Source organism: Silene latifolia, chromosome 1 (assembly GCF_048544455.1).
Source record: "Silene latifolia isolate original U9 population chromosome 1, ASM4854445v1, whole genome shotgun sequence".
NCBI lineage: Eukaryota > Viridiplantae > Streptophyta > Magnoliopsida > Caryophyllales > Caryophyllaceae > Silene > Silene latifolia.
Window position 1 is genome coordinate 100,050,960 of NC_133526.1, and position 72,089 is coordinate 100,123,048.

General features: G+C 39.5%; 1 protein-coding gene across 1 annotated transcript; it reads right to left on the reverse strand.

The window, feature by feature from the left end:
* Positions 1–37,265: 37,265 nt before the first annotated feature.
* Positions 37,266–42,825, reverse strand: LOC141608162 (binding partner of ACD11 1-like). The gene is made up of 5 exons (XM_074427526.1): positions 42,613–42,825; positions 41,248–41,351; positions 41,101–41,176; positions 38,408–38,491; positions 37,266–38,064 (listed from the first exon to the last, which is right to left on the reverse strand). Exons 1-5 carry the CDS (start codon positions 42,616–42,618, stop codon positions 37,450–37,452), a joined length of 885 nt encoding a protein of 294 aa, XP_074283627.1. The 5' UTR covers positions 42,619–42,825; the 3' UTR covers positions 37,266–37,449.
* Between the last annotated feature and the right edge of the window lie 29,264 nt (positions 42,826–72,089).

The following is a 72,089-nucleotide window of genomic DNA, read 5'->3' on the forward strand; positions in this document are numbered from 1 at the left end:
AATAGAGTATTGCAGTGAGGACGAAAGTTAAGGTGTTTACACTTTAGGGTGAATTAAGGACCGAAAGGTGACGTTCGCTACCCCTTAGACCGTATTTGCATTGACCCGAGACCTAGATTGCCTGACCGAATGATTACGGTGAACCGGTTGTCTTAGCTATTTTTCTCTATCTGTTATCTCCTCTTTTTAATCCTCCTTCCCTTATTCTCTTTAATTTAGCAAATCACAATTATAAACCCCCAACTTGGTTACTTGACGAACTTAGATTTAGCTGACAATTTCCTACCTCTCTGTGGATTCGACCCGACTTCCCTAGCTATATTAGTTAGAGCCGTTGGTATTTTTGACAGTGCACGCGACAGACGTGTCAAATTTTGGCGCCGTTGCTTGGGGAGGTGGCGCATATTTGTTGCTTTAATTAAGTTTGTCTCTCGTCTCAGGGAATTTATTCCTTGAGACCGATCTCATTTTTTTTGCAAAGTTTGATCAGCTGCAGGTTAACTTTTACCTCGGAAGTTTATTTGCAAGATGCCTACGATTACAGAGCATACAGAGCCATGTGGTAGATGTGGCGAGGAAGGGCACGATCTTTATGAATGCACGGCAAGTGTAGAGCGCGCCCTTGCATATAAGAAATACAAGCAGGGAGTTCCCTTCTCCCAGTTGTATGAAGAAATCAAGAATGATTCTACCCCTTCTACGCCAGTACCACAACCGGTCTCTCCCTCTGCAAGAGAAGAAATTGCCGAGTTGAAATCCATTATGATGAGTATGTCGCAGAAATCAAAACGGTTATATCGAATTGAAAGAACAAGTCGCGCGCTTGACACACGCGACGGATCAAGCCAAGTTTCTTCCAATTTGTGATCCAAACAAAGGTGCGATGAATTTTCAAAATGACCTTATTCATGAAGAAGACGAGGTTTTGACAGCTGATGATGACTCAGATGATGATCTAGACGAGTTTTTGCAGGAAATACTTGTCACGTGTCTGTAAACACTCGATCGAGTGACTCTTCTACTCGATTGAGCGGTTCTAATCGTCCGGTAACTCGATCGAGTGAAAATGGTGCTCGATCGAAAGGTGCAGAATTCCAAGACGGTCGATCGAGTGACACTATTACTCGATCGAGCAACTATGCTTAAGAAATCACTCGATCGAGTGAAGAACAAGGTCGATCGACTGATAAAAGTACTCGATCGAGTACTTCAAGTGGCGGAAATTCTAATTTACTATCTAATACCGCCACCGTGTCATCTTCCCCTGCTGTGGAGACGTCACGCATTGATAAGGGTAAAGAAAAGGTTGCGGGAGCACTCATCGCTACCAGGGTGCCCTTCCCAAGTCGTCTGAAGGACGCAAAGATCGAGCAACAGTACGGTAAGTTCGTGGACATCGTGAAGAACCTCCAGGTAACTGTCCCTTTTTCCGAACTTGTTACTCAGGTACCCACTTACGCTAAGTTTATGAAGGATATCGTGACGCGTAAGAGAAATTTGAGTGAATTTGAGACAATTTCATTTATGGAAGAGTCTAGTAACTTGCTGTTAAATAAGGCCCCTCCAAAAATGAAAGACCCGGGCAGCTTTTCTATTACTTGTGTCATAGGTCATACGGTTATTGATAAGGCCCTTTGCGATTTAGGTGCCAGCGTTAGTGTCATGCCCCTTCCTGTCTGCAAGAAACTGAAGATGAGTCACTTCAAGGTGACTAACATTACCCTACAGATGGCTGATAGATCTTTTAGGAGACCCTTAGGTGTCTTGGAGGATGTGCCTGTGAAAATAGGCAAGCTTTACATCCCAGTAGATTTCATTGTTTTGGATATAGCTGAGGACACCCGGACCCAAATTATCTTAGGAAGACCATTCCTTTGTACAGCTGGGGCCGTTATTGATGTCAGACAAGGGCGTCGACTCTTGCGATAGGGGATGACGCTATCACATTTAGTTTGCCCAAAGATTTTAGCCCACCCAATGATAGAGGACACTTGCTATTCGGTCGATATCATTGATAAGTCTATTTATGACTTCTGGTCGGGTTCTTTTATGAAGGACCCACTGGAAGCTCTCATGCTTTTTGATGAGTGTGCAGATAGCCCAGAAGACGATGACGCTGCGTTGGATTTGCTTGTTGATGATTTGGATGAGCATGACGGAGGGCAGGTGGAACAAATGATCAGCACTCTTTGCTCCATTGAGGTAAAGGTACCGGAACGTAAGCCTCTTCCATCTCATCTTAAATATGCTTTTCTAGACGATACAGAGCAATATCCTGTCATCGTTAGTGCCAAGCTTAGTGATGATCAGCTAACCTCTTTGTTAGCTGTACTTAAGAAAAACAGGAAAGCAATGGGCTATTCACTGGACGATATCACGGGGATTAGTCCCGATATTTGTATGCACAGGATAGAGTGGAGGAGGATCACAAACCTTGCGAGACGGGGTCGGCCAGGTGAACCGGAAGATGCGAGGATGTTGTGATGGCCGAGGTAATGAAGTCTGCTGGATGCGGTATTATTTATTCTCGTAGGTAATTCTAGATGGGTAAGCCCGATCGGGTAGTCCCGAAGAAAGGAGGGACAACTGTAGTTAAGAATGAGAAGAATGAATTAATACTTACTCGAGTAGTAACTGGTTGGCGGATGTGCATAGACTATAGACAGCTAAATGCCGCCACCAAGAAAGATCACTTTCCCCTTCCTTTTATTGATCAAATGGTAGAAAGGTTAGCTTCTCATAAATTTTTCTGCTATTTAGACGGGTACTCGGGGTTCTTTCGGATCCCTATCCACCCATTTATCGGGCCAAGACCACATTTACCTGTCCTAAGGGCGTTTTTGCATATCGCAGAATGCCTTTTGGTTTGTGCAATGCCCCTGCCACCTTCCAACGGTGTATGATGGGGATATTTTCAGAGTATATTGAGTCTATCATGGAAGTTTTTATGGATGACTTTAGTGTTTATGGAAGTGATTTTTCTTTGTCTGTCTAACCTTGAGAAAGTGTTGCAGGCATTTGTATTGAGGTTAATCTTGTCTTGAATCGGGAGAAGTGCCACTTTATGGTCAACGAGGGAGTTGTCTTAGGGCACTTGGTTTCGATAGGGGAATAGAAGTTGACAAAGCAAAGGTGGAAGTGATTCAGCAATTACCACCTCCCGTTAATGTTAAGGGGGTGAGGAGCTTCCTTGGTCACGCCGGTTTTTACCGCCGGTTTATCAAGGATTTCTCCAAAATTGCTAAACCACTCACACAATTGCTTTGCTTAAGGATGCCCCTTTTGTGTTTATCGATGCTTGTCTTTCTGCTTTCAACAGTTAAAGCGGGCCTTAGTCTCCGCGCCGATCATACTGACCTCCCAACCGGGACTTGCCGTTTGAGATCATGTGTGATGCGAGTGACTATGCACTAGGAGCGGTGCTTGGCCGGAGGAAAGACAAAGCCTTGAATGCTATTTACTATGCGAGCCGAACTGCGGATGAGGCTCAAGTGAAGTACACTACTATCGAGAAGGAGCTGTTAGCGGTAGTTTATGCCTTAGAGAAGTTTCGTACTTATTTAGTTGGGTCGAAGTCACTGTTTTTTTCTTGACCATGCAGCTTTGAGGCATCTCCTTGCTAAGAAGGAGGCTAAACCACGGCTACTGAGATGGATACTCCTTCTTCAGGAGTTTGATTTGCAGATTAAGGATAAGAAAGGAGCTGAGAACGTTGTAGCTGATCACTTGTCGCGGCTGATGCGACAAGAAGGGGAAGATTCTCTACCCATTGATGATTCTTTTCCTGACGATACTTTATTTGCTGTTGTATCGTCTATTGTTAACCAAGAACCTTGGTATGCAGATATAGCTAACTTCGTTGTCAGTGGCGAGCTGCCGCCTGATCTTTCTCATCAGCAAAAGAAGCGTTTTCTATATAACGCTAAGCAGTACTTCTGGGACGATCCTTACTTGTTTAAGGAATGTGCAGACGGTCTCTACAGACGGTGTATTCCGCAGTGGGAGACCAAAATAGTCCTGGAAGGCTGTCACTCCTCTTCATATGGTGGTCACCACGGTCCATCGCGCACCGTGGCTAAGGTACTTCAGTCTGGTTTTTACTGGCCTTCTTTGTTTGCTGACGCCAAGTCTTTTGTTTCAGCTTGTGATGCTTGCCAACGATCAGGGAACATTTCGAAGAGACATGAGATGCCACAAAACGGCATCCTAGAGGTTGAGGTTTTCGATGTCTGGGGCATTGATTTCCAAGGACCGTTCCGTCCAAAGAAAGGTAACAGGTACATCTTAGTAGCTGTAGACTATGTGTCAAAATGGGTTGAGGCAATTGCTTCACCTCATTGTGATGGTAAGACCGTGATAAAGATGTTCAAAAAGATCATATTCCCCCGTTTTGGTGTCCCTAGGGTCGTCATTAGTGATGGGGGGATGCATTTTAAGGAAAAGAAACTCACTTCCATACTGTCTAGAGTTGGTGTCCAACACCGGCGTGGTTTGGGGTATCATCCCCAAACTAGTGGTCAGGTAGAGGTCTCTAATCGTGAGCTGAAAGAGATCTTGTCTAAGGTAGTTTCTAAATCACGGAAAGACTGGAGTCTTAAGCTAGATGACACATTATGGGCTTATAGAACTGCCTTTAAGACACCAATTGGTGCATCACCTTATAGGTTAGTTTATGGGAAATCGTGTCACTTACCTGTTGAGCTGGAATGTAAGGCCTGGTGGGCAATTCGTGAGCTTAATTATGATCCTAAATTGTGTGGTCAGAATCGTCTTTTGCAGCTAGATGAATTAGAGGAGTTTAGGCTTAATGCCTATGACAACTCGCGCATTTACAAGGAAAAGACGAAGAGATGGCATGACAAGAGAATCCTACCTCGGGAGTTTCATGTGGGGCGAGAAGGTCTTTCTTGTTTAATGCCCGACTGAGACTATTTCCTGGCAAGCTGAAGTCCAGATGGAGTGGTCCATATACGGTGGCAGCTGTTACCAAATTTGGATCCGTAGAGCTTGAAGATTCCGAGGGTCATAGATTCAAGGTGAATGGCCAATATGTGAAGCATTACCACGAGGCGAGTGAAGCGGACAACCGCGTTGAAGTCTTGCGCTTCGACGAGCTCGACGCGCCAGTTAATTGATACCAGAAAGGTCGTGCGGGACCTCATAAACCAGCGCTCTCCGGGAGGCAGCCCGGACTGTTTTATTTGTACTCTTGTTGAACTATTTGTTTTTCTTTAGCTTTACGTTGAACTTTAGACGCTTTTTATGAACCTCTTTTGTAATTTCCTTGCTCTTATGCGTCTTTTGCAGGGTAAAGTACTCGATCGAATGATTTTGTGTTCGATCGAGCACTTTCTGATGCAGCTGTTACTCGATCGAGTGATATGTTCCTCGATCGACCAGATCCAAACCCGTGCTTACTCGATCGAGTGATTCTTCACTCAATCGAGCTCTTCCAATACACCGGTTCACTCGATCGAGCTGTCCCCGGGCGCTCGATCGAGTAGTTATGACCTCCAGCTGCTGTTTTACGTCTAGGAAGCCACTGATTGACTTTCTTTGACCTCCCATGTTCATGGTCGGTTTGGGGAGGTCCCTCCTTAAGACGTTTTGTAAGTTTTCCGACTCCGCCTTTCCTTTCCCTTTCAGTTTGCATTTCTTTCCCTATTTTTGGTACAATGAGGACATTGTACGGTTTGGTTTGGGGAGGTATGCATCCATATCTGTGCCTGCATGTTTCATTGCATTTCTGCCTCCATATTTAGTATTTTCGCATGCATCGTTGTTTGTTTCATAAAATCCAAAAAGAAATTTCAAAATTTCATGTTTAATTTGAGTCGGAACGTTTGAACATTGACGCTACTTTGAATCCTTACTTGAGCCCTGCATATTCTTGACATTTAGTTGGCATGATTATGTGCATAATCTACGAGTTTTTGTTTCTCTCTTATCTGAACGAATAGACTTGATTCATTATGTCGGCAAGCTACATTACATTCTGAGGCTAGAGCTTATAAACTGGTGACATTCATGACCGGTTTCATTTAGGATGTGAGTAGTACTCTCTCTAAGACATGTAACATCAATTTGCATAAGCATGAGTCTAGTCTTCTTAATACCTGTATGCATTCGGTTTGTGGATGGTGACACGTGTTAGGAGAGGCAGTCCCCTTATTTCATTCTACCCATGAGCCTCACATAGCCAAATTGCCTTCTTGTCCTATCAACTACTTTCTATAATACTTCCTACCCTAGCTGAGCTAGTAACGAGTAGTTCTTGGAATGTTTTATTGCAATATGGTTATTTTATCTGATTTCAGAAGATGGTGGAAAGATTGAAGGGAAAGAAAGAAAAAGAAGAAAAAAAATGTTGAATTGAAAAAAGAAAAAAAAAAGAGAACGAAAAGTGCGAAGAAAGAAAAAAAAAATGGAAAATGAAGAAAAAAATTCAAAATGAAAAAAAAAAGAGAATGAGAATTGCACAATGTTTCACACTCCCATGCCTTATAAGGGCGTTACCATCTCGGTTTCCCAATGACAGTAATAATCAAATGTCGATAAAAGAACAATTAAAGTATATTACAAGTGATTAAACAAACTAAGATAACAAAGATACAACTCAGACTACTACCAACTAAGTGATCTACACTTCTGTCAAAACTCGTGAAGGACTCATCCCGCCAAGTATCCAGCTATCAACCAAGACATCACCTGCTAAGACTGACTGCTCACCATAAGGGATCACGGCAGACACAACAGAAACAACAAGAACACAAACCACACAAGGTCAGTAACTGAGGAAAGACACAACAACAACAGCCAACACACTACAGACACAACCAAGCACACACACAAGCCACAACTACTCCAACCAATCACCGTCACTGACTGTCCATTGGACCAGCCCAGCCAGTGGGGGACCGCAACCGTTGTAACACCCCCATACTCCAAGTGCCTTACCAGGACCACCCAGGTATGAAGATATTACCATCTCGGTTACCCGAGGCATGATATTCATAAGACAATAACGAAACAACTTAAATAATATAACTTTAGTGAAAAGTACAACTGAAACCAAATCCCAAAATACGGGTACAAATTCTTAAAACCAACTGTCTACTGAAATACTGAAATGTCATAAAACTAAAAGACTACAAATGGAAGACTTCTATCGTCGACGGTGGCACCTCCCACTATCCCGACTCAACTCAAACTCGCTCAATTCTTGCTCACCATCCCCGAATGGATCACCGCAGGTTTACAAAACAACAACCGGGGTCAGTACTAATCACACAACTCAATATATATCAACAATAAGATAAACAGACAGCTTAACCGTCACACACACAACCACACCAATTCCAACAATCTCAATCACCGACTGTCCACTGGACCAGTCCTGCCAGTGGGGGACCGCAGCCGTACCCACCAAATCCCCGCTCCTCATAACGAGCGATAACCCTGTCCATTAATGTACATATCCCCTTCCGTGGCGGGTTCCACGAAGGGCGAAACTAGGGCGTGAAGCCACTCCCGCAAGTGACCCCACTCAGCCGAGGACACGCCTCGAGAACCAGAGACAAACAATCACAATCAACAACCGTCACAATACAATTACTATATTATTCAATCAACCACAACACATCAACAATCATCCCATTATGGGACTAATACGAGTAGGAAATCCTACCCGGAAAGCACAACTATCGAGACGGTCTCTACAAACAGTATCAAAAGCTTCTTCTACGAAACCTCCTCCTATCATACAACATACAAATGCTACCAAATCACAAACTACTCAAAAACCCCCAAATCCCTAGATTAGGGTTTAACCAACTTAAAGGAAAGACAACAAAAAGGGTACATAGATCTTACCCTTGACGCAAGGATCTCAACGGTATAACAAACGATGAAAACCGACCTTCCAAACTCCGGGATTTGCTAACAATGCGATTAAGATGATGAACGTACTTGCTTTCTCTCTTTGACAGTAAATTAGGTTTTGCAAAAGTGTTTAGTATAATGACGAAGAAGGTTATATATCTTAATCGCATAATTAACAAAACTCGAGAAAAACTCCCCGTAAACCGGCTACTCGATCGAGTACCCAAGGTACTCGATCGAGTACCCCCTTACTCGATCGAGTATCCTAGTTACTCGATCGAGTACCCAACAGGTCAGAAACTATTTTAAAACGCAACTTACCCTTACTCGACAAAGTAAGGCCTACTCGATAGAGTACCCAAAGACTCATAAATACGGAGTATTACAGTCTTCCCTCCTTAAAAAGAACTTCGTCCCCGAAGTTCAACCCATACTCAAAAACAAACATACTAACTCGATCAAGACACAACAACGTGACTAAGAACTCTAAACAAAACTCCAACCCAAATGATGCGTGTCTTTTATATACGGTTTTCACCTCATTTTTACACGCATTTCTGTGCTTTTTATGTAGCATCTGGCTACAAATACCCCCGAATATTCTACTTTGGTCCGTTTATTGTATTTTGCAGGAATTGACCAAAGAGGAGCTAAATCAAGCCTTAATTGTCCCAGTCATGGGAAATAAGGAGCCGGAGCTTGGACATTTAACATTCGGAAGACGCGTGAGTTGAGTTCGGGAAGCAATTCAAGTCCTAACATGCCTATATAGCTCGATCGAGTGGTCTACTGCTCGATCGAATGCTCTACACACTCAAGATTGGTCGACCGACCAGTTTAAGGAGTCGATCGAGGAAGTTCTGCAAGCAGTGCTCGATCGAGAGGTTGTTCTAGCTCGATCGAGTGATTTGCGTTCGATCGAGTAATCTTTCTACTCGATCGAGGGGTTTCGTGTGCTTTTAGCTTATTTCCGCCTAATCTTTTATGGGCTTTTGTAATTAGTCCATAGATTAGGTTTAAGACGATTTTCTAGTATAAGATTGAAGAAGAGTAACTACGTTACTCATCTCTGAACTTACACATTAATTTTGGTTCTATTCCTTGTCACTTTTTCTTTGGATTTGCCCTCTTTTACCTTGCTACTCGGATTTGGATCTCGCGATTGGTATCATCATTCTTAATTCTATCCACTGCTTTAATTCTTCTTCTATTGTTTGATTCAATCTTATTTAGTTGTTATAATGTTCAATTCCAATTGTCTATTTATTATTTTTGTTAATTCTATTGCAATGAGTAACTAATTTCCCTTGCTAAGACTATAGGGGATCCGTAATATGAAGGGAGAGTAATCGATTCATTAGGTCAATGCTAGTACTGTTTTAAGTTGGTTAAATGCTACAATTAACTGTATCTTTCTAATTGAGTCGACGCAATTAGACCTATAATTCCTAGTGACCCTTGACCTGGACCGAAAGGTTGGAAAAGGTAGACTAGTAGCGAACAATAGAGTATTGCAGTGAGGACGAAAGTTAAGGTGTTTACACTTTAGGGTGAATTAAGGACCGAAAGGTGACGTTCGCTACCCCTTAGACCGTATTTGCATTGACCCGAGACCTAGATTGCCTGACCGAATGATTACGGTGAACCGGTTGTCTTAGCTATTTTTCTCTATCTGTTATCTCCTCTTTTTAATCCTCCTTCCCTTATTCTCTTTAATTTAGCAAATCACAATTATAAACCCCCAACTTGGTTACTTGACGAACTTAGATTTAGCTGACAATTTCCTACCTCTCTGTGGATTCGACCCGACTTCCCTAGCTATATTAGTTAGAGCCAGTTGGTATTTTTGACAGGTACGCGACAGACGTGTCACCAAACATGAACTCGTAACACCAACTCCACTAACTATTCCTACCTCCACAACATGGCTCATGATATTGTATCAACTCCATTATATCTCTCTCAACACTAATTCCATACACTACCAACTAGCTCCGTAATATATCATCCAGAGCCAATCCAATATCAAAATACCCATAACGTCAAACGGAATGTTACATTCTACCACCCTTAAAAGGAACTTCGTCCTCGAAGTTTACTCAGACTCATAACATCATCCTCCAACTGTCAACACTATATAAAATATTCTCACACTCTGAAGCATCACACTACTACAAGCACGGCCATGGCCTTTTATAAGTATCATCCACAAAACAAATCCCTCCTTTACGCTACGCTAACACTCTACTTCCAATTATATTACAACATGCACCACCATGAAACTCTCTTTTATCACATCCTACTACTCTTAAGACAAATGTTATGTCCTCGTAACTCACTAATACTAAATCCTTAGCTATATCATCTCATTATCCTCATCACCACCGCATGTTAAAGATAACCACCTATAATCTAAACACTCGCCATGCATATATCCAAGGCTCTCTTACTTAAACATTTCTCATACCTCAACTCATTCGGCACACCATCTAACCTATACCATAAAACTCGTAGCAAAAACACCATACTAATTCTCCATTATCACGATCCACACTCGTTACGTACAATCACACTAGATCCTCAAGTTCTTTCCTTCATTACCGCAAAACTCATACACAACTTAACATGACACTAATACCCAACACCCTACACTCACTGTCCCAAAAACTGATTATGAACCACGTGCAGCGTCCAGATTAGTATAACACATGTTCCACTAATCACTTACCATGACTATGTCTAACGCCTCATCTTAAAACAAGGTCAAAAGTACCGTAACAACTTCTGACAACTGTGTCCCATCAACAGAATGTCACTATAACATGACAACAACGAAAACATATACAACTCTCTTTCATACCATACTCTACCCTCATTCCAAAATTTAACTGGTAAGAAACATCGATAACAAAACAACTGTCTATCAGTGCAAACTGAAACTCACAGGAAGCAACATCAAACAAAACAACAATCTATGTATGACTGGTATGTACTTTCGAAACTCGAATCATAATCATCTCGCCTACTCCACCTCGACCGGTGACGGCATCACAACACCGCCACCAACAGCCACACCGCAGTGCGAAAATACCCGCATCACAACACTAAATATCGTGCCCGGATCACCACCCAAGGCACCACAACCACATCGATAGTCATCACAATTTACACAATCCCATAAGTACTGACTCAACATAACTTCTCGAACAAGAAAAATTTACTCAAATCCACTTTACTAAATCACAAAGCAACATATTATATGAATTAAACAGATAATAACCTCATGAATATCATCCCCTTACCACATCACGGAATAACATATATCATGAATACATACAAGTATAACCAGTCATGCCAGATCAATAAAATTATTACCTTTTTGAATATCATTCAATTAAATTACCATGTCCAACATATATTACAGAACATTCGATAACAACATTATAACTATCACACCCTACTGCTTATCGTGAGGTCACAACCTCACACCAACATTTATATACATCTTAGACCCATAATCACATCCAACTAGTCAATCCTGATCACGTAAGTTACCACTCAACAAAGGTTACCTGTCGCCCGAGCTTAACTCGCATGCCCCTTATCACATTCTTCCATTCGCATAACCAGCATCTTCTGCCATACATAACTATACAGCTAACACTCACTATGAGAAACCGCCTCCTAAGACTATGTCTTATACTTCCTCACAACCATACCTATCAATTCAATCTCTACAAAATCAGCCTCTTTAGAATTGCCATCTTTCCTATTTATCATTAACCTTAACCACTAGCGACAACACCTCCACACGACTACCGTTCGTACATCAAACTTCTTACACTCATCTCTAAACATCACTGTTTCTTTCCTATCTTTGGTTAACATCCCAAATAACTATCATCACATACATCAACAAAATCACCTAAACACTATTTCCAATTCTATCCTTAATTGTATAGTCATCTATCTCTCCACCAACATCTCATAGAGTGCAGATACTAAATCAACCTCTTGCTCCCTTAATTCCTCAAAACTCATGATTAATCATGTTGTCCTGAAACTTCTGTATAACCATTAACTCAATTACTCTTGATAGTATCATACATCCCGAAGATTCCTTACTTTTATATCACATAACTCCGGTGAACATTTTTCTCACCTTACTTTTATCCTTCTTTTCTCTTTATACTCAACAATTCCATTTAATATCTCAACTCCTTATTACTTCTACCTAACCCTTTAGTGCTCCAATTACCTTCTCATCGCTCCAAAACTCAAATCTCATTATTTCATATCGATATCATCTCACTCTTTATTACCATGGGTCCCCTCTCATCACTCCACTCACTCACACTTGTCACTAATTTATCCATAAAAATCAACGTTTAAAGTTCAAACTACTACATCTCCCTTTTTACATCTCTAGAAATCAAAATTCTTTTTATACCGTTAATTGCCCAAGGAAATCACACATTAGTTTCGTCTCTCGATAACACAAATTTCCAAACTCAGTCACTATCTGCAACTCCACGTCGCGACATGTCTCCATTAAGTTCACTATATACCACTCTTCTCAATTCCTCTAAGACGCCCTTTCATTACATATATTCTTACTCAACACTATTTCTAACCATCTCCCTCCATAATTCGTTATACATCTCAGGTTGCTACTATCCACATCCTTTCTTTCAATCTATTCATTCTCACGTTCCTTAAACTTACATCACTCTTTGCCCACATTCACTTACTCTTACATTACTCAACACACAATCATATCTCTCATCCCGTCTCACAAAACATGCTCTATGCCTCAATTAAGCCATACCAATCTCCCTTTTCTTTTTTTCACTATCTATCACAACACATAGAACTCATGTCCTCCCACCGAACTCCTACTCACCACAGGTGCCACTCACTACACCATAAGATTGGGTAACTTACGCATCAGGATCAACATACATGTAAAACGGTGCATAAAGAAGCAAAATAATACCTTTGAATTAAACATAATATGCAACGAATGTCAAAAGATAAGCATATGACCCAAAACAGGGGTCACTAGATCGAGTACAGGCCACTCGATCGAGTAAGTGACTTACTCGATCGAGTAGGTGAAGATCAGAAGCACGTAAAACAAATTACCAGGGCCACTCGATCGAGTAACTGACGTACTCGATCGAGTTCCCCCATACTCGATCGAGTACCAAGGCTACTCGATCGAGTACCTACGCATTTCTCAAAGACTTTGTCCGTTTTTTCGTAAAACAGTCATAACTCACTCATTTCTTGGTCGTTTTGGGCGTGTGACCTATCGTTATAATCGTAAAAGAACAAGCTATCACCTTCAATTGGAATCACATTAAAATCATTTATGCATCTCAAGTTATAACAGTTTAAAGACAACCTCTTTATAATCGAAAAAACATAACTACTTGATTTTACTTCCAAACAACTTTAACGACAACAAGGTAAACAAAAACAACCCAATACTCATGAAACCAGTAGCCCCAATCACATATCACTATTTTCGAAAGCAAAGCAACAACATTCATCATGCACTACCCACATGCTTTTATTCTATAGCCTTTCGTAAGACAAATCATACTCATACATTACAAATCATATTTCCATGTTACTAATACAACAATATTACAAATACACTTTGTCACCTAAACATATTCATAATCACAAAATTCGTATTCTTATGCTATTGCCACTCCATCTTTTCCAATCAATTCATCCATTTCAACCACATTCTTCATACAACATGTACATATGAACAATAGTAGGCATGTATATGAAATCATTATATAAAATTACACAAACAAGATTATGTATAATCATATCACCTATGAACTACTCCCTTTTTCCACCACATTACTCATCATTCTCATACACTTTTCTAACAATTCCAACCAGCATTGTAAACCAACTATCATACAACATGCTTTCAATCAACAACAGTTCTATATACTTCACCAACCTTGCATTCACAATCTCAACCTTTTACTCCAACATCCAACAATTACAACATACATCATCACATCCACATACGAACTAACAAGCATCACATACGACCTTGACATACACCCCCCCCCCATGTGACCGGTTCAAAATTATAGGGCAAGTTCGCGACTTTAGGACGTCTCCCAAGCCTTTGTATTAGCTCCTACAACCTTTATCCCGGGTTCATTTTAATTGACTCCCTAGATTCATTAAATTCATTGGTTACAGGTTTCAAGATCGTCGCTCTGATACCATTTGTAACACCCCCATACTCCAAGTGCCTTACCAGGACCACCCAGGTATGAAGATATTACCATCTCGGTTACCCGAGACATGATATTCATAAGACAATAACGAAACAACTTAAATAATATAACTTTAGTGAAAAGTACAACTGAAACCAAATCCCAAAATACGGGTACAAATTCTTAAAACCAACTCGTCTCTTTTGAAATACTTTGAAATGTCATAAAACTAAAAGACTACAGCGGAAGACTTCTATCGTCGACGGTGGCACCTCCCACTATCCCGACTCAACTCAAACTCGCTCAATTCTGCTCACCATCCCCGAATGGATCACCGCAGTTTACAAAACAACAACCAGGGTCGAAGACTAATCACACAACTCAATATATATCAACAATAAGATAAACAGACAACTTAACCGTCACACACACACAACCACACCAATTCCAACAATCTCAATCACCGATCGTCCACTGGACCGATCCTGCGATGGGGACCGCAGCCGTACCCACCAAATCCCCGCTCATCATACCGAGCGATAACCCCGTCCATTAATGTGCACATCCCCTTCCGTGGCGGGTTCCACGAAGGGCGAAACTAGGGCGTGAAGCCACTCCCGCAAGTGACCCCACTCAGTCGAGGACACGCCTCGAGAACCAGAGATAAACAATCACAATCAACAACCGTCACAATACAATTACTATATTATTCAATCAACCACAACACATCAACAATCATCCCATTATGGGACTAATACTGAGTAGGAAATCCTACCTGGAAAGCACAACTATCGACGGTCTCTACAATTTGTATCAAAAAGCTTCTTCTTCACAAACCTCCTCCTATCATACAACATACAAATGCTACCAAATCACAAACTACTCAAAAACCCCCAAATCCCTAGATTAGGGTTTAACCAACTTAAAGGAAAGACAACAAAAAGGGTACATAGATCTTACCCTTGACGCAAGGATCTCAACGGTATAACAAACGATGAAAACCGACCTTCCAAACTCCGGGATTTGCTAACAATGCGATTAAGATGATGAACGTACTTGCTTTCTCTCTTTGACAGTAAATTAGGTTTTGCAAAAGTGTTTAGTATAATGACGAAGAAGGTTATATATCTTAATCGCATAATTAACAAAACCCGAGAAAAACTCCCCGTAAACCGGCTACTCGATCGAGTACCCAAGGTACTCGATCGAGTACCCCCTTACTCGATCGAGTATCCTAGTTACTCGATCGAGTACCCAACAGGTCAGAAACTATTTTAAAACGCAACTTACCCTTACTCGACAAAGTAAGGCCTACTCGATAGAGTACCCAAAGACTCATAAATACGGAGTATTACAACCGTACCCACCAAATCCCCGCTCATCATATAGAGCGATAAACCCAAGTTTCCTTAATGTGCACATCCCCTCCTGTGGCGAGTTCCACAGAGGGCGAACCAAGGGCGTGAAGCCACTCCCACAAGTGACTCCACTCAGCCAGTGACGTGCCCCGAATATCACAGACAGCCAATCACAATCAATGTATTACGACAACGATAGACACAATAGCACATCACCAACCAACTATCATAATTCGACAACCATACTGATGTAACAACAACCAAACCACATCACAAGACACTCTAGACAACTAACAGTACTGAGTAGGCGAACGTACCTTTAGCCAACCGCGGCGATTCCACGTTCAATCACATGACATCAACCAAGCAAGCAATACACCTATACAAACAGTACAATAATCCATCACAACCACTACAACCCTAACTGAAAACGACAACAACAATGATGATGACGATGACATACCTACGCATAGCTATCCGGTGTCAGGACCGCTACCCGACTCAAGCAACCTATACATAAGGCATAAGCATCCTCAAAGGCTCCAATGGAAGGGATTATGATGAAGGGAATGAGGAAAGGCGACCTCTAGGTTTGGAGGAAAGAGGCGGAAATGATTTGCGATTCTATCAAAACACGATTATAAACCCCCGCTATAAAGAGGCTACTCGATCGAGTAACTAACTTACTCGATCGAGTGACCCCTACTCGATCGAGTACTCAAGCTACTCGATCGAGTAGCCTCGACTAGATCAATTACCACTCACTCAAAGCTTACCACTTCACCAGTCAACGCTCGTAAGGCTTCCCAAAGACTGAGACATATCACTAAGGTTCATCAACGTCAGTCAACGGGTCCCTAAAAGGACGGGTATTACACACTTGGTCCATTTAACAAGAGACAAAACATATGGATCATGGCGACGAATTCTCTTAGAGCAAGAATTAATCTTCCATGTATCACAATATATCAAGTCACTCACACCACACACATTTAACTTAATGATTAAACCCCATGTTTACTCGAGGTTCAAACAAAATGATATTTCTCTACATTACTTAAATAAATATGCGCATATAAATCCCAACGAGAAAATATCCAACATAATAAAATTTTCTTACAAAAACTTAATGAATGTACTACATAATGGAACCAAGTCCCATTCTCACTACATGATCCTTGAAAGTCTTAATTGGCGTGCCTTTAGTCAAGGGATCTTAGCGGCCTACAAATAGAGTCAATAACTCTAAACCTAGATATGAAACTTTTCAACCAAACACCATGCGAGGTAGCCTCAAAACAAGATATGAACTCAGCCTCCATAGTAGAAGTAGCCATCAAGGTTTGCTTCACACTTCTCCATGACACAACTCCATCAGCTAACATAAACACATATCCCGATGTGGATTTACGTGAGTCTATGCAGCCTGTGTAGTCAGAGTCCGAGTAACCTACTACTTCAAGATTCTCAGCCCGTCTAAACATAAGCATGTAATCCTTAGTACCTTGAAGGTATCTCAACACTTTCTTTGCAGCCTTCCAGCGATCAAGACCTGGGTTACTCTGATATCTTCCTAACACTCCAACCGCATGCAATATCGTGCCTGGTACAGACCTGAGCATACAAAATGCTACCAACAGCTGAAGCATATGGAATATTCTTCATTTGTTCTCTTTCAATGTCATTCCTATGGCACTGGTCCAAGCAGAACCGGTCACCTTTCACAATTTGTACTACACTTGGTAAACAATCTTTCATCCTAAATCTTTCAAGTACTTTATTGATATATGACTCTTGAGACAACCCCAAAATGCCTCGAGATCTATCTCTATGGATCTTAATGTCAATGACATAAGATGCCTCACCCATATCCTTCATATCAAAATTACTTGAAAGGAATTATTTTGGAACACCCCCTCATACCAAGGTGCCTTACCAGGACCACCCTACCATGAAAGTGTGTTACCATCTCGGTTGCCCGAGGTTAGTACATATCAAAAGCGTCTGAACTGAGCACATTTATTAAAGTCCTGCAAGATATAAAGTTTACAACATCTCAAATCCAAATACTGATTTAACCAAAATACAACTCCAATGTCAGACAATAAAAGAAATAAGCTAAGACTCAGACGGTGATGTTATGACTGGTGATGACAATACTCCCATGACCGTCCCCAAGCTCACACTAGCAATACCTGTCAAGCCTGCTCACCATCCCCGAATGGATCACCGCAGATTCCACAAACAACAACGGGGTCAGTATTACTCAAACATTATAAAACAGACCAACAAGTAATCAACTGATCATCTTCCAATTCCAATCTCTATTATCACACTGTAACCGACTACACACCAAAGTGTGTAGCCCTGCCAGATTACCCATCGCAACAGGTAATCCTCGCCGCCAGTGGGTGACCGCAGCCGATCCCACCTAGTCCAGCTCCTCAATGAGCGACAATAATCCCCGTCCCTTAATGTGCACATCCCCTCCCGTGGCGGGTTCCACGGAGGGCGAACTAGGGTGTGAAGCCACTCCCGCAAGTGACTCCACCACAATCACAATCACACGACATCACAGCCGTCTCAATACCCTCACACCAACATCGTCACAACAATCTCCATACTCCGATGATCAACAGATAACAATAATCACAACAAGCATGTCTTACAAAGAGCAGTAAACTGAGTAGGGAAACCCTACCTTAGCAATCAACAGTAGCACGCAACACGGACAATCAGAAAGGCTCCTCTACGAAGTCTTCTCCTATACAATAATCATATAACACAATGCACAATCCTCCATATTCCCAACTCCATATAGGTATACAGTAACCCCAAAGAATACAAATAACATAAAGATAGAACTTACCAACAGTAGAATGAGGGTGTATACGCAAGAACTCCGACGATTACACACACAACAATGCTATGGAATGATTAGGAAGTGCTTAAGGAGATATTAGGGTGATCATAGAAATGATGAAGTTTGAAAATGCTCTTTTAGAAACTGACGCGGGATATAAAATACCCTAAACATTCCCTAATCAAACCGTCGAAATAATACTTCGCCAGATCGGATACTCGGTCGAGTAAGTGTATACTCGGCCGAGTATCCTCTACTCGGTCGAGTATCCACTATACTCGGCCGAGTATTCCTCGGCAGAACCGAAACAATCTATACCAACAACACTACTCGGCCGAGTATGCTCTACTCGGTCGAGTAGTCACTTAAGAAAATCCGTAGTATTACAGTCTTCCCCCCTTAAAATGAACTTCGTCCCGAAGTTCACACCCCATTCTAAACCAGGCACAACACAACGCAACAAGACTATACTAACCACGTATATCAACACCAAAGAACTACACAAGTCACCACAAAAATTCACTAACCCGACTCAAAACAAAACAGCAAAACAAGATAAAACACAACCGCGACCATCTCCTACCCCCCTAAAAAGACAACGGTTACGTCCCCGTAACCAAACATACCTGATCAAAAAGGTTAGGAAAACGTTCTCGCATAGCTTCCTCGGGTTCCCATGTGGCTTCCTCCACATTATGATTAGACCAAAGAACCTTGAGTAAGACCGTCTCACCATTCCGTGTCTTACGAACCTTGCGATCAAGAATCTCCTTAGGAATCTCGGCGTAGGACAAGGATTCATCAAGCTCGATGTTCTCCATCTTAAGGATATGCGATGGATCGCTCACATACTTCCGAAGTTGAGATACATGAAAAACATTGTGTACCCTATCCAAAGCTGGTGGTAACGCTAACCTGTAAGCTACCTCGCCAACACGGTCTAAAATCTCATAAGGGCCTATAAACTTTTGGCTTAGCTTACCCTTTTTCCCAAATCTCATAACACCTCGCATAGGTGACACTTTCAAAAGGACCTTGTCACCTACCGCAAACTCAATGTCTCTGCGGTGTAAGTCGGCATAGCTCTTCTGACGATCTTGAGCCGCTCTCATCTTTTGCCGAATTAACTGGACTTGCTCTACCATATCTTGTACCAGATGTGGCCCCAAAACCACTGTCTCAGAACTATCATCCCAACAAACTAGACTTCGGCATTTCCGGCCATACAAAGCTTCAAAAGGTGCCATCCCGATGCTGGTATGATAACTGTTATTGTATGAAAACTCGATCAGATCAAGCCTATCTTCCCAACTGCCCCCAAACTCCATAACACATGCCCTCAACATGTCCTCTAAGGTCTTGATGGTCCGTTCTGTCTGACCATCGGTTGCCAGATGAAAGGCTGTACTCATCTTCAAAGTAGTACCCATCAACTATTGCAGTTCTTGCCAAAACTTGGATATGAGCCTCGCATCACGATCAGAAACGATATCTTTAGGTATACCATATAACCGAACCACATGCCTCCTGTAACCCAATGCTAGCTGCATCTTAGACGAAGTATCTTTCATGGGAACGAAATGGGCTGACTTGGTTAACCGATCAACAATAACCCAAATCATGTTGTTACCCTGTTGTGACCTAGGCAACCCCACAATGAAGTCCATAGAGATCGACTCCCACTTCCACTCAGGTACTTCCAAAGACTGTATCTTACCTTGTGGTCTCCTTTGCTCACCCTTGACCCTTTGACAAGTCAAACATCTGGCCACAAACTCAGCTACATCTCTCTTCATGTTTGGCCACTAGAAGGTCTTCTTAAGATCCTTGTAAAGCTTATCACCACCCGGGTGAACTGAATAAGAAGTACAATGAGCCTCCGTCAAGATCACTCTCCGCAACTCTGCGTCCTCAGGAACACACCATCTCCCATCAAAATGAACACTCCCATCTGTATGGATAGAAAACCTGGAAACTGTTCCACTCTCTACCCTTGACTTCCACTCCTGAATCTTAGGATCAAGCTCTTGCTTACTCTTGATGTTCTCATACAACTCTGGCTCGATCGTCAAGTCCCCGATGGTATCCCCCTCTCGAATCATAAAGATCCCCAACCTAGACATCTCATCCCTCAACTTTAGCAAGGACATGGCGGTACATAGCGAATGAACACTCTTCCTACTCAAAGCATCTGCAACAACGTTAGCCTTGCCCTCGTGATAGATGATCTCCATATCGTAATCCCCGATCAGCTCCATCCACCGTCTCTGTCGCATGTTAAGCTCTTTCTGGGTGTAGATATACTTTAGACTCTTATGATCAGAGAACACCTTAAAAGTTGCTCCATAAAGGTAGTGCCTCCAAATCTTAAGAGCGAATACAACTGCACCCAGCTCCAGATCATGAGTAGGGTAGTTCTCCTCATATTGCTTCAGCTGCCTCGAAGCATAAGCTATGACTTTCCCTTCCTGAATCAAAACACAACCAAGACCGTTCTTTGAAGCATCGGTATATACCTCAAAGTTCTCACAACCCTCTGGTAAGGCTAGGATAGGAGCTGTGGTCAAGCGTTCCTTTAAGGTCTGAAACGCCGTCTCACAACTCTCATCCCAAACAAACCTGACTTCCTTCCTCATCAAAGATGTCATAGGCCGCGCTATGGTAGAGAAATCTTTCACAAATCTCCTGTAGTAGCCGCCGGCAAGGCCTAAGAAACTGCGAATCTCAGCAACATTCTTCGGCGATTCCCACTTGGTTACGGCCTCAATCTTACTAGGATCCACAGATACTCCCTTCTTAGATATCACATGGCCTAGGAAAGCCACTTCTTCTAACCAGAACTCGTACTTAGATAGCTTGGCATAAAGCTGATTTTCTCTCAATGTCTGCAAGACTACCCTCAAGTGCTCCTCATGCTCTTCCTTAGTCTTAGAATAGACTAAGATATCGTCGATGAAAACAACCACAAACCTATCCAAGAACGGTGTAAAGATCCGATTCATCAAATCCATGAAAGCTGCTGGTGCATTGGTCAACCCAAACGGCATCACTACATACTCGTAGTGACCATATCGAGACCGGAACGCTGTCTTAGGAATATCCTCATCTGCTATCCTTAACTGGTGATAACCCGACCTCAGATCAATCTTGGAGAACACCCCTGCTCCACTTAGCTGATCAAACAAGTCATCAATCCTAGGCAACGGATACTTGTTCTTCACTGTATCACGATTGAGCTCTCTGTAATCAATGCACAGTCTTATACTCCCATCTTTCTTCTTGATAAAAAGAACTGGAGCTCCCCACGGTGACACACTAGGCCTGATGTAACCCTTGCCTAGCAACTCATGTATCTGCTTTTTCAACTCTGTCAACTCTTTAGGTGCCATACGGTAAGGTGCTTTAGATATAGGACCTGTTCCCGGCTTAAGCTCCACACTGAAATCAACATCCCTCTTGGGAGGCAAACTCGGTATTTCCTCAGGAAAAACATCTTCGAACTCTCTCACCACAGATATCTCAGAAGCTGTCGGTGACTCTACTCCGTGGTCTCTCACATGACAGAGAATCAAATGACACTTCTTCCTCAAACATGACTTTAAAGTCATCACAGCTATAAACCTACACTTAGGCTTTACCACAAACCCTCTATATGACACCCTAACACCCTTGGGACCCTTTAAGGACACTCTCTTTTGCCGACAATCTATCCTGGCATCATACCTACCCAGCCAATCCATCCCGACAATCACCACGAACCCATCCATAGGAAACTCTAACAGGTCTACTGGTAAATCTACCCCTCCAACTACCATGGATACCCCCTTATACAGCTTGAGACACGACACAGACTCCCCTAGGTATGAATACATCATCTTTTACAACCTCAAACTTCCCCAAACCCATAGACACAACATGACTGTTAGACACAAAAGAATGTGTAGCCCCGGAATCAAACAAAACAAAGGAGGGTACATTATGAACAAGAAAGGTACCGGTAACTACATGAGCATCATCATGTGCTTCCTGCTTGTCCATCATGAAAAGCTTTCCACTGTTTTTCTGTCCTCCACCCTGAACTGAAGCGTTGGAGGTACTTGGCTGCCGAATCCTGAGTGGTGCTGTTGTTCTGGCGCTGATAAGATCCACCACCACCGCGGTTGTAATCGCCCTGGTTGCCCTATCCACCTCTGTTGCCCCATGAACCTCCCGGTCGGTTACTAGCAAAACTCTGAGTCGGCCCCTGAGAAAAATTCCCTGACCGAGCTCCTGAACCAGTGTCGGGCTTGTAGCTCGTGCATTCCCGTCTTTTGTGGCCTATCCCACCACAGTTGAAGCATGTAAGGTTAGAGTTGTCACTCACACTCCGACCTCCATTCCTTCCCCAGCCACGAGATCCTCCCGAAAAACCAGCTCCCGCAGAAAAAGCCTTAGCATGGCTGAAGTTCCCTTTCTTGTTGGCCGACTGACTGTTGTTTCCACCATCACCTTCCTCTTTTCAAAGAGAGCCCTCTCATCGATCTCTCTTGAGAGATCTACCATTCTCTCAGCTTGACCCGCTCTCAGGTACACTTCCTTGAGGTCAGTAGCAACCCCAGCTGGCATACGACTCACGATCTTAGCAGATAAACCCCTCTCAAAACGAAGAACCAAACCTCTCTGTCCTAGCTGCATGTCCTCAACATAACGAGATAGCTCCAAGAACCGATGATAGTAGTCAGTGACCGTCATCTCCTCAGTCATGGTGAAGGAATCAAAGTCGGATCGCATCTTGTGTCGGATATGCTCCGGCACAAACTGCTCTCTCATAGCACTCTTCAACCCAGACCACGGAATAGCTCCTTCCGCCTGGTAAAAAGCTCTAGCATCTTCCTTGACGTTTTGCCACCAAATCGCTGCGCTTCACCTCTCAGGTAGTATACTACCTGCTCAACGATCATGTCTTCGGGACACTTAACCATTTCCATGAGAGCTTCAATCTCACGGTGCCACTTTTTGAGTAGCTTTGGTTCACCTACCCCATCATATGTGGGAGGGTTGAAGCGAGCAATGATGATGCTGAGCTGAGTAGCATCCATCGACTTCTCGTTCCCCTTTCCCACATTCTTGAGAGCTTCAAGGAGAGCCTCTTGTTGCTCAATCATGCAAGCAACCTCATCAAGAGTCATCTCAGAAGCTTGGATCTGCGCGGGAGTTCTTTTGGGCGGCATTTTGAGCTGATAAGAAATAAGGAAACGTAAGCACAAAAGCCTACGGCTCAAAACGTAACAACCTTCCGCCAAAGGAACACTCGGCCGAGTATACTACCATACTCGGTCGAGTAAAGACTACTCGGTCGAGTATCCCCCCAGATACTCGGCCGAGTATCGACTCCAGAAGCAAACGTCAAAAATCCATAAACAACACTCGGTCGAGTAAAACAACACTCGGCCGAGTAGACACTACTCGGTCGAGTATACTTATTTACTCGGTCGAGTTGTCACATACAGTAGCGATTGCTACTTACAATCAAACAACACTCGGTCGAGTGCTTGGTTACTCGGCCGAGTACTCCATACTCGGTCCGAGTACCGCCTCGCTCGGGTACCGAGTCTCACTATAGACGGGTATACAGTATAAGGTTTTCTATCATGCTCACTATTCCCGCAGCAAACACATCGTATCAAGAACTTTAATGCCACGTTATAATCATACAGCATACAATTCAAATATCAAGAACTTTAATGCCACGTTATAATCGTATCAGCATACAATTCATGCATATGCTAAATCCAACATGACAAACATTCACAAACCCGTCACATCCACCATTTCTCCCATCACCACACTTACAAATTTCAACTATTACCAACATGCATCTTCACATACATGTACATACAAAACCTAACTCTCATCACACTTCTCCATGTTACCGGTTCGAGTTAGTGAGGGTCAATTTGCGACTCCCGGACGTCTCCCGAGTCTTTGCGGTAGCTCCAAACAACTCTCCCCGGGTTCATTTTATTTAGACTCCCTAGGTTCATTAAATTCATTTGTTTAGGTGCCGGAATCTTCGGCTCTGATACCACTTTGTAACACCCCCTCATACCAAGGTGCCTTACCAGGACCACCCTACCATGAAAGTGTGTTACCATCTCGGTTGCCCGAGGTTAGTACATATCAAAAGCGTCTGAACTGAGCACATTTATTAAAGTACTACAAGATATAAAGTTTACAACATCTCAAATCCAAATACTGATTTAACCAAAATACAACTCCAATGTCTGACAATAAAAGAAATCAGCTAAGACTCAGACGGTGATGCTATGACTGGTGATGACAATACTCCCATGACCGTCCCCAAGCTCACACTAGCAATACCTGTCAAGCCTGCTCACCATCCCCGAATGGATCACCGCAGATTCCACAAGCAACAACGGGGTCAGTATTACTCAAACATTATAAAACAGACCAACAAGTAATCAACTGATCATCTTCCAATTCCAATCTCTATTATCACACTGTAACCGACTACACACCAAAGTGTGTAGCCCTGCCAGATTACCCATTACAACAGGTAATCCTCGCCGCCAGTGGGTGACCGCAGCCGATCCCACCTAGTCCAGCTCCTCAATGAGTGACAACAATCCTTGTCCCTTAATGTGCACATCCCCTCCCGTGGCGGGTTCCACGGAGGGCGAACTAGGGTGTGAAGCCACTCCCGCAAGTGACTCCACCACAATCACAATCACACGACATCACAGCCGTCTCAATACCCTCACACCAACATCGTCACAACAATCTCCATACTCCGATGATCAACAGATAACAATAATCACAACAAGCATGTCTTACAAAGAGCAGTAAACTGAGTAGGGAAACCCTACCTTAGCAATCAACAGTAGCACGCAACACAGACAATCAGAAAGGCTCCTCTACGAAGTCTTCTCCTATACAATAATCATATAACACAATTACACAATGCACAATCCCCCATATTCCCAACTCCATATAGGTATACAGTAACCCTAAAGAATACAAATAACATAAAGATAGAACTTACCAACAGTAGAATGAGAGATTATACGCAAGAACTCTGACGATTACACACACAACAATGCTATGGAATGATTAGGAAGTGCTTAGGGAGATATTAGGGTGATCGTAGAAATGATGAAGTTTGAAAATTCTCTTTTAGAAACTGACGCGGGATATAAAATACCCTAAATATTCCCTAATCAAACCGTCGAAATAATACTTCGCCAGACCGGATACTCGGTCGAGTAAGTGTATACTCGGCCGAGTATCCTCTACTCGGTCGAGTATCCACTATACTCGGCCAAGTATTCCTCCGCAGAACCGAAATAATCTATACCAACAACACTATTCGGCCGAGTAGGCTCTACTCGGTCGAGTAGTCACTTAAGAAAATCCGTAGTATTACATGTTTCACCTCACGTAGCAACCCTTTATCATTGGTTGCTAGCAAAATATCATCCACATACAACACTAGAAAACAAACTTTACTTCCACTGAACTTAAGATATATACATTGATCCATTATATTTTCTTCGAAACCAAATGAAAAAATAACTTCATGGAATTACTTATAGCATTGGCGGGAAGCTTGTTTTAAACCGTATAAGGATTTATTTAGCTTACAAACCAAATGCTCACCATCTATAGAGAAGAATCCTTCAGGTTGTTTCATATAAGCCTCTTCCTCTAAATCACCATTGAGAAATGCTGTTTTCACATCCATCTGATGTAACTCGTAATCAAAATGAGCTACTAATACCATGACAATTCGAAAAGAATCTTTCTTTGATACAGGAGAAAAAGTCTCTGTGTAGTCAATTCCTTTCCTTTGAGTGAATCTTTTAGCAACGAGTCTTGCCTTATGTCTCTCAATGTTGCCAAGTGAATCTCTTTTAGTCTTATAGACTCACTTGCACCCAATAGGTTTTACACCATCAGGCAATACAATGAGATCCCAAACTCCATTAGATGCCATATAATTCATCTCATCTTTCATAGCATTCAACCATAAGTTTGAATATGTAGAACTTACGGCTTGTGAAAATGACATAGGATCATTATCAGTTCCAACATTAAAATCCAATTCTTGTAGATATACTTCATAGTCATCAGGAATAGCCGATCTCCTTTCACGAATAGATCTTCTTAATGGAACTTGTTCATCCTCATGGTGAGAACCTCTTCCTCATTATGATCATGTACCATATTTTGATCGACATTTTGTGGAATTTCTATCACTGATTGTGTAACACTCGATTGAACTTGAGGAGTGTAAATGACAACCAATCTGTCACTTGAATCAGAGGGTGGAACTTCGTGATGATCCCTCTCCAGGACAAAGTCCTGAATTAGGTCACTCCTACTGATCAAGTCATTCTCAAGAAATTTAGCATTTCTTGATTCCACAATCCTTGTACTATGAGACGGACAATAGAATCTATAACCCTTAGACTTTTCAGCATATCCAATAAAATACCCACTAATAGTCCTTCGATCAAGTTTATTTTCATGTGGATTATACACTCTCACCTCCGACGGGCATCCCCAAATGCGTATATGTCTCAAATTCGGTTTCCATCCTTTAAATAACTCAAAAGGTGTCTTAGACACAGCCTTGGAAGGAACCCGATTAAATATATATGTTGCCATCTTAAGAGCATCAACCCACAAAAATGAAGGAAGTTTAACATTACTTCTCATACAACGCACCATCTCAATTAATGTCCTATTTCTTCTTTCTGCTACACCATTCTGGTCTGGAGAACCACGCATAGTGTATTGGGCAACAATCGCATGCTCTTTAAGAAATTTAGCAAATAGACCAGGTGCTTGTCCGTTCTCGGTGTATCTACCATAGTATTCACCACCTCTACCAGATCTCACAATCTTAATGCGTTTACCGCATAAATTCTTTACTTCAGCCTTAAACAATTTAAAGGCATCAAAAGCTTCATCCTTAGAACGAAGTACGTAAAGATACATATAACGTGAGTAATCATCAATAAAGGTGATAAAATATTTTGGATCATTAGCGTTCATGTCCGGACAACAAATATCTGTATGTATGATTTTTAATAAGCTAGAACTTCTCTTTGCACCTTTCTTAGACATGTTAGTTTGCTTACCCTTAATGCAACTAACACAAGTATCAAAATCAGTAAAGTCTAAAGTATAAGTACTCCATCCTTTACTAATCTTTTTACCCTCTCAATGGAGATATGTCCCAATATCCGGTGCCACAAAATAGAGGAATTCTCATTCATAATACAACGTTTTTGACACGGCTGTCGCAACCCTATCAAAAATAAACCAGCCGGCTCAACTAATAAATATAGTAGAGGTAAGTCGGGTATCGTACTCCACAGGGAGGCTATTATATCTACTTGCTATCCTAGTCTGTCACGGTAACAATTGGGTGTGTTGATTTGTTTTCTAAACTAAATGAGGTTAAGACAGAGAGAAAAAGGACAATAAAGACAATAAAGAGAAATAAGGGATGTGATCAAATAAGGAGAGAAATGCTAGGATGTCGGTTCACCGTGGTAATTAGCCAATTCAGTCATAAATAGATCAGTCGGTCTAATGTGAGAAGGGTAAAGGAAAGGTCATCTCGGTCCACTTTCTGCCCTAAAATACAACTAACTTAGCTCTCGCCCTCATTAGTGTAGTCTACTATTCATAATAGGCCTGTTCATTCCAATCTCTCGATCTAGGTCTGAATTTAACCGAATTAACTGGTTTAGAAGCGTGCACTCAACTAAATGATTACAATTATATTGCTATAGAACAGTTCTCACATGTAAACCATCCATTCTATTTACAACATCATTAATTCACTACCATGGCTACCCTAATCCTAACATAAAGGGAATTAGCTACTCATATTAATGATGAAATAAGCAACAATAATGGATGAAGCAACAAGAGACGTTATATAAGGATAATAAAGATGAAATAACATAAACCTAACAATAACAATAATTAAAACAATAATTAAGAATGAAGATTAAAGATGCGAAGAAGATTAAATTGAATTAAGAGCAAAGATGATTACAAAGTTTGAGATCCGGCAATAAAAACACAAGCAACGTACGAAGGAGAAGAGGAGGAGAAAAGTGTCTGCTTAAGAGAGTAATTAAGAACTGACTAAGAGAGTAAAAGAGATTCAGCAGTCCTCCTTAAACCTAATTACGTCTTCCCTTATATAGGGAAGATATTTATTAACATAACTAAGATATTAAATAAGTCTAACACGAAATAAAATCCCGTGTTCAGATAGAAATCCACTCGATCGAGAAACTTTAATCCCCTCGATCGAGCAAATCTTCAGCCAGACCTCTCGATCGAACAGTTAGGGTCTTCGATCGAGAACCTCCAAATCAGGACCTCTCGATCGAGTACAGCAGGGACTCGATCAAGCATCATGGACCACCATACTCACTCGATCGAACAGAAAAGGCCTTCGATCGAGTGCTTAGCCACTGAAACAAATCGTTTTCTTCATTGGTTAGCTTCCGAGACTTCTTCACGCTTCCCGAGGCATAGTAATTCCGCTTCAAAACTTCATTCTCCATAAATGCATGCTAAGGGGACTGAATAAGGTACGATTCTTCTACTTTCAAGTATGTTCCTGCAAACAAGGTAAACCAAACCAAAGTAGCCTATTCGGGGCATTTTGCAATACAAAACTATGAGAATTACATGGAAATGTGTGCATAAGAGGCCAAAAAGGACTATATAAAATGCACGTATCAAATCTCCCCAAACCGAACCTTTACTCGTTCTCGAGTAAACCAAGTGTACACTAATGGAACGGAATAGAAAACTCAGAGCTAACTACAAGTTGTTCACTCAAACCAGTTTAACGCAAACAAAACTGACACTTATAGCCAAAATAGTCAAGTGCAAACGAGTTGTATGATGTTTATAAATAAGCTGAAACGTCGACCTTGCAAGACCTTTAAAAATGGACTCTCACGGGTCACTCTTCTCTCATGAAGCAAAGGGTAAGCATTTAAATGTAAGAGAGAAGGAAAATAGTCGCTCATCTAAACTACGGCCCACATAGACATGCATGCAGCTAATATGATAGACAATTCTAACTACCATACATGAATTCCAACCAAACAAGGTCCGTCAGAGCCGAGGGCTTAAAAAAGATATGGGAAAGTGAGGCGATGGGAAAAGAAAAGGCAAAACATTTATGGGATTGTGAGGCAATAGTCAAGATAGCTACCTAACGAAACCATACTAAACAATATCCGATTCTTAACCATCTCAAAATTAAGCACAAGTGCCTTTCGTTTTGGCACAAAAACTCACTAACCAAACCAAATACTCCTCAAAAGATATAAATAAAGCATAGGAATGAAACCGTCTCAACAATATAATTTCTTCTTTTCAATTTTTTTATTCTTTTTCTTTCTTTCTCACGGTTTCTTTCTTTTTCTTCTATTCACGTTTTTTTCTTCTTTTTTTTTTTTCATTTTTCAATTCTTTTTTCCAACACATTCTCCTTCTCGTTTTTTCAATTTCATCCCCCTTCCTTCATAAATTACCAACCCCCGAAAATGCAATACAAACCAAACTTGCACAATAAACTATATACCGCAAAAACATACACTAACTAGCTTGACAAGGCAGGCTAAGTTTGGATGTAGTTAAGGTAAAAAAGGCTAATTTGGCTAATGTGGAGCTAAATGGGTAAAAATGAAAGAAAGGGGAAATTGTAAGCACCTCCCTGCATGTGACATCAACCACAAATCCGAATGTATGTAGGCAAAAAGTAATTGAATTTCATACACGTGCAAATAAATGAAAGATGCTATGCAAGGAGTATACTACTCACAATTCCTACATGAACTGGTCATAAATGACACCAGTTATAAGGCTTTAAAACTCAGAAATTATAAGTAGTTTGCCAAATTTATCAGGTCAAGTCTATTTGTTCAGCTGTATTTTTAACATTAACTCGTAGATTATGCAAATGACAAAGCTAATAAAATGACAATTTGTTGCAAGGCTTAAGTGAAATGACAAATTATACTGCAACATCATTATTGAAATCTACCATTCCGACTCGACCTAAATGCAAAAATAAACGTGAAATATTTTTGAATTTTCGAAAAATTTTATTTTTTTGTGATTTTTCATTATTTTTGAAATAAAATACAATGCAAGCGAAAATGCAATAAACGTGAATGCAAACAAATGCAAATGCAGACTCAAAGGATGCAATACCCTCCCCAAACCAAAACGGACAACGCCCTCATTGTCCTCCAGCATATACCAGCAGAATAAATGGGGAACGGGAAAATTACAACCAATATATAAACAAATGAAATAAATGAAATAAAAGGAGATGAAAAAAAAAATAAAAGCAGAATACTCACAATATATACGAACTTCCCCAAACCAGCTAAAAAACTAAAGAAGTGAGTAGACTAGTAGCTACTCATCAGCCTCCTCCTCCTCGTCAACCACCGTAAAGGTGGGGTCCGACTCCTCCTCTCCTCTCCTCCTCTGGCGACCTCCAGCAGCAAGGTCAGCTTTATGCCTCTCCTCCCTCTCAGCTGTGTCCTCCTCGCTTTCTGGCTGTGGGTACCCCTCCGCCGGGTACCGGTAGAAAGAAGGGTGTGGCCAGCTGTCAAGAACAAGACGCCCTCTCAGCATGTGGTACTCATATAGAGGGAACAAGGCAAGTGTAACACCTCCATCTACCAAGGAGCCTTAACAAGACCTTCCTTAGCAGATAAGGGCGTTACCATCTCGGTTGCCCGAGGACAGTAATAATCAAATGTCGATATTAGAATGTTTATGTTATATTACAAGTTATTTAAACCAAACAAGCAACCGATATAAAAGATACAACTCATGACTACTATCAGCTATGTGAATCTATCTCTGCCATGACTCGTGATAGACTCGTCCCTCCAAGCACCCAGCTAAGATCCATACATCAACCTGCTAAGACTGACTGCTCACCATAGTGGATCACGGCAGACACATCACAAGAAGACAACACATCAATACCACACAAGGTCAGTAACTGAGGTAACCAATACAAAAGCAGACACAACGAAATACAGTAACACACATACACCACCTCCTCCAAACACCCACACATCTCTAACTGATCGTACGTCTAGTCATGCCGGATTACCAATCGCAACCAGTAATCCACACCGCTAGTGGGGGACCACAGCCGTTCCCACCTAAACCCCGCTCATCTCATTCGAGCGATAACCCATGTTCCTTAATGTGCACATCCCTTCTGTGGCGGGTTCCACAGAAAGCGAATCAAGGGCGTGAAGCCACTCCCACAAGTGACTCTACTCAGCCGAGGACGCACCTCGAGAACCACGGACAATCAATCACAACCAGCTGTACATTCAATCATTACCAACTATCAAATCCAACACGATACTGATCAATCAACCACAACCAACCAATAACAAAGACGGTAAACCAACTATACCACAACAACATACTCTCTAGACAATCAATAGTACTGAGTAGGCGAACCTACCTTTAGCAAATCGCAGCGATTCCGCGTCCGATCACAAGATAACAAACAACCAGCAAAACCACCTATAACAACCATCATAACCATCTATTACTACTACCATAACCATAACTGAATCAACGATGACGATGATGATGATGACAACATACCTATACAAAGTAATCCGGCATCAAGACCGCTACCCGACTCAAGCATCCCATCTCTATGGTGTAACCATCCTCAAAGGCCTCAAGGAGATGAACTATGGTGGAGGAGAAGTGAAATGACGACATTTAGGTTTAGGAAGAAATGAGAAATGATTTGGGTTTCACGATTATACGATTTATAAATCCCTGCTGAAATCCCGTTACTCGATCGAGTAACACACTTACTCGATCGAGTGGCATCTACTCGATCGAGTTCCCAAGCTACTCAATCGAGTCACACATACTCAAAGACTCATATCATCATAAGTCATCACTCTTAAGGTTTTCCGAAGGTCAAGGCAGGTGTCTAAGGTCAGTCAACGTCGGTCAACGGGTCCCTAACAGGACGGGTATTACAGCAAGTGCCTGATCCCACTCTATACGAGCAGCTCTACTGCACATCTCTAAAAGCAGAGCGTCACGATGCCCTTGGTCCATGACCTCGGGCGCCTCAAAAGCAGGAGTAGCTGCAAAATTAGCCGGCAAAGCCGACTGAGGGACAAAGGGTGTAGGTGTAGGGGTCGGGATGGGCGTGGGCGTGGACGTGGACGTCTGCCTAGCCTGTGTCTGTGTGGACCCCTCACCGGTCTCCCTAACAGCAGTGTCAACACTTGACAGCAGTGTCAAGTCTCTAAAATTGACGTGGGCGTGGACGTGAACGACAAAAATATGAAGATTCAAACGCATAAATTTTCCAGATTGCATATAAGAGAGCGAACAAGCCTTAATTTTTAATCACAAAATAAAATCTATATTGCATACAAAGGCAGTACGAAAATTTAGGTGTTCATATTCAAGCAAGACAGAGGCGATTAACACTCTGATACCAACTGTAAGTTCTTTTAGTCTAAAATAACATGTTCTAGTCTCATGATGAACATGTATAAACTGAATGCGGAAGCGATAAAAGAGATCGATTACTTACCCTCAGCCATTGCTTGAAATAATTGATTCGTCTCAATGAATAACCCAATTTCTTATGCCCCAAGACTTGGCTTCCAAACCATCAACCTCACAATTTAGATGGTGTACTTTCTTAATGAGGTAGCTTGGTGAACCTTAATCAGAATAAATATGTTCCTTTTATATAGACTCTTTCCATCAAAGAGTCAATTAGACAGTTTCCTAAATTGCGAGTGTTAAGTTATGAGAGATAATAGTGGAAACAGAATCCTAGGTAAATTCCACCATACAATGGACCAACTTAATTTCCATAAAATAACTTAATTAAATATTAATGCAATACTTATTTATTTTATGGAATATCTTACAGTTGATGGTTGGGTCATGGGTGGGTGAGTTGTATTGGAATTTTTGGAGGAGAAAAAAATGACAAGATAAAATCGTGAAAACCATATGTGAATGAGTAAAATCCGTATGTGTAAAAGCACGACCCATGATAATCCGATCCTAGGTAATGGGTAACATATTTCCATATTGTCACAATTCTAGTCCTACTAAATCTCCTAGGCTGTTAATGTCCCTTTTAGAGTTAAGACACATGTTAAAAAATCGATAGTTTTAAATGTAACAATAATCTTTAAATGTCAAGAATTAAACTTATATTCACGTCAACACCAAATTTCATCCTAATAAACTTTTACATAATAATAACTCAATGAAAGCAAATTATTGAATCAAAATTTCTCTAAACAATATCAAGAACTAAGTTGCATGCTCCAGCCGCAGTTTTCAAAACTAGTGACTGATATGAAACTTCTTCTATTTATAAATAGGACAATTTCGGAAAATAGTACTCTGTAATAAGTACCATATGATTGTGTGTGTATATATGAAGTATGAACGTTCTTTGTGGCGAATCTTGAAGTAGAAATTTAAGATTGAACCTCTTTCAAAGTGATAATTCATTGCTTAACCACTAAACAGATAGCCAAACGCTAATTTTAGTGTATTTACACTTGGGTATATAGATATATAAAAAATCTCGTCAATCAAACTTGAATATATCTGGACCCCAAATTCCTCGCAAATTCTTGAATCAAATATATCTATGCATACAATGTCAAAAAGTAATGTTGATGACATCAAGATAGATTTGATTGAATGAAACTTCTACAAATAGGACAACGTCCATGATCACTCTTAATTAACCATGACCTTATGCATTCTTCATGAAACCTATGCCCACATGCCATTTCCAAAACCCTAACACAATTATTCACTACTTCTTCTTCTTCTTCATCAAAACCCATCAAGCAAACTACACATTCACTACAATTCTCAGCTACTTGTTTCTTCTTTTCCTCGTCGATAACCACCACCACTTCCTCCACCTGATTATTATTATTATTATTATTATTATTATTATTATTATTATTATTATTATTATTATTATTAGTCCCACCACCCTCATCTTGATGACGATGGGTGGTCTCGATGTCATTATTCTCACGAAGTCGTATAAGCAATCCGTGACACATAGTTATTATGTAGAGGATTACAGAGAAACAAATAATGCAAAACACTAGGGAAAAAACGATGAACAATACCCCAAGAATTAGATCATCCATTGCGATTATATATGTTGTTAATTTATATTATTATTACATACTTTGGATTATTATTTGATGTAGTTGATTGTAATAAAATTATTGGGAAGGCTTAAACAATAATGTATTTATATTAATAATGCATATGTTTTAATGTTTATATATAATAAAGTGACATTCCTACTCCTATTTGACTTGGTAATTCAGATATACACTTCCTTGTTGTAACCTAATTAGCGGCTTAGCCTTGTAGCATAAGTTTGCAACTGTATGTGATATATATTGAGAAAAGAGTATATGCATAAAAAAATTGGAGCGATCCAGAGAACTGAACATAAAAGCACGATCCATAAATCGTCATAATTAAGCCTAAATAATACTTGAATTCAAAGTTTTTGACCTTGCCCCAATATCAACTAATTCAATATAACCATACTGAAACAACATGTACTCCATCCAAATAACTCGTATTCAAATTTGCAATAAACTTGAATTTGACCACGGAAACTCGAGTATTCATTGAAAATGAAGTATCGAGGCGGGGATATATGCATAACGAACAAAGCAAAAGTAGGTATTTGATCAACGTTCAACAATATCTATTACCTAGGCATATAAGGAGAGAATTAGCAACTACTAATAGAATTAAGATTAAGATAGGATTAGTATTAACAAACAAATTAAAGGTGCAATAAACCAGATAGGAGTGCAAGTTTTTTAAACCTCCAAATCAAAGTGGAACTAGTAATTATTCCAATATAATAACTTCTTTGTATCGCTCCAATTTTATGCATACTCTTTTCTCCATATATTTATAACTCCAATTAACACAGAATCATCAATCATTCCGCCCCGTCTTTATTTTAGCTACTAATGGATACTGAAATCATGTTTAGAAGAATTACAAGTTTGACAATAAAGGAGTTGTTAGTCGCCGCGTCTTTCTTGATTATAATGTTTCTTTACGCACTCATTCGACTGCTCGACTTATATCATAGTCAATTCGATAGTCGCGTTCACCTTGAAGTCCAATTAGAGGAAGTCGTCATCCAAGACCCGCGAAAGATTAAAGAAGTGACGAAAAACTGTACTAATTGCATGATTTGCTTGGAGAAATTGGAAGGTGTTAAGGAAGAAGACGATGAGGAGTATGATGAGTACTCAAATAATTGGATACTGAAGCAATGTGGTCATAAGTTTCATGGTGCATGCCTCAGTGACTGGTTTATCTTAGGACACCATAATTGTCCACTTTGTCGCATTCCTGTCAATATTGTTCCTCGTCATGTATCTTAGTTCAACCATGAAAACTCTTCCTCTACTTGATCAAAATTTTATGTAATTTTTGTTTGATGATCCTTTAGTTTTATTTGGAAATAGAAGAACGATTTATAAATAGAACGCTACATATAGTACTCACAAAGTATATCTATAATCGTAAACAAATTTATTAGAAGCCAAAAAAAAAAAATTTCTTGTATACTAGGGATCTCAAACCATGATCTATCATGACAATTCGCCTCGCTTGGTCTTCATATTTCTATCTTCATGCAGCTTTTGAGGGAACCTTCGTATGATTTAAAATTTCTCTTATTGGTTTCGAAAATCGTTGACAAATAACTTGTATATCCATTGAAATAATGTGTCACGACTGACAACTATCAACAAATTAACTACTCTTCTCTATCTTACAATTGAAACTAAACCCAGAATTAACCAGAAAACCCTCGAAATAAAGGATTGGAAAACGATTCTCCCAAAAAGAGAGACTTTTATTTATTAGATGATATACATGCATATTATTAACGGAAAGATGAAACAATTTTTAGCCTTACTATCAATTGATTATCGATAGGAGCCCCCGGATGATAATCCTAGTTTTTGATCAACTTTATTACCTCCTCGAACCACGACACCAATTGACCATTAGAGGTAAAACTAATTTAGCCTGCATTTAGCCCAAATTATAGAATAAGATCGTGGTATAGTATAAAACAGTCCTTTTAGTGGTCAAATACTCATTTGTTATTATCAATAAATGAGTGTTTTGTATATGTTTTTTTTTATGGTGCATAAGAGGGATAAACCCGATACTAACTAGAAATAATACGAGGAAGAGCTACGCCTAAAATGTCATCACGCAGGATTGACTGTAGAGGAGAACGAGGAGGGGAGTCTAGATGGGTGATACTAATCAAAGAAACGACTCCTTGATTAGATAGCAATCACTAGCTCGATTAGCTTCTCTATAAATGTGCTGGACTTAAACATTCCAACTACTGTCTCGAATCAGCTCCTTACATCTCGTGACAATTTGGCATAAAGCATTGCTAACTAACTGATCTTCTACCATTAGCTTGACGCAAGGGTCATTATCCATGTGAATTAGCAGTCGCCTAATTCGGAGTTCCTTGGCTTTTTCAAGACCGACGAGCAAGGCAAGCATCTCAGTCCTCGTCGAAGAGCAATATCCACAAGAGAACAAGTACGCGGTCACAAAATTACCCATCTCATTTCTGCAATGATCAGTGTTTTATATATAAAAGAACCGCTTCACTCTCTAAGATAATGGTCTTACACAATAATTATTATACGGAGTAATCAATTAAGATTAATGAGCTAAAATAAGATTTTTCACATGCCCGGAAAACAATAAAACCATCACCAAGAATATTCAATATGCATAATCCATTAGCATTAAAACAAAGGTACTAAACACCCATACAGTTGAATATCCACATTAAGGAACCTAGTTTATACTATAAGTTCCAAGGGATGAAGCAATAAACCATGAATCTCAAGTTACCAATTCTTGCCTCAAAATTATATACAATGTCACACAATGTGATGCATTTTCAAAGGATCAAACCCTGTGCTGGCTCCGGTTTAGCAGGTTTTTCCTCACTTAAGGGGGTGTAAGCCGGAGGTGGATCTGTAGGAGATGCCGAGGTCTTCAGTGTATCAGCCTTCTGAGAATCAGGCGCGGACAAATGAACCCGACTAGAATCGTCCACCATCTCTCTCTTGTGCTCATCTTCCACCTTACCAACTTTCTCTTTTGTCTTTTGCCCAACTTCACTGGCTGCTTTTGCTACCTTGTTGAATGCGCCAGTCACCCAAGTAGCTCCAGTGAGCACATATCTGTTCTTCATGATAGCAGACCCGGCATTGCTCACCTTTTCCTCAGCTACAGAATATGCAGTTTTGGTCTTCTCAGAGACCTGAAATTTCTGGTCCATCTCCTTCACTTTATTGTTGACAGCAGAAGTTCCCATGCTAATCTTCTCAGTAAAACCGATTTTCTGATCAAGAGACGCGATTTTGAGAGAGGCTGTTGAAGTAAGCTTATGCTTATCATCAAAGGATTTGGCCTTGCCAACTGCGTCTTTCCCTAGTATGAAACCCTTGGCTAACATGCTACTAACAACATCCTCTGCTTTCCGAAGAGCAGACTGGGGATTTTGGCCATCCTGTAGAAATTTTGCGACTCTTAGTTGAAGCAACTTTATTATACATTTATACTCTATCCATCTCATTTATATTGTCCTAGTTGAACTTTGTTGGTAAGACAACGTTGATTTTGACTGATATTTTCTCACAATATAGATTACAAAAATTTCAATGAATACAGTTTGTTTTGAACTTTCAGTATATTAGAAATGACAATTTTAACATACATATCTATACTTGTGTTTGGAAAACTATTGGTTTCATATTATTGACCAGCAGTCATTGGGGTTCGGGAACAATGAATTTGCGATGGAGGTAGTAGAAGTGAACGAAGTCAAAGAAAAATGAGAGCAAAGTTCTTACAGCTGCTTGGGCCAAAGCACCAGGCGGCAATTCATAATCTGGATCCAAGCTAATTGATACCGTCTTATCAACAATCGTTGCTCCCTGGCATATACACACAATGGTCAACAAATGCAAATTATAAGTAGGAGAAACGGGCAAAAATGCCAAAACGGAGATAACCATGGCATCCATGCAAAATGAATTCAACTTAAAGAGGGCGCGACTTGAGAGATATTAAGATTAAGAAGTCAAAAATACAAAAAACTCGAGAGGACTTGTGATTGACTGGACAAAAAACACAGTTGTGAAATAGCATCAATTACGCAATGAGCAAAAAAATCTAGCAAGAAAAGTTTTCAAGTAACACGATGCTGTTCTAGCCTAATTAAACGGGTATTTCAGCAATAACATTATTAATGACAGCAGTGGCCTGCCAAGTGCCAACTGCAATATCACATCGAATAAATTGATTTAGAACAAATTTTAGGATATGATCCTGATTGATTGACTTTCAAACTAGCAAAGTCCTGTAATGAAACAAAAGAATGTGTGCCAAGTGTCAAGACTGTCAACCATTAGGAATTTAATCTGCAAGTAACATTTCTGAGCCTCTTTCAGACTTAGGTGACTAACCCAAAAATGTGGTTTAAACATAGAAGTTAGAACATGAAGGACACCGGAATAACATAGAATTGACTTCGCAGAAATACTATGAAATGTGTTATCATGTATATATACCACTAGGAGATAGATAAACACAAGCTACTCTCCCGTGTGTCACACTTCATGATAAACTCACAGGTGCATATAAAATAGATCTATTGATGATAACATAGTGTAGCAAGTGAGGAAACAAGGTAAACTCTATGCATACAAAGGACTGAGGACATGTCTTTTCTGTTACTCATCAGCGATCACAAACAATAGTCCAGAGTGCTGTTAAGGCGTTCCTTTTTCCTCATCCTCACATGAACTCTCGTTTGCAAATAATTCACCTACTAAGTGCTCGTTTGGTTCATCCAGGCATTGAATTCCCGTGTTAATTTGCAACTCACGGGATTTTAACTCCCTTATACAATTCACGTGAAATAGCAAAAATATGTTTGGTTGCCTTAAAGGAGTTTGTATTTCCCATGAATTAAACTCCAATGTCTTGTTTGGTTACACTATTTCAATTCACATGATTTTGATTTATAAATACAAATATACCCTTATCTAATATAAATAGCATATAACTCTTTTTTTTTTCTAGGGGCAAATGGGTAAATTTGAAAGAAAATAGATGGGGGAGTTTCCAATTACCTAGAGGGGGGTTGGTAATCAAACCCCTACATCATGTAGGAGTTGAAAACTCCCTTGGAGTTGTCAATTCCCCCATTTTACAATATTTGGGGCAACCAAACAAGTTGCAAAAAACTCAATTCATGGGAGTTTAGAATTCCCATGAATTGAATGAGTAACCAAACAAGCACTAAGTAGTTCAGCACCAAATCTGTAGAATACGTTGGTAAACTATATCAAAATTTCTCAGTGCCTCCAAGGTCAACCTTAAAAGTGAAGAGATCGCTTCCAGAATATCATGTTGGCCAACAACATTACCCAGTGCCTGAAGAGCTCCCACAAGAGCTCCCGCAAACAGAGGGGTAAAAGGGGTTATATGTCGGTCGACTAAAGATATACATTTTTTCCTGGAGAAATCATATATGAACAGGAAATGGTAAACATCTACAGAAATCAACGGCTACTTGGCACGAGTGCTCCTCTTGACTTATGACGATCACAGCAACAGATTCCTCCCTGGGGCCAATACTGCGGAAAATCACACCAAAGTAGTACTTCTGCAAGTGCTAGGTTTTAGACAGACTAGTAGGGGGAAAGTCATAAATCAAGGTGTTTCTCAACATTCCCTTAATAGTTACAACAAGATATGGTTGGAAATATGGAATAATACAGAAAGTTAGAGGCATGTTCAAGGCAATATCAAAAGTACAATATTTTGTTCAAACATGCCTCTATAGATATGCCACTAAGGGTGTGTTTGGATAGCAAAAGTGGAGGGAAAGGGAGGGGAGGGAGAAGGAGGGAAGAGAAAGGGATGGAAGGGAAGGGGAGGGAGAATGGAGGAGCTCATTTTCCCTCCAAATCTTGCCTTTGTTGGAGAGGAAATAATTTGGCTTGGAGGGGGGAAGTGGAGGGATTCATTTTCCCTCCCCTCAAAATCCCTCCACCTCCATTTTGCTAACCAAACAAAAGATTTATCATCCCTTCCTTTCCCTCCCCTCTCTTTCCCTCCAAATCCTCCTATCCAAACAGACCCTAAAGGTCCACACTCCACAGTGCATGAATCAAACCTTCAAATTAGCACAAGGAAAGGGGATTCAATTTCAATTGATGAAAATGGCAATTTTCGGCCACTAAAACAATTAGGTCAAGTAATTACTGAAACATGTGTGGAACTGTGAATATTTTATGTTAATGTTATCACAACAAAGAAAAAGATAGAAAGCTGAGACAAAGAGAAGCAAAAAGTCAGACGACTCCACTATAACAAGAACATCCTTAGTTCACGTTTTTGGATTGGAGCCTCAATTTTACCACAAGAAGTAATGTTGTTGTTTTGTATCAATAAGCAAGCCATTATAAACAAATCAATAGCGTAAACTATTATCAATACAATTCAGATTAGTATATCTATCAAAACTGAGGGTTACCGTTAGCAAAACAGCAGTATCCGCTCCTTGTGAATCCTTGAATGTGACATATGCAGTCAGAGTCTCCTCATCTTCACTGCAGATATACAGAAACACATCAGCCTTCAATTATAATCATCAAACTTTAGATTGCAATAAATCACTAACCTCTTTATTTCCAAAAATTCAATGTCACCGGAAAAAGAAAAGAACTCCTTGAGTTCTCGCTCAGACGCCTTGTGGGAAACATTACTGACTTTTACTGTCTTTACCTAAAAGCATGGAAGAGAAGAAGCAAGTTATCATCCAAATTACTCAAGGTCACGGAACAAGAAAACACTTGCATTCGAACACCATAAACATCATGCAGCACAACACGGAACGCATACCCATCATACTTGAGACATCCTAGACCAAAATCACAAGCAAACCTAAAAAGAAAATGACTGAATACGCCATAATGCCAACACTTAGTTATTGTTTGAAGCAATAAAGAGTGAAATATATATTCTAATTCCCATTGTATATTATTCCCCGCTATGATAATGACAAAACTATAACAGCTACCACCTTCATTACAACAAGCCTACCATGGAAAAATTCAGGGGCTACTATCTAAATACCTCAGAGCATGTGCAAGGGATTGGATCCTCTAATCACAAACCACTCTCTAATTACTATCCAAATGCCCGTGATAACAAAGGTAGCGGAGGTAAATAGTTGGTGTAATTACGGTGATAGGCCACTTATTCAACTGATGGCTTGAGCCACTCCCGTCATAGGCAGGTAAACAAAACACTTATTTTGTTTTGAGCCTTTTGATAGACAACAGTCTACAAAGAAAACGAACAAAAATATACTCCGTATCATTCAACATTTCTCGCTAACAAGCTTGAAATGCATTCTTATTTCATTCCATGAATGTGCAGGCAACAACTACATCTCAATCTCACGAGAACAAGATGTATTGACATGCAAGATGCAACCACCAAAGTCCTGCCAAACAAATTCCCCCCCAACAAACAATACTGACGTAATCGACATGACACGTAACAGAACACAACAGCAACTCTTCAACAAACATTTCAGTATTTCACTAATATTACAAGCATTTGACAGCAAGGAAAAATCACAAATGTTTTCAAACATTCAATCCCTAACTAAAAAAAGCAGTAATTAATCCAATCAATCATTTGTTTACTTTTATATTAATTCCGAGAGCTATTTTAATCAAAGGCAAACAAATGATTAGGACGGAGGAATTAAAAGAAAAACCACATACATGACCAATCAACAGCATTCAAAAAAAAAGGTGGCAAATCATATCTAACCTTTTAAATAACAACATTACATCACCATCCATATTTCCCATTAAAAAAATACCAAGAAAAAGAAGAAAACAACAAAATAATCAAAAAGTTGTTTTTTTGGAGATCTATGCACCCCAGAGATATAAACATATTATTAGCTGGAATTAAAATTGTAGAAAATGAATAAAAATAAAGATTAAAATGAACAAGGAAGAATGCTTACCGACATGTTTGAATGGAAATGTTGAAAGGAAGAAAAATCAATGGAGGTTTTAGGGAGAAAAGAGAGGATTTTTTGAGAGAGGAAAAAAAAGAGGGATGCGAGATTTTGTGGGGGAAGAAAGCGAGGTAATCACGTGACTGACTAACCCACGTCGAACGTGAGTTGGTACGGTGACAACACAAGATTATTTAATTCATTAATCAGATAATTATGTGTGGAGGTTTTTCTTGAGATTATCTTGACCAATTTTAATGTCATTTATAGTTAACATTTCTATTTCTATTTTTAATACTCTCTCTTAGTTTGAGTGTTCGTTCCCTTTCTTTTGGGCATCAAAATTAAGGAAATAAATTTGGACCACATAAAACACCCTACCCCACATGGAATTGAATTTGGACCATACAAAACTTACGAAAAAAAGAAAGAGGAACCAACACCCGACTAGCATGGAAATGGAAAGAGGAACCAACACTCGACTAGGAGGGAATACTAGTTTTAAGCCCGTGTAAGTTGCACGGGTTGTTTTTCAAACATTGTTCATTTGTTATCATCAAACATTTAACAAAATTAGATAATATTGTTACCTTTGGGAATTCACACGCATAGCTATATAATATAAAATACATGTGTGAAATAATTATTAAAAAAATATTAACAAAACATCTAAATCATAAATATTATGATTTAAAAAAATTATATTAAAAAACTTGATGTTTATATCTTCTAAAATATATGTGATGTACGTATTGAATACAGTAATAGCAAAGTCGATTTATTTTTTAAAAAAATTTATCTTTTTCAGTTTTAAAATAGTTAAAAAGGTGGCATACACAAATTTTGACCCGTTTTCTTACCACGGTCCGACCTGAACTATATTCGATAACTTTACCATACCTTGTCAACACTCAAATTGTAATTTAGAATATTGGTCATGTCAAATATGGGTCCGGTCGGAACATTAACCCATATAGTCCATGAGTGTGTGTTCAATACAACCGCTAAGAAAGTGAACTAATAGAAACTCAACTATTAAATAAATTTTGCTTATGAATTGATTTTTTTATTTATAGATTTTGAATTGTCGAGTCTATAAACTTATTTTATAACTTAATTGATTTTTTATTAGTTTTATAAGTATGATTTATATCATTATGAGTATTATTATAACTAATCAACACCAATTTACGATTAAATCATCCTTGCAGTGTGTTTGGGAACCTAGAATTGGAATTTAGTTCCGTATTGAGACATTTCAAGTGTTTGAGAACCTTTAGAATTTGGAAATGGACTTAATGAAGGGTAATATCCGTATAAAACCCTTTAATTATAGGATTATAACGCAAATTTTATATGCAATTTATTGTCATAAACGAAAAACAACAATGAAACGATAAAGATCAAGGAATAACCTTCGGTCCTAGTGCAAATTGGCAATGAGAGATCAAAGTAGATCTCCTCCTAAATGATGCACCCAAGATCGTCTGAGAAATGCCCTTGTGCTAGAATGAATCCTCTAATTGCCTTGCAAATCTCAACATCACATTTTGACTAATTATTAGTCAAATAACTCAGACTAACTGGTTAGTCAAATTTGGCATCTACATGACTGTATTTTCATACCGTCACATCTCTCAAACGTATCCTATAGGTGTGACTTTTAGGGACCAGTTGATCACCGCCATCTGTATGACAATAACGTCAAACTTATCTAGCAAGCCAACCGTTATTGATAAACGTGGACCAACTGATTATGATACAAAAGTATACCCTTTGATCCTTTTAGAGATTTATAAGTCCTTGCACTAACTGTAAAGGACACCAGCCCCAACAAGCTCCCACTTGTCCGTACAAGTGTATGTGCAATGACGTTATCCGCACTAACTGGAGGACACCACCTCCAACAAACTCCCACTTGTCCGTACAAGTGTATGTGCGATAACCGATTCTCATATTCATTTAAAATTTCTCCCACTCAATGTAAAACAATTTGCAGATCCGGATCCGCAAAGGTCGTATTTTACAATCGATCTGTATCTAGAGTGGTTTCCCCGACTAGAGAGTAACTTAACTGATAAAACGAATACGTATTCGAGCATGGCCATGCATTTCGATTCTGACTCCTCGAGTGGCCCTGAGAAATATCGAGTACCCGATAAAGGCTGAATATTTCCTTCAACTCGAACTCCTTCCGATCTAAGCACAGCATGAAATGACCCGAAAGCAATCTACTTGGCCCCCTTTACGGATGACCGTGAGAAAGAAACCAAAGTCACCCAAAATCGCCTTAGTTTCAAGAGACAGTCGATAGTCAAAAGAATCGACTCTTAGGATCACCATGGAGGTCCTATCCACGACCGGGCACCGAATGTTGTAAAACATTTAGGACTCCACGTTGATGTCACAATTGTGTCCTACGAGATATCCGTATAAATCGCCTCTGTGATTGGTCAGTCAACCTTTTGACTTATGGCTCGTTGAACCCACCATCAACCAACGTCACAAAATAATTACCTTGAGTTATCAACTCACGTGGGCAATTAAGGACCAAAAATATAATGTTTGTTCAGTTCACTTTGTGGTGTTCAAAATTTGTCGTACAAATCCACATGAAAAACAAAATATATAAAATATCAAAACGATGATGTCGTATAGAGTACAAAAGAGAATGAATCTAATCCATAAAAGAGTACTACAACTTAGGAACACGTTTAATTCCCATGGAATTAACATGCCCTTCATGCTTATCTTGTCGTAATGGTTTAGTGAGAGGATCTGCTATATTATCATGTGTAGCAATCTTTTCTATCACTACTTCCTGTTGCTCCACGTAATCTCGGATTAGATGAGCTTTCCGTTGTACATGTCTAGACGCGACATAGTATTCGGACTCGATCGTAGAATCGCTTTAACACTTTGTTTGGAACTCTTCCACTGATCGTAGCGCCATTAAGAGTAAAAACGAATCCATACTGAGATTTCGAGTCATCTCGATCCATAAGTCAATGCCCAATCTTTAGTCCTCCGTAGGTACTTAAGAATGTTCTTGACAGCCATCCAATGTGATTCACCTGGATGCTGTTGGAATCGACTTGTCATACTCAATGCATATGCCACGTCCGGACGTGTGCATATCATGGCATACATGATTGATCCTATAGCCGAGGCATAAGGAATCCGTGTCATGCGCTCTATCTCTTCCGGTGTCTCTGGTGACTGAGACTTGCTCAAATGCACCCCTGGAGCCATAGGAAGAAACCCCTTCTTGGAGTTAGTCATGCTGAATCTCTCTAGGACTTTGTCTATGTAAGACTCTGATCGAGAGATAACATCCGTCGTGATCTATCTCGATAGATACGGATGCCTAGAATTCTTTGCGCCTCACCCAGATCTTTCATCTGGAAATGGTTTTTCAACCATACTTTCACCGAAGTTAAGAGAGGTATGTCATTCCCAATCAGGAGTATGTCATCGACATACAATATTAGGAAGACAATATTGCTCCCACTCGACTTGATGTAAAGACATGGTTCCTCGACCGATCGAGTAAATCCATTTTCTTTAATCACTTGGTCGAAGCGATGATTCCAACTCCGAGATGCTTGCTTAAGTCCATAAATGGAACGCTTAAGCTTGCACACTTTTTTAGGATGTTGTGGATCGATGAAATCTTCGGGTTGTACCATGTACAACTCTTCCTCCAAAAAGCCGTTTAAGAAGGCGGTTTTCACATCCATTTGCCAAATTTCATAGTCATGAAAAGCGGCAATCGCTAAGATAATCCGAATGGAACGCAAAGATGACTACGGGTGCGAAAATTTCATCGTAGTGCAAACCTGGCACTTGGGTGAAACCTTTAGCAACTAGTCGTGCTTTATAGATATCTTGTTGACCTTCCACAGAATGCTTTATCTTGTAAAGCCATTTGCATTGAAGGGGACGAACCTTAGCAGGTAAGTCAACAAGATCCCATACGTTGTTCTCATACATAGAGTCCATCTCGGATTGCATGGCCTCAAGCCATAACTTTGAGTCGGAACTGGTCATGGCACCTTTATAGGTTGCGGGTTCACTACTCGTTAAGAGTAGAACGTCATCTATGTCGTGTTCCTCGACCATACCAATGTATCTGTCTGGAGGAATAGAGACTCTTCCCGACCTCCTAGGTTCCTCAGGAATATTCACCGCAGCCGGGATTGAAGGAATTGGTTCCTCCAATGGTTGCTCGGTATTTGGTTCTGGAATCTCCGACAGGTCGAAGGTTCTATCACTCTTTGCATTCTCGAGAAATTCTTTCTCTAAGAATGTCGCACTAGCCGCAACAAAAACACGTTGTTCGGTTGGCGAATAAAAGTAATGACCAAGTGTTCCTTTAGGATAACCTATAAAGTATGTCTTGACCGATCGCGGGCCGAGCTTATCCTCGTGTCTCCACTTGACATAAGCCTCGCAGCCCCAAACCCATATAAAGGACAAGTTAGGGACCGTTCCCTTCCATAGTTCATATGGAGTCTTGTCAACAGCTTTAGACGGACTTCGGTTAAGTATTAGAGCAGCTGACAGAAGAGCATAACCCCACAATGAGTCAGGCAACACGGTGTGACTCATCATGGATCGAACCATATCAAGTAGTGTTCGATTTCTCCGTTCGGAAACACCATTCAAATTTGAGGTGTTCCAGGTGGAGTTAACTCGTAGGGCAATCCCACGCCTTTAAGGTGTTGATCAAACTCGTGAGAAAGATACTCGCCACCACGATCCGAACGCAGTGTTTTAATCTTTCTACCCAATAGGTTCTGTACCCTATTCTGGTATTCCTTGAATTTCTCAAAGGATTCACTTTTGTGTTTCATTAAGTAGACATAGCCATATCTACTTAAATCGTCCGTGAAAGTGATGAAATACCTATAGCCTTCTCGTGCGGTGATTGACATAGGACCACATACATCCGTGTGTATGAGTCCTTGTTGGGGTTGGTGTCCTTAACAGTTAGTGCAAGGACTTATAAACCTCTAAAAGGATCAAAGGGCATACTTTTGGTATTATTATCAGTTGATCCACGTTTATCAATAACGGTTGGCTTGCTAGATAAGTTTGACGTTATTGTCATACAGATGGCGGTGATCAACTGGTCCCTAAAAGTCACACCTATAGGATACGTTCGAGAGATGTGACGGTATGAAAATACTGTCATGTAGGAGCCAATTTTGACTAAACCATTAGTCCGAGTTATTTGACTAGTAATTAGTCAAATATGTGATGTTGAGATATTATATTTAATACGGATTAAATATCATGGGCTAAGGCGAATTAACCAGTTAATTCGTAAAATTAAATATAAAACGATTTATATTTAATTAAATGTATATTGAATATAATTATACAATATCTTTTTTTGTTTCGGACACGAATTAATAATTTAGCTAACCCGTATTATTAGCGATGCCTTAATTTCCGATAACCGATAACGATTTACAATCGACCGCGTCATATACATTTAGTCATTTTGGGTTCGGACTACGAGTCAAATAGAAGAGGAAATGGAAAAGCCCATTTCCTCCCCATGGACTCGGCTTGGCCGAATTAGGAGAACAAAAAGGAGAGCCTCCTCCTTCTTGTTTAACCTAATGATCATTAGTGAAGAGAATTAGGGTTTTAGAGATTAATTCTTCTCTGAAACCGAGATCTCACATCTCGAGAAAAACTCACAACAAGTTCTCCCTATATTGCAAGGCAATCGGAGAACACGTTCTAGCACAAGGGCATATCTCGGACAAGTCTTGGGTGCAACAATTAGGAGGGAATCTGATTTGATTTCTGTTCTTTACGCCGTGCATCAAAGGACCCGAGGTTGATTCTAATTCCTTATCGTTTCTATATTGTATTTATGTTTTATGACGATATTCGCATGTTAAATTTACGTTATAGTCCTAAATTTAAAGGGTAGTATACGGATATTAACCCACAAGTGGTATCAGAGCGAGGCCACGTGAATTTTTCCATGTGTTTTTCATAAAACTATCTTGAAACGATTTTTGTTTTGTCTAAAAATCCGTGCGGCAGCAGCTATTCTCTCGGCGAAAATTTTTTCTCATTATTGCTGCTGTTTTTGTTGCATTGGGAACCGTGTCCTGTTTACGATTGCTCTTGTTGTTGTTTTATCTCGAAAACGCATCCGTGACATGTTTTACACGGGTTATTTTCGTTTTGATTTTATGCATATTGTTATTTTACACGATCATTATAACAATATGTTAATGTCTAGCATTTTGTAGATTTGTTTTCAATCGCTTTTGATCAAAATAGCGTTTGTTTTGTCTCGCCAAAACTGTTTCACGAGGGTTTTGAAGTTTTCAGAGGTTTTTGCACTCGATCGACCAAGTTTTTAATCGATCGAGTGGTTTTTCTGACAAGTTTTTGCTCGATCGAGTCCTTGTTGCACTCGATCGACACGCTTTAAAACCCATTTGCTCGATCGAGGAGTCCTCGTACTCGATCGAAAGCGAAGATATTGTCGATATAAGTCCTCGATCGACCACCGATTCGTCGATCGAGTACCTCTGATTAGCATACCTCTCGATCGACTTGCGATTCGATCGATCGAGCCCTCTGTCCCTCGATCGAGCACTTATGTCCCTGGATCGAGGGATTTAAATCTTTGACAGACTTTGAAAATTTGTTTCTTTTGATTTAAATTTTCTTTTGGCTTCAATATGTACTTTATACGGATATAGTACACTCGCTATGATTGTGAAACGGTTCACACACGTACCATTAAGTTATTTTAAAGCGTTTTTAAAGTAACGGATTGTAATGGATTAAAATTAAATGATAGAAGCGGTTTTATCACATGAATTTTAATCATTAAAAGGTGGTTTGGATAATTTTAACATAATTACGGAATTATGTCACGAATGAATTTGTTTTTAGTTGATGCATTTTTATTTATCGTTAATTATGAATGTTTTGAATGCCTTTTATTACGTATTTATTTATTTATTTTGCAAACGGTTGTAACTTAGTGTGGCCTTAGTAGAACGTGTTACCGTAATGATGGAACACGGTCTTGGTTGTATTTTGAGATCTCGTATCTCCGTTTTGGATTTTTCACTTGTAATTACAGTTTTAATTAGAATGTAATTAGGTTTATATTTTGTAATTTTAATTGTAATTTTTTGAGAAGACCAAAGACGGAGACCAGATGCTCACTCCCGCTACATGGATCAAGATGGAACAACAAGACAAGCTTCTTGGGTCCAACGGTGGATTCCAAAGTTGTATTTTGTTCTTTTTATTAGGATAGGCCACACTAGGAAATTTTATTTACGTATTGCATTCAATTATCTATTTTATCGTAACGATAGTATGCATCATGTTCCGCCTAAAAACCAAACCACCTAATAATTGCATGAAAACTGACACATATAGAGGTCACGAGTTAGTTTTCCTTGACATTCGTATGTCACACGTTTTTTTAAGCCATCATCCAAATAAATTCATTCACGACAAACGCTAGTTATTCGTTCACTTAAAATGAATTATAATTTTGTTGATGGGATCTTCCTCGTATAAACAAAAATTGAGAACGGTCTTTATAGGTCAAACTCCAATGAGTCCCTTCTTCGTCGGTAGGCATAATATGACCCCTTCTACGTCGGGTAAGTTGGAACCGATTGACCTATTTTATCTCAACACTATGATCACTCGTACGATCCTGTGATTATGGTGGACTATAGATAGGATTTACAAATCTATCGACCAAGAGTTCTTCCTAAGAATTAGCTAAACAGTTGGCTTATCAGTTTACAGAAATTGAGTCTTGGGATCACTTGTATCATTCTTGAGGGAGATCAATTATGCAAGTGGGAGAGTCTACATGTTTAAAATGAATTTTAAAATAGACTTAAATCACCTCGATGAGTTGCTTATTTCGTTTTGTTTTTCTTTCTTTTTCAGTGTAGATCACGTTTTTAAACTGCTAAACTACAAATGGCTGGTTCTACTGATAACCCAATGCCAAGTGCCACATTGGACCGTGAGTCCTGGCTTAGGATCTTCATGAATCAGATGAATCAGTCTACTCGACTGAAGAATGATGGATCCAACTTCGCGGACTGGGAGGCGGCATTAAGGAATGCTGCTGCTGCTGACGGGAAGCTCAAATATCTATTAGAGCCCATCCCGGCAAACCCAGGTCCCACGGCTAGAGCTGCTGAAATCACCAAGTTTAATGATTTCTGTATGGAAGCGGGTGCGATTAAAAACGTACTCATTTTTGCAATGGAACCCAATTTGCAGAAACGCTTCATAGCCCATGGTGCAAACAAGATTTTCACCACGCTCACCAAGGATTTCTCGAAAGCACCGAGAATCGTGACCTATGAGCATACCACTCGCTTCTTTGATGCGAGACTCCAGAAGGGCCAACCGGTTAGCCCACACATTCTCAGCATGATTGAGAATGTCGAGAAGCTGGAGACCTTTAACTGTAACATCAGCGAGAATATTGTTATCGACCACATACTTCACTCACTCCACGATGGTTATTCGCAATTTAGAGCGAATTACTATATGAATGATTTGAAGAAAACTCCCCATGAACTGCACTCCCTTCTCGTACAGACCGAGAAGGACATGAAGTCCAGTGGGAGCATGAAACAAGATGTTCTCGTTGTGTCAAATAAAGGAAAGGGTAAGGGCAAAGCTCAGGCAAACCTAGCAGTAGGTAAGGCGAAGTTCAAGAAGTCGGGCTCAGGTAAGAGTGGTCCTGGTGAGTCGAGTAACTCATCAGGCGTGACAAAGAGCAAGAATGAAAACATGGAATGCCATCATTGCCACAAGACTGGGCATTGGAGACGCACATGTCCTGTTTATCATGAGGACTTAAAGGCAGGTCGTGTTAAACCTGTTGGTATGTCTTCTTCTTCTTCTACTTTTATTCATATGATTGAGATTAACCACGCAAGTTACGGAACTTGGGTACTTGATACTGGTTGTGGTTCTCATCTGTGTAATCATGTGCAGGGGCTCCGAAACATCGAACCCCTCGTAAAGGGTGAGGTGGACCTGCGTGTTGGGAATGGAGCAAGAGTAGCTGCCATCTCCAAAGGGACATATGTGATCCAGCTTCCTAGCGGATTCGAGTTGTCATTATATGACTGTTATTATGTTCCTAGTCTTTCGAAAAACATTATTTCAGGTTTACGCACTTGATAAACTTGGTTTTTCATTTGTAATAGAAAATAATTCTTGCATTTTCTCATTACACGATATGATTTACTGACAAGGCGATCTCCATGAACGGAATTTATGTTTTAGATCAGACCACGGAAATATTACACGTAATGAATAAAAAGTTAAAGGTTGGTGACAAAGATCAAACGTATCTATGGCACTGCCGTATGGGACACATCAATGAGAAACGCGTAAAACAGCTCATCAAACATGGAGCTATCTCGGCCTTTGATTTTCAATCATTTGGCACGTGTGAATCATGTCTCATCGGTAAGATGACTCGTATTTCCTTCAAAGGTGTTGGAATGCGCGCTGCTGACCTATTAGGACTCATACACACGGATGTATGTGGCCCTATGTCAATCACCGCACGAGAAGGCTATAGGTATTTCATCACTTTCACGGACGACTTAAGTAGATATGGATATGTCTACTTAATGAAGCACAAAAGTGAATCCTTTGAGAAATTCAAGGAATACCAGAATAGGGTACAGAACCTATTAAATAGAAAGATTAAAACACTCGTTTCGGATCGTGGTGGCGAGTATCTTTCTCACGAGTTTGATCAACACCTCAAAGACTGTGGGATTTCCTTACAGTTAACTCCACCTGGAACACCTCAATTGAATGGTGTGTCCGAACGGAGAAATCGAACACTACTTGATATGGTTCGATCCATGATGAGTCACACGGTTTTACCTGATTCATTATGGGGTTATGCTCTTTTGTCGGCCGCTCTAATACTTAACCGAAGTCCGTCTAAAGCTGTTGACAAGACTCCATATGAACTATGGAAGGGAACGGTCCCTAACTTGTCCTTTATACGGGTTTGGGGCTGCGAGGCTTATGTCAAGTGGAGACACGAAGATAAGCTCGGCCCGCGATCGGTCAAGACATACTTTATAGGTTATCCTAAAGGAACACGTGGTCATTACTTCTATTCGCCAACCGAACAACGCGTTTTTGTTGCGGCTAGTGCGACATTCTTAGAGAAGGAATTTCTCGAGAATGCAAAGAGTGATAGAACCTTCGACCTGTCGGAGATTCCAGAACCAAACACCGAGCAACCATTGGAGGAACCTATTCCTTCAATCCCTACTGCGGTGAACATTCCCGAGGAACCTAGAAGGTCGGGAAGAGTCTCTATTCCTCCGCATGATACATTGGTATGGTCGAGGAACATGACATAGATGACGTTCTACTCTTAACGAGTAGTGAACCCGCAACCTATAAAGGTGCCATGACTAGTTTCGACTCAAAGCTATGGCTTGAGGCCATGCAATCCGAGATGGACTCCATGTATGAGAACAACGTATGGGATCTTGTTGACTTACCTGCTAAGGTTCGTCCCCTTCAATGCAAATGGCTTTACAAGATAAAGCATTCTGTGGAAGGTCAACAAGATATCTATAAAGCACGACTTGTTGCTAAAGGTTTCACTCAAGTGCCAGGTTTGCACTACGATGAGATTTTTGCACCCGTAGTCATGCTGCGTTCCATTCGGATTATCTTAGCGATTGCCGCTTTTCATGACTATGAAATTTGGCAAATGGACGTGAAGACCGCCTTCTTAAACGGCTTTTTGGAGGAAGAGTTGTACATGGTACAACCCGAAGGTTTCATCGATCCAGTACATCCTAAGAAAGTGTGCAAGCTTAAGCGTTCCATTTATGGACTTAAGCAAGCATCAAGGAGTTGGAATCATCGCTTCGACCAAGTGATAAAAGAAAATGGATTTACTCGATCTGTCGAGGAACCATGTCTATATATCAAGTCGAGTGGGAGCAAGATTGTCTTCCTAATATTGTATATTGACGACATACTCCTGATTGGGAATGACATACCTCTCTTAACTTCGGTGAAAGTATGGTTGAAAAACCATTTCCAGATGAAAGATCTGGGAGAGGCACAAAGAATTCTAGGCATCCGTATCTATCGAGATAGATCACGACGGATGTTATCTCTCGATCAGAGTCTTACATAGACAAAGTCCTAGAGAGATTCAAAGATGACTAACTCCAAGAAGGGGTTCCTTCCTATGGCTCCAGGGGGTGCATTTGAGCAAGTCTCGGCACCGAGACACCGGAAGAGAAAGAGCGCATGACACGGATTCCTTATGCTTCGGCTATAGGATCAATCATGTATGCCATGATATGCACACGTCCGGGCGTGGCATATGCATTGAGTATGACAAGTCGATTCCAACAAAGAACCAGGTGAACCACATTGGTTGGTGTCAAGAACATTCTTAAGTACCTACGGAGGACTAAAGATTGGGCATTGACTTATGGAGGCGATCAAAAGCTATGCGCAACCTGTTACGCAGATGCTAGCTTCCAAACGGATCGAGATGACTCGAAATCTCGATCTGGATTCGTTTTACTCTTAATGGCGCTGCGATCACCGGAAGAGTTCGAAACAAACTGTCACAAAGAGATTCTACGACGAGTCCGAGTACTATGCCGCGTCTGAAGCTACAAAGGAAGCGATATGGATGCGTCAATTCTTACATGGGCTATCTGTAGTGCCTAGTTCGAATGACCCGATCACCATCTATTGCGACAATAGTGGTGCCATCTTCCAAGCTAAGGAGCCAAAGTCTAGCAACAAGTCTAGACATGTACAACGGAAAGCTCATCTAATCCGGGATTACGTGGAGCAAAAGACAGTAGTGATAGAAAAGATTGCTACAGATGATAACATAGCAGATCCTCTCACTAAAGCATTACGACAAGATAAGCATGAAGGACATGTTAATTCCATGGGAATTAAACGTGTTCCTAAGTTGTAGTACTCTTTTATGGATCAGATTCATCCTCTTTTGTACTCTATACGACATCATCGTTTTGATATTTTATATATATATTTTGTTTTTTCATGTGGAATTGTACGACAATTTTGAACACCACAAAGTGAACTGAACGAACATTATATTTTTCAGTCCTTAATTGCCCACATGAGCTGATAACTCTGGCAATTATTTTGTGACGTTGGTTGATGGTGGGTTCAACGAGCCATAAGTCAACAGGTTGACTGACCAATCACAGAGGCGATTTATACGGATATTTCGTAGGACACAATTGTGACATCGACGTGGAGTCCTAAATGTTTTATAACATTCGGTGCCCGGTCGTGGATAGGACTTCCATGGTGATCCTAAGAGTCGATTCTTTTGACTATCGACTGCCTCTTGAGACTACGGCAGATTTTGGGTGACTTTGGTTTCTTTCTCACGGTCATCCGTAACAGGGGGCCAAGTAGATTTTTTCTGGGTCATTTCATGCTGTGCTTAGATCGGAAGGAGTTCGAGTTGAAGGAAATATTCAGCCTTTATCAGTACTTGATATTTCTCGGGGCCACTCGAGGAGTCAGAATCGAAATGCATGGCCATGCTCGGATACGGATTCGTTTTATCGGTTAAGTTACTCTCTAGTCGGGGAAACCACTCTAGATACAGATCGATTGTAAAATACGACCTTTGTGGATCCGGATCTGCAAATTGTTTTACATTGAGTGGGAGAAATTTTAAATGAATATGAGAATCGGTTATCGCACATACACTTGTACGGACAAGTGGGAGTTTGTTGGAGCTTGTGTCCTCCAGTTAGTGCGGATAACGTCATTGCACATGCACTTGTACGGACAAGTGGGAGCTTGTTGGGGTTGGTGTCCTTAACAGTTAGTGCAAGGACTTATAAACCTCTAAAAGGATCAAAGGGCATACTTTTGGTATTATTATCAGTTGATCCACGTTTATCAATAACGGTTGGCTTGCTAGATAAGTTTGACGTTATTGTCATACAGATGGCGGTGATCAACTGGTCCCTAAAAGTCACACCTATAGGATACGTTCGAGAGATGTGACGGTATGAAAATACTGTCATGTAGATGCCAATTTTGACTAACCAGTTAGTCCGAGTTATTTGACTAGTAATTAGTCAAATATGTGATGTTGAGATATTATATTTAATACGGATTAAATATCATGGGCTAAGGCGAATTAACCAGTTAATTCGTAAAATTAAATATAAAACGATTTATATTTAATTAAATGTATATTGAATATAATTATACAATACTGTTTTTGTCGGACACGAATTAATAATTCAGCTAACCCGTATTATTAGCTGATGCCTTAATTTCCGATAACCGATAACAGTTTACAATCAGACCGCGTCATATACATTTAGTCATTTTGGGTTCGGACTACGAGTCAAATAGAAGAGGAAATGGAAAAGCCCATTTCCTCCCCATGGACTCGGCTTGGCCGAATTAGGAGAACAAAAAGGAGAGCCTCCTCCTTCTTGTTTAACCTAATGATCATTAGTGAAGAGAATTAGGGTTTTAGAGATTAATTCTTCTCTGAAACCGAGATCTCACATCTCGAGAAAAACTCACAACAAGTTCTCCCTATATTGCAAGGCAATCGGAGAACACGTTCTAGCACAAGGGCATATCTCGGACAAGTCTTGGGTGCAACAATTAGGAGGGAATCTGATTTGATTTCTGTTCTTTACGCCGTGCATCAAAGGACCCGAGGTTGATTCTAATTCCTTATCGTTTCTATATTGTATTTATGTTTTATGACGATATTCGCATGTTAAATTTACGTTATAGTCCTAAATTTAAAGGGTAGTATACGGATATTAACCCACAGTCCTAATAGGTCAGCAGCGCGCATTCCAACACCTTTGAAGGAAATCCGAGTCATCTTACCGATGAGACATGATTCACACGTGCCAAATGATTGAAAATCAAAGGCCGAGATAGCTCCATTCTTTATGAGCTGTTTTACGCGTTTCTCATTAATGTGTCCCATACGGCAGTGCCATAGATACGTTTGATCTTTGTCACCAACCTTTAACTTTTTATTCATTACGTGTAATATTTCGGTGGTCTGATCTAAAACATAAATTCCGTTCATGGAAACTGCCTTGCCATAAATCATATCGTGTAAAGAGAAAATGCAAGTATTATTCTCTATTACAAATGAAAAACCAAGTTTGTCAAGTGCGGCCCGAAATAATGTTTTTCGAAAGACTGGGTACATAATAGCGATTATATAAAAATAACTCAAATCCGCTTAGGAAGTCGGATCACATATGTTCCCCTTGAGACGGCGACCACTCGTGCTCCATTCCCGACACGCAGTCCACCTCACCCTTTACGAGGGGTTCGATGTTTCGGAGCCCCCGCACATGATTACACAGATGAGAACCACAACCAGGATCAAGTACCCAAGTTCCGTAACTTGCGTGGTTAATCTCAATCATATGAATAAAAGTAGAAGAAGAAGACATACCAACAGGTTTAACACGACCTGCCTTTAAGTCCTCATGATAAACAGGACATGTACGCCTCCAATGCCCAGTCTTGTGGCAATGATGGCATTCCATGTTTTCATTCTTGCTCTTTGTCGCGCCTGATGAGGTGCTCGACTCACCAGGCCCACTCTTACCTGAACCCGACTTCTTAAACTTCGGTTTGCCTACTGCTAGGCCTGGCTGAACTTTGCCCTTACCCTTGCCCTTGTTTGACACAACGAGAACATCCTGTTTCATGCTCCCACTGAACTTCATGTCCTTCTCGGTCTGTACGAGAAGGGAGTGCAGTTCATGGGGACTTTTCTTCAAATCATTCATATAGTAATTCGCTCTAAATTGCGAAAAACCATCGTGGAGTGAGTGAAGCATGCGGTCAATAACAATGTTCTCGTTGATCTTACAATCAAGCGTCTCCAGCTTCTCGACATTCTCAATCATGCTGAGAATGTGTGGGCTAACCGGTTGGCCCTTCTGGAGTCTCGCATCAAAGAAGCGAGTGGTATGCTCATAGGTCACGATTCTCGGTGCTTTCGAGAATTCCTTGGTGAGCGTGGTGAAAATCTTATTTGCACCTTGGGCTATGAAGCGTTTCTGCAAATTGGGTTCCATTGCAAAAATGAGTACGTTTTTAATCGCACCCGCTTCCAAGACAAAATCGCTATACTTGGCGATCTCGTTAGCGTAAGCCGTGGGACCTGGGCTTGGTGGGATGGGCTCAGTCAGATATTTGAGCTTCCCGTCAGAAATGGCAGCATTCCGTAATGCCGCCTCCCATTCCGCGAAGTTTGATCCATCATTCTTCAGTCGAGTAGACTGATTCATCTGATTCATGAAGATCCGAAGCCAGGACTCACGGTCCAATGTGGCACTTGGCATTGGGTCGTCAATAAGACCAGCCATTTTGTTATTAGCAGTTTAATGATCGTGTTCTACACTGAAAAAGGAAGAAAAACAAAAACGAAATAAGCAACTCATCGAGGTGATTTAAGTCTATTAAAATTTATTTTAATCGTGTAGACTCATTGCACTTTGTATAATTGATCTCCCTCAAGAATAATACAAGTGATCCCAAGATTCAATTTCCGTAAATTGATAAGCCAACTGTTTAGCTAGTTCTTCCGTAAAAACTCTTGGTCGATAGATTTCCGTAAATCCTATCTATAGTCCACCATGATCACAGGATCGTACGAGTGACCATAGTGTTGAGATAAAATAAGTCAATCGGTTCCAACTTACCCGACGTAGAAGGGGTCATATTATGCCTACCGACGAAGAAGGGATTCATTGGAGTTTGACCTATAAAGACCGTTCTCAATTTTTGTTTATACGAGGAAGATCCCATCAACTAAGTTTCAATTCATTTTAAGTGAACGAATAACTAGCAACCGCGTGAATGAATTAATTTAGATGATGGCTTAAATCGTGTGACATGAGAATGTCAAAGAAAACTAACTCGTGACCTCTATATGTGTCAGTTTTCATGCAATAATTAGGTGGTTTGGTTTTTAGGCGGAATATGATGCATACTATCGTTACGATAAAATAAATAAATAAATGAATGCAATACGTAAATAAAATTCCTAGTGTGGCCTATCCTAGTAAAAAAAAACATAAAACAACTTTGGAATCCACCGTTGGACCCGAGAAGCTTGTCTTGATGTTCCATCTTGATCCAAGTAGCGGGAGTGAGCATCCGGTCTCCATCTTTGGTCTTCTCAAAAATTACAATTTAAAATTTACAAAATGTAAACCTATTTACATTCTAAATAAAAACTGTAATTAAAAGAAATAAAAAGGGAGATACGAGATCTCAAAATACAACCAAGACCGTGTTCCATCATTACGGTAACACGTTCTACTAAGGCCACACTAAGTTACAACCGTTTGCAAAAATAAATAAATACGTAATTAAAAGCATTCAAAATAATCAAAAACGATAAATAAAATGCATCAACTAAATTAAATTTATTCGTGACATAATTCCGTAATTATGTTAAATTATCCAAACCACCAAAGATAATTAAAATTATGTGACAAAACCGCTTCATCAACTTAATTTTAATTCATGATAATCCGTTACTTTAAATCGTTTTAAAGTAACTAAATTGTTCGTGGGTGAACCGTTTCACTATCAAGCGAGTGCATAAATCCGTATTATGCAATAATTGGCCGAAAAAAAAACAAAACAAATTTTTTTTTTTTTTTTCTTCACTGCAGGGCGTGAACAGTACCCCCCAAAATTTTTTTTTTTTTTTTTTTAGCTAATGCCGAGAGCAAAAAACAGGGGAAAACCCAAAAACAATAAAGCTCTCGCAAAATCGATTTGACAAAACTCAATTGCAATGGAACATAATCCGTATTAAAGCAAAATTACAATTGACATGATCTTCACATATTGTTATAATTATCGTTTAAAATAACAATACGCAATGAACAAATCGAAAAGCAAAAGATCGTCACAAGGCACAATTTTCAATGCAAAAAAAAATTCAGCCGTGTTAAAAAAACCAGCCGTGACAAATTTTTTTTTTTTTGTTTTTGTGCCGCACGAAATTTTATGCAAACATTGGATAGATCTTTAACATATTGTAATGAATATCGATTACAAAAACAATATGCAAAGATCAAATCGAAATCAAGACAAACAACAATCAATACCGTGTATACTTGACACGGTTCCCAAGACATGAAAAACGCAGCAAAAAAAAAAATTAATGCCGAGAGGAAAAATATGGCAGCCGAATGAAAAATAGACAAAAATCCATCGATTCAAAATTCGTTTGATGAAAATCACATAGAAAATTTTACGTGGCCTCGCTCTGATACCACTTGAAGGGTAATATCCGTATAAAACCCTTTAATTATAGGATTATAACGCAAATTTTATATGCAATTTATTGTCATAAATGAAAAACAACAATGAAACGATAAAGATCAAGGAATAACCTTCGGTCCTAGTGCAAATTGGCAATGAGAGATCAAAGTAGATCTCCTCCTAAATGATGCACCCAAGATCGTCTGAGAAATGCCCTTGTGCTAGAATGAATCCTCTAATTGCCTTGCAATATTGAGAGGATTATTTTGTGAGTTTTTCTTTAGATGAGAGATCTAGGTTTAGAGAGGAAAATTGTCTCTCAAAACCCTAGTTGTCATACAAATGATTATGCTTAGGTTACAAAAAGAGTGAGCCTCTCTTTTTGTTCATCCCATTCGGCCAAACCGAGTGAAGGAGAGGAGAAATGGGCTTTTCCATTTCCTCTTCATTTAAACTCGTGGTCCGAATCCAAATTACTAAATGTATATGACGCGGTTTCATTATAAACTGTCATCGGTTATCGGTTATTAAAGCATCAACTAATAATACGGGTTAGTTGAATTATTAATACATGTCCGACAAAGACAATATTGTATAATTATATTCAATATACATTTAATTAAATATAAAACGCTTATATTCAATTTACGAATTAACTGCTTAATTCACCTTAGCCATTATTATTTAATCCGTATTAAATAAAATATCTCAACATCACATTTTGACTAATTATTAGTCAAATAACTCAGACTAACTGGTTAGTCAAATTTGGCATCTACATGACTGTATTTTCATACCGTCACATCTCTCAAACGTATCCTATAGGTGTGACTTTTAGGGACCAGTTGATCACCGCCATCTGTATGACAATAACGTCAAACTTATCTAGCAAGCCAACCGTTATTGATAAACGTGGACCAACTGATTATGATACAAAAGTATACCCTTTGATCCTTTTAGAGATTTATAAGCCCTTGCACTAACTGTAAAGGACACCAGCCCCAACACTTAATTCCATATCAATTCCAACCTAAAAATTTGAGTATCTCAACTTCCGACCATATAGTAATCATTTCAATCTCATCACTATTTACGTTTGTTTTGTCATGCAAATTTCATCACAATATTTTTATTTGTGATATTTTTTTCGATCGCAAATATTTTCCGTGACAATTTTTTTTTTCAAATAAAAAAAATTCAATCACCACACCTATATCTGTCATTCCAATTCCAATTCCAGATTTACCAAACAAACTTTTAGAATTAGATTTGGAAGTTAATTCAAACAATTTGATTTCTACAATTGAAATTTTGAAAATGAAATCAATTCCGCATTTCCAAACATTACCTTGAATAGAACGAAGTTGAGTATTAGTTATCTTTTGTAACTAATTTGTGAGTGGGAAAACAATAATAAATGAATTTTTAATTTTATACTTTGTAATTTATCTTGTTCCTTACTTGTTACAAAGTCTATAATCCAAAATTGTGAAAATATTGTAAAACTTGAAAGAAAAATTTACTTCATAAAGCATATTATATAGATTACTCGTAAATCGTACATAAGAAGGTGTATAAATTAAAATGCTATCTTATATTAAATTTGTAGAAGAACGTATAATTGAAGGGCAATGTAATATAATACTACGTTCACATTGGCTAATAAATGGATAAAGTAGGAGCAAGTCTCTTGTAAAACCGATTTACAATAAAACATTGTAAAACAATTTAAAAAATAAATAAATTTATGGTTTTACAATAACATTACTGTACAACCGATGTACATAAGATCGAGACTTTTTGATAAGGTATTATTTACGTCTTTTAAAAGTCAAGATATCATAAAAGCTCTCTTGCCCCAACTGAGAAGTTGGGGGTTCGATTTTCAACCACGACATAGTGCTCTCATTTGAAAAAAAAAATCATGATATCTTCATTATTTTGGATTTTAATGCTAACCATTGAAATTGGGTGTATTATTTATGTCTTTTGTATAATTATAAAGTTTTTTTTATGGCACTATAATATTAAATTTTAATCTATTCCTATTGAACTTAAAAAGTTTGGTAAAAAAAATTGACTTCGTTTTGCATGTGCTGAAGGCAGCTACTCCTCGGCAATCTGTATAGGTGACATCATCATGATGTCAGCAATATAAAAAAAAAGGTTTTATATGATGGCGTGGGTTAATGAGGATGAATTAAATGTTATTGTATTTATAAAGATAAGATTCGAGACAAATTAACAACTAACCCTAAGTGTGTGTTTGGCCCGACTTTTAAAAGTGTTTTTGGCCTTAAAAACAGTTTTTGGCCAAACACATCATTATTTAAAAGCTAAATCAAAATTTCTCAAAAACCAAAAAATCATCTTTTTGCCCATAAAAATAGAAGCAGCAATTTGCTACTTCTGTTTTTGAAAAACACTTTTAGAAAATTAATCTTAAAAAACAAAAACTCATTTTCAACAACTTAGGCCAAACATGCTCTAAATCTCACACTCCTAGTTTTTATCCACACCACCTCTCGCTAGACATATTTTCATTCCTTCCTTCAAAACTCAAAAGCTATTCCATATTAAACATCTCTCAATAATTTATTTTTACTGCCCATCTCTTATAAATTCTTCTCAAAACTAAACTTAAATTTTCAATTGATTAAATTTCAATAATTTTATTAACACCTCTATATTCATGTCGAGGATCCATGCATGTACCCCTGTTTGTCGACAAAGGCGATAGTTACTGGTGATTTAGGTTTTTATATTATATTTGCTCAAATATAATTATCTTTTTTCATAATTGTTTTTTTAAAAAGTCCAGATTTAAAATTTTTTGTAAGCATATTTCTACTCTCAAATCTACCTCATACAAATTTTCTTGTTTAGCAAATCTTTTACTTTTTTTAATAATTTTTTTTAAATTTTTCTGTGGTGTATTAATTTATGTGGTGTGTGAATTATTAATTTAAAAGAATAATTTGATGAATGAGTTTGATCAAATTATTATTCTCTTTAATTATGCGATTTCTTTCTCCAGCATATGATATCGCTCGGACGGAATTCATCATAGTTGTTTATTAAATATTAATTTTTTACATTGTTTCACATTATGTAGTTAAATTGAAATTTTGTGTGATTAATTGGATAAGTCAAATTATTTTTCTGATTAATTTATCGATTTAATTGTTTAACACTAAGATTAGTCCGTATTTTCGGTTGCACAGATCTGAGCATTTGCTGTATAATTCATTATAAAAAAAATTATTGTACTTTGTTATTATTGTTGTTATTGTAATTTATTATTGTGTAAAAATTTAGACGGAACTATTCTTGATTTACGTATAAAACTCAAGCGTAAATATTTACGTACAAAATGGTTTTTTTAGAAATTAAATCCAGATTCTTTGCGGTGCGTCACACCTTTACTGTTTTTTTTTTTTTAAAAAAAAGGTAGAATGTGGTGACGTGGGCGAAGGAGGAAGGGTTAAATGTTCTTCTATTTATTAAGATAAGATCCTCACACCTAGAGGTGGCAATCGGGTCACTCGGGTCGGTTACGGGTCGGGTCAAAGCGGGTCGGGTCATATCGGGTTCGGGTTATGTCGGGTCAGTGACGGATTCGGGTCGGTTCGGTTCATGTCGGGTCGTCTTCGGGTCGGGTCATCAACGGGTGGCAAGTCGGGTCGGGTCATTAGCGGGTCAGTGTCGGGTCAGGTTATCAACATATATTTTATTTTATATATTTCGTTTTTTATGGTAATTTTATGTTTAAATAATAGGTAGGTGTACTAATTGTAGTTTTAAGTGAAAATAATTAAGATGAATGTCAAATTGGTGTTATTTCAACCATTATTAAGCTAGTTCATTATCGGGTCATCTATCGGGTTGAGAAAATATCGGGTCACGGGTCGGGTCGGGTCGGTTCAGGCCGGGTTCAGGTTGGAGAAAATAAGGCTAATATCGGTTATCGGGTCAGTTCGGGTCGGTTTCGGTTCACCCAATTTTCGGGTTGTATCGGGTCGAGTTTCGGGCGGGTGGGTCGGGTCAGCTTTTTCCAGCTCTACTCACACCTATCTTATTTCTTGATATTTCCTTCGTTTGTTTATCTTTTTATACTCCATCATATTCAATATAAACTTCCCTGTTTCATTTTACATCTATTCACAATAACTTCCATATTTCCTTTTTTGGTAAGTGATTGTGTGGTCCGAATTTAATTGTATGGTGAGGTAGTGTATTTGTGTGGTCCAAATTTATTTATATGGTGGGGTAGTGTGTTTCCTTAAATTTTGTGTCAAAATGAAAGAGAAAGTTTATTGTGAATAAGAGGGAGTATTAGGTATGATGACTCTAATTGATAGTTTGATCTTCCACCTCTGTTATAGCACAGCAAATCCTCTGTCCCATTTCGTGTACCATCCTGTGTCTCGTTGCTTTTCTTGATGACACATGAACTTTAATATATATTATTACTATTTCTAATATTTAAAGTGTGATGTGTCAACATATTAAGCTAATGGGACATAAAAGTGGGACGGATGATCACAACCCCTGTTATAGTTCACTTGTCATCTAATCACAACAATTACAAATGGTCCTCTTTTTTCTGCTTGATCTTTGTGTCAAAAATAACGATAAAAAAACAACCGAAACGGCGGGAGTATATTGGCATGAACATAGGGTTGGTAAGTCAATATGAATTAAGGTTCAATTTTCTTTGAATTTAGATGTTTTTAATTTAATTTATAGAAGATAAATTGAGTTCAACTGAATTGAAATTAAATTAAAAGAGAAAGTTTGTGTAAATTGTTACAAATCAACATTCAAATCGGTTGAGTGTTAACAACTAATGTGGAGATATGAATGAGGAAAAATAATTGGCTTAAGATATTTGATATGTCAGTATTGATGAGATCCTACAACTTAAGAAATCTCCATTAGTAGAGATGTAAAATTGAGCTTTAAATTTGTTGTTAATTTCACAGTAAATAAAAGAAAAATTTTATTGATAAATTACACTAATTTGTACAAATTCTTATATATATATATATACATAGGCATTTTGTACGGAAGATAACAAATATCTAACACACTTCTATTGTTGCTCCCTTTATCTTGGTGAATAGTTATCATTTTTCATTTTTAGGTATATCAGTCAACAATTATCATTTCTATTTATAATTTATTTTATCTCATGTGCAAGTGGTGGAATTGTACAACAGTATTATTATTAAAATGTTTTATCTCACATCTCCTTGATCTTTGTGCCAATTTTAATTGACAACTAATGAGTAGGACGGAGGGAGTATAAGCTACTGTGGCATATTAGAATGAGTAACAAACTCGTAGCAATTTATGATAGACATTTTAATCGACTTCAAAGGCTTCTAAAAGCTGTGAAGGATTGCATTGTGCTGGTGGCAACATAGTATCTTAACATCTCGCCCTTAAGTAGGTTGTGGAAGTGAATCAACGAGTCCTAACAAAAAAAAATCAAGTAGGAATGTTGAGACTTATTCAAGGCTTTAGTGAAGATATCAGCAAGTTGTTGTGAACTTGGTAGATGAGCAGGTTGTATTCGTCATTAGACCTTCTGCCACCCTTTCTTCAATATAGTGACAATTCAATTCGATGTGTTTAATATACTCATGAAACACTGGGTTTGTAGCTATACGGTGTGCAACTTTATTGTCAAAAAAAAAAATGTAACACGAGTAATTACAATGTAAACTATTTTACTAGAAATCTAGCTCGTGCATTTATTATATTCAAATTCAGCACATGACTTACTCAAAGCGAAGTTTTTTTGCCCAAAAGATCAAAGATACTCATAAGAACATATATTAACCAGTGATATTAACATCACAATGATTTTGCATTTGCATAGGAATGATTGCATAATAGAATAAATACAACTGAATGCTCCCTTTAAGATATCTTATGAGATTTAATGTTGTCTGAAAATGAGAAACTTTGGGCTCTCTCAGATTGACCGAGTCGTTGAGCACTATAGGATGTATGGACTTACGATATTAAGGTATAATAGTTTGCCTATTAACATCATATAAATTTCTGGATGTTTCATTACTTCTCCAATATTAGTAACAATCTAAGTAATGTAAGCCTGAGAAATATAATACTGCTTATTTGTATCCCCTATTTAAGCTTCTTTTACAATGACTAACATATTTTCTTTGATTAAGAAGGCTAGAAGGTCAGATTTAGACCAAACCACCTTTATGCCAATGAAGTACATTAAGTGACACGGATCTTTGATAGTGAATTCATGCTCCAAAGATTGATTAATGGATACAATTTGAGACTCATAGTTACCTGTAATAAATAGGTCATCAACATCAGCCACACACAATGACATTGAAAGAGTCATAGGGTCCTTTTGTAGTAAAGAGAGAATAACCAGACTTTGATTTGACAAAGCCCGTCGGTTGAGAAGAAATTTGGATAATTCCATATTTCACTGCCTGAAAGGTTGTTTAAACGTCAAGACCATATTAATTTGGTTCTGCTTGCTAAGCAGGGGTGGCGTCTGCTCACCGATCAGGATAGCTTGATGGTATGCGTGTTAAAGGGTAAAAACTTCCCTCAGTCGTCTATCTGGAAGCTAGGGTTGACCCTGATACATGGAGGAGTATTTGGGATGATACATAGGTGTTGAGTTTGGGTATTTAGAAGAGGATAGGGGATGGGGTTGATACGCGGGTATGGATGGACCCTTGGATTCTAGGTACTTAGGCGGGACATGTTATCTTGGAGATTGGAAATTTTGATGCAGATTTGCGCGTTAGCGACCTTATGAGGACTAATGTAGGAGGCTGGAACGAGGAGTTATTGGCACGATGTTGTTGCCGTTTGAGATGAAGAGAGTGCTGCATATTCGGCTTGGTGTGACACATCACTTGGATACCTGGTGTTGGGATCTAGATAGAAATAGGGAGTATTTGGTCAAGTCTGCATATAGATTACTCATGGATGAGGAGGAGGAAGGTGTTGGCCAGTCGGATAAAACTAGAGAAAGATGGTTGTGGAATAAAATATGGAAGGTGTCGGTTATACCTCGCATAAAGGTTTTCTTATGGAAACTTTATAATAATGCAATAGCGATACGACATAATATTTCTAAATGGGTTGGAGGTTCGGATGATGTGTGCATTCGGTGTCATAATTGTGTGGAGACATGAATTCACGTTATATAGGATTGTGGATGGGTGGAAGAGGTGTGATAGGGGCTTGGAATCGAAGTAGTGTCTGGCAGTGGGAATGACAAGGTGAGGGAATGGGTAAAGGATAATTTGAGTGTAATGGATATAGAAGAATGTATGGATTTATGACCGCTTGTTGGGCAATATAGGAGAGGCGAAATAAAGCAATATTTGAAGGGGAAGAATGGAAGGCGGACATGGTGGTGCACCGAACGAAGGAGTTGATGTATGAGATGCACCAATGCAGTGGGGGACAAGGGGGAGGTAGAGGACGGTGCTGAAGTGTGGGTGGGTTGGGTCAAGCCGGAGGGAGGGAGTGAGGAAGCTTAATGTTAATGCTGGTTTTGTTGAAGCGGATGCAGTAGGTTGGGCATATGTGTGTCGTAATTTAGAGGGGACGATTGAGTGGTGTTGTGTGGTGCAAGATCGGCGTGTAATTGAACCTCGAACGGCCAAGGCTATGGTGATACTAGTTGGAATGCAGGAAGCATTAAGAGTTGGGAGATGAGAGTGATTGTGGAAAGTAATTGCTTATATGTGCTGAAGGATTTAGAATTGCAGAAGACATGTCGCTCTGAAGTTTTTTCTAATCTATGATGATATTCATTCTATTTGTTCTCGGTTTGAGAGTGTTTCATTTTCTTTTATTCGTAGAAACTTTAATAAGGAAACACATGAACTTGCCCATTATGGGCCTTGGTTGGTAGGTCAGAGAATACGGACGAGGGATTTCCTCCGTACATTGCACATGTAACAACCCGGACTACAAAACAAAGGAAAAACTTATATAAAATAAATATCAGAGTACGATACTGATAAAAGGGTCAAGGTGGCGGAAACACCTGACCAATCCGGTTCGGTACTAAAACCAAAACAAACTAATACATTATTCAAAGGTTCTTAAAACATAAGGCAAACTCCTGATTGATTATTAAGCTCGCTTCGCACATTCCCCAAGCAAGCATCATCCAAACAGCAAACATCTGAACAACCTGAGAATGGGGGTCGACAATCAGTCAGGAGTAACTAGATGCTCTCCCAGTCATGTTTACAACAATTGAATATAATTAACAATAATTAACAAATGAAATGTAAAACCAGTAAACATGTGAGATCATCTATACTCATGAAAAACCCAACAAAGCTTACCATGACTTATCAACCTTGGACGAATGCAATCATGCAACCTAGACCATATGCAACCACTAGACCATATGAACATTTACAAGACTAGTATCGACAAACGACCACATCAACGAAAAGCACAAAGCTAGCATTAAAGCATAGCAAACATGGCGACACACAATCCACAGCAACAGAAGGCACAAAGCTATCATCAAAGCATAGCCGAATAGAGCGAACGCCGTTAGAGCGTATAACGCATTGCCTCTAACTGCTAGAGCGTATAACGCACTGCCTCTAGCTGATGGAGCGTATAACCACTGCCTCCATCGGTGTGGAGCGTATAACGCACTGCCTCCAAGGTACTATGTATAGCGTATAACCACTGCCTATATGTCTAAGACCTGGCCAGACTCTCGGTGCAATAACTGTACACCGAACGACACTCGGGGAACAGAGCGTATAACCACTGCCTCTGGCCACCCCCGAACATAGACCAAACAAATCCCGCATCAACGAGGAGCGTTGGTTCATTCCGATAGTATATAACTGATACTACCGTCATCTATTCAAACTAGCAAACAAACCAATGCACAGTATAACCGACCGTACTAACATGCGTGAACAACATCACGACTCAACTCGTAGGATAGTATAACTGACCATCCTACTTATCATATGAATAAGAGTAACCAAAGATATATATGCAAACACAAGGACATAACACGTTGAACACAATATAACATATGGCACAAGTTTAAGCAACCAATGTTATAGTAACTTCAGCTATAACTTTAACATTAACAATTAAATGTTATAGTAACTCTAACCATAACATGAACTCTGAATGCGAAGTTATAGTATAACTTCAACATATACGACTTGAAGTTATACTTACCTTAACTATAACTTTGACACGAAACTCAAAGTTATACTAGTTCCAACCATAACCTTGAGCCATAATCTCAGGGTATGTTAGTTCCACCTATAACCTTAACTCGTACTTCAATGTTATAGTAGATTCAGCTATAACCTGGATTCATACTTCCAAGGTTATACCTGTTTCAGCCATAACTAGAGTAACTACCCAAAGTTGTATTAACTTTAGCTATAACACTTGAATCATCATCAAGGTTATACTAGCTTTAGCTATAAATTTGGAGAGCACTCTTGGCCGCCTATCATGCCGCCACTAGGGTTTATTCGTAAACCCTAATTGCGCTCATGACACCCATAATAAACACATAAACAACATACGATTTATAATTAATACATTGAAACATATACAAACATGCAAAAACATAATTAACATGATAATAAATAATCCAACACGTACTAATCATACAAATCAATCATTAAATCACATTAATTACATCAATTGGCATAAACATAATTAAAGAAAAACACCTAGTTACCTTATTAAGCAAATTAAACCCTAGAGATCGTCTTCAACGATATAAACGTCTTCTCCAGTTGTAGTCTCCACGCCTTTATTGAATCACCCACGTGCCAAAGATAACGAATCTAATAAATATACTAACTAACTAACTATATATATATATATATATATATATATATATATATATATATATATAAACTATAAAAACTATAAAACTATGCGAAAACATAAAACTTACGAAGAAGATAGATAGATCCAAGAAGTAGGATCGATCTAAGCACGAAAGATGATGAAGGAAGGAGGAAGAGGCACACGAAAACCCTAAAAGAGGGGTAGGGCGTGCGGCACCAAGAGAGAGAGAAGAAGTAAGAGATTAGGTTTAGGGTTTTGAGAATTATGAGAAAAGAAAAGCAAGGGTTTGGTTTCCTCTCATATTTATAGAGAAGCTCATGGGTTTATTTCAAGTCTGGGCCCAAAAACACCCATCCTTTCCCACATCACACGTGAAACCCAAGGAGGAGCGGGTCTTTACAGAAATTCGAGCCCAACGAGCCGAATACGCAAAAGACGGATATTTTCTCGAAAATAAAATATAAAATATGGGAAAATAAAATTAAAGAATTATATTATGGAAATTTGGGGTGTTACAACACATTTTGTAATACCCGCCCTATTAGGGACCCGTTGACTGACCTGTTGACCTTAAGTGGCCTCTAGTAAGGGAGACTACGCTGTCTTTGTTTGGCTTACTCGATCTAGTGGGGGTCACTTGGTCGAGTAGCTTGAGTACTCGACCGAGTGCGGCGTACTCGGCCGAGTATGTCTATACTCGACCCAGTACCTCGTCTAAAAACGTGTTATTATAAAACGCGACGGCTGAAACATAAATCATATCGACGGTTCATTTTATCATTTCAAAACCTAAACATTTTCTCCCTCGCTCTCCCAATTCTCTCATCTCCCTCTTCATCTCTTGAATAACTTGGAACACTAACCTGAGAAAGGAGATGGTTTATGCATGAGGTCACTGAGTCAGGTTTGTCGCCGTCACCGACATCGGTTATTCTTCAAGGTGTGTTTGTGATTAATTGTTTATTTTGCAGTAGTTTTTGAATAGTTAGTGATAGGGTAAGATTGTTGTTGTAGGGTACGATATGAAGTCTTGCTTGACGTGGTGTGATGGATGCGTTCAGTGGAATTGCGGAAAGGTAGGGTTTCCCAACTCAGTTGGTTGCGTAATTGATTTGAGATTGTTTGTGATTGATTGATTAATATGCTGCATTGGATTGAGATTGGTTGAGTTGATATTGTGATTGGTGGTGTTGTTACGGGACCATGTTCGGGAGATGGTCCCAACCCCATGTTCGCCTCTTGTGGCTCCCGTCACAAGGGAGATGTGCACAGTAATGATATGGGTGCGCTCGTTGCGATGAGCGGGCCTTAGGTGCGCAAGACTGCGGCCCCCACTGGCGTTAGGGGTTACCTGTTGCGATGGGTAACCTAGCAGGGCTATACATTTAAGTATGTAATCGGTTACTGGTTACCAATGGAGTTTGGAAGATGGCATTACAATTGGATTGGTTTGTGTTGTTTGTGTTTGTGTATAAATTGTATTCTCTTATCTTGTTTATGCAGTTGACTGACCACGTTTATTGTTTTCAAAAATATGGTGATCCATTCCGGGATGTGCGCAGTTAGGGATGTCAGTGGGGCGGGTTTTGGCGGGTCTCGCCCCACACCGGCCCCACTTGGGACGGGTGCGGGTAATGATTTGATGGGTCGTGGGGTGGGGATGGGTTTCATAAGTGTCATTAATTGCGGGTCGTTGGGCGGGTGTGGGTATCACGTGTGACTCGTCCCATACCCACCCCGCTCCACACCACCCCGCCCGCCCCGCCTCGCATGTCCCCGCTTCGCTTATACCCGCCTTACTCATAAACCTAGACAAATTTGTACTATATAAAAATAAAATTTATAACTTAGATAAAAAGCTTAAACTATTTTTTTCATAAACCTAGACAAATTAAATCTACTTCTTAGTTTTTACCCACCCAAATACCCAACAACCTAAACCCAAAAAAAAAAAAACGTTAATCCCTAAACTATTTCGTGGTTTAAAAAACTTGTGTACTAGTTAATTAAATGTTAGACCATTTTGCGGAAAATTATTTGTATACGATGTACAAGAGTACCAGACTAGTATGTTTTAGATTCAAGATTTATATTTTTAAAAATTATTTTGTGAGGAAATAGGTAATTTGGCCGGTCAACGGTCCCCACGGGACGGGTTTGAAAAGTTCAACCCGTTGTGGGTCACGGGGCGGGTGTGGGTACGCACCCTATCAGGCTAGGATAGATCAAGTCGC

Coding starts and splice junctions, on each gene's coding strand:
- LOC141608162 (XM_074427526.1), bottom strand. Junction 41,177..41,247: donor GAATTTTTGGAAATAAAGAG/GTTAGTGATTTA, acceptor GTATATCTGCAG/TGAAGATGAGGAGACTCTGA. Junction 38,065..38,407: donor GTGCTTTGGCCCAAGCAGCT/GTAAGAACTTTG, acceptor AAATTTCTACAG/GATGGCCAAAATCCCCAGTC.